At 44.5% G+C, this 72,089-nt stretch overlaps 1 protein-coding gene and 1 pseudogene across 2 annotated transcripts; one reads left to right on the top strand and one right to left on the bottom strand.

Moving 5' to 3' along the window:
* Positions 1-2,989: 2,989 nt before the first annotated feature.
* On the bottom strand, positions 2,990-19,276 carry LOC121433593 (zinc finger protein 58-like). 2 transcript variants are annotated; one of them, XM_041632078.1, is made up of 4 exons: positions 19,153-19,276; positions 12,519-12,645; positions 10,754-10,849; positions 2,990-5,532 (listed from the first exon to the last, which is right to left on the bottom strand). In XM_041632078.1, the coding sequence occupies exons 1-4, from the start codon at positions 19,156-19,158 to the stop codon at positions 4,187-4,189; spliced, it is 1,575 nt and encodes a 524-aa protein (XP_041488012.1). In that variant the 5' UTR covers positions 19,159-19,276; the 3' UTR covers positions 2,990-4,186. The 2 variants fall into 2 exon arrangements, with proteins under 2 accessions (XP_041488012.1, XP_041488013.1); XM_041632079.1 differs by having other exon boundaries at positions 19,223-19,259.
* A 5,725-nt stretch (positions 19,277-25,001) lies between these two features.
* On the top strand, positions 25,002-65,180 carry LOC121433629 (annotated as a pseudogene).
* The last annotated feature ends 6,909 nt before the right edge of the window (positions 65,181-72,089 follow it).

Here is a 72,089-nt window from a genome sequence, read left to right as displayed (position 1 = left end):
GGTTTTTTTTGTTTTTTGTTTTTGTTTTTGTTTTTTGTTAGTATGGCTTAAGGTAGGTCTGCCTTCACAGGAGTAGTCCCTTGACCAGATGATTGACTTAGATCCACTGGAGTGTTTGATCTCCATCCAGGACAGAGGCTCTAGTCTCTTGACCACAAGCAGGATTTCCTCAATGGATCTTGGTTGCAACTGTAACGACTGCTTCCCAACACAATGACTCAGTGCCTCGTTTGCTAGGCATTACAAGATTCTTTTAGAAATCGCCTCTAGCCAGGCGGTGGTGGCACACGTCTTTAATCCCAGCACTCGGGAGGCAGAGGCTGGCGGATCTCTGGGAGTTCAAGGCCAGCCTGGTCTACAAGAGCTAGTTCCGGGACAGGCACCAAAGCTACAGAGAAACCCTGTCTCGAAAAACCAAAAAAAACAAAACAAAACAAAACAAAAAAGAAATCGCTTCTGCTTCGTGTGGTCTGGGACAGACTGAGCCCATGCATTCTTCCTGTACCATCTTTCTTGCAGGACATTTTGAAGGGAGGGGGAGGGACTCATTAGCTTCCCAGCACAGTGGAAGCAGCATTGCTAGTGTCTGGAAGCCTAAAGTCTATGAAGCATTTCTTTGTTTGCTTGTTTTTCAAGACAGGGTTTCTCTGTGTAGCTCTGGCTAGTCCTGGAACTAGCTTTGTAGACCAGGCTTGCCTTGAACTCACAGAGATCTAGCTGCCTCTGCCTTCTAAGTGCTGGGATTAAAGGCCTATGCCATCACTACCAGGCAGAAGCGTTTCTTTTGTATAAGCATTAATTCAGTCGGGTGCCTCTTGGCTCGCTGGCATGTTTCAGAACCGTGCCCCACACCCCATCTCCTCCAAAACCATCACTGTCCTGCCCACAACACTGCGTCCTCTCCTTCCAGCTCCACCATGGGGAACCCCACCTGACCCACGCATCCTCTGTCTACTGGTGAAAGACAGAGTCTGAGATGTAATTCCTTTTAGGGATCCTTCTCCACCTTTCTTTCAAGGTCCTGCTAGGGCATCCTAAGTATCCCACACTTTCCTCTCCTCTCTGCTTGGGCTTCGTTCTCTGCTCCTGAGGCACATCCCCCCACAGCCTGCCACACCTTCCCTGGTTCCCACAGGCCTCTGGTCTTATGCCTGCCTTTGTTCTGCACACTCCACACATGACCAACTTCCCACTGGGGAAATAGGATCGACTACTTCAATAAGACTGAACTTTATTCCAACGAGCTCTGTGCTCAGGTCCTGAAGGGTGTGCAGAAGCCACTCCCACAATGGAAAACACTTATGCCTCGGATAGAAAATGTTCTGAGCTGTGCTGTGTCTGTTTCACAAGGAAAGATGAGCCTGTTTCCATGAGAAGCATCAGGAAGGCTGATTTAAACACAAAGAACTTGATGGAAGGCTAGTGGCCTCATCTTAACCAATTATGTCAGCAATGGTCCTATTTTCAAATAAGGAAATAGGCACATGCTGAAACACTGGGTTCATATTTATGAAAGATTCAATTAACCCATCACATTTGATGTCCCGCCATGCTGCCACATGGAGAAAGCTCTCCAGGTGTTTCTACAGACAGCATGATCACAGCTGCTAACAGACCTCAAGATGGCACTGTGGAGCAGCTGAAGACGGTCCTAAACCAGACACAATGAAGATCCTCTCTAGTATACATCAAATTGCATAAAAATTTAAATCATAATTCAACTTGAATTAGGTGGACTTACAATACCAAAGTTTCAAATTTTACTTGTTTGAGGCTTCTGGTTTATTGCAAGCTCCCAAAGTTAAGAGGACATGGTTCACATACCCACAGATATGCAGGGAAACTTACTTTCCATGCTTTTGCAAAGACCCTCCCTGATGCCCCAGCTTCACAATTACTGCAAGCGATTAATTCCTATTATTTCTCAGTGGTAAATAGGGGCCCCTCATTAGCGGAAAACAGCCATCTGCCAATGGTGGTGGCACATCTTCTAATACCAGCACTCCAGAGGCAAAGGCAGGGAAATGTCTGTTCAAGGTCAACCTAGAGTATAGAGCAAGTCCCAGGACAGCCAGGGATACACGGGGAAACCCTATGTGGAAAAACAAAAGAGAAAGAAAAAAGAGAAAGTAATAAACAAACAAAATAGCAGTGTGATCATAACTCTCCCCGACTCCAGATACCTTTAGCTCCCTGGCTGTCTCATACTATATGAGTGAACAACTATCTTAAACACTTATTCATGCTTCATATGCAGTTCAAGAGGGTCATTACGAGGGTCATTCCGTCGTGGTGTAAAGTCACAGCAGCAGGCGGGGAAGGCATGGTGGCAGGAGCAGGAGACTGGCTGGTCACCTCACACTCACACTCCATAAACAGAGTGTAAACAGAAAGGAACCAGACTATAAATGCACATTCACTGCGACCCTCAGTCACCCCCTTTCACCAGTAAGGCTCCCTTTCTTAAAGGTTTCGCGGCCTTCCCATTATAATTCAGCCAGCTGGGGACCAAGACTCAAAGAACCAAGCCTAGGGGGGACAATGCAGCCCTAAGGCACAATAAAGTATTGGAACTTGGGTAGTGTGAGTGAGGCCAGCCGAAAGCAATGGAAAAAAACAAAAGTGGCCTTTGATGCCTATGTCCCTGCCCCAGCTCGCTCGCTCCTCCAGCAGCCTCTCCTCTCCCCACTTGGTCCTTCTTCCTTTCTCTTCCCTCACTCTTCTCTCACATTCCATTTTGCTCTTTCAAACAGCAAAAGAAATTCCCTAAAGTTGAGTGGTAAGTAGCATGTTATAGGGAAATAATATGTGTGTAGATGATCAGTAAAAGCAGAACAGGCACAGATAGGTTGAAAGTATGCTTGATATGCAGAACAAGTTGCAATTAGTTCAATCCAGTTTTTTTTTAAAAAAAAAATGTAGGCGTCAAGCCCTTAGAAAATACAAAGTTTATTTATGCTATTTATTATCAAAACAAAATATTGCTGGTGTCTTGCTGACTGCAAGTTACTATGCTGAGAAAAAATAAATACAGCAGTGGCATATGGCTAATAGTCTCTACACTTTGACCAATTTGCCTCTGTGTATTATTCTCCATCTACTACACAATTAAGATTTTCTGGTGGGTGTAGAGAGGTGCCTTACCCTGTGGGTATAAAGATGAGAACTTGGGTTCATTTAGTTACTGTCCACTTATTATAATAACAGCATTAAATTCTTCCTATAACCTGGCCAGGCCAAAAAAATTACATCACCAAATTAACATCACACGAGTTACCATTTATGGAATGAGCTTTGTATCCAGTCAGAAAACAATTGGTTGCTCCACACCTTTCCTGCATCATTGCTCTGTGGGCACTGCTGCTTTTGTCTGAGGCACAGCAGCAGCTGCACCTGATACTAAAGCTGCCTCAGCTGACGACTGCACCTCTGCAGCCAACGCTGCTGCCTTGCAGCTGAGGTCCTGGACAGGAAGAGCCTTCATGCTCTCTTAGCTCTGTCTCTGTCCTTTATTTACCAGTAAGGATTCCAGAGCCAGGCGCTGGGTGGACACCTGCTAGCTCAGAGAGGCGGAGCTTCTTACACACCAAGGGGATGTTACAGGAGCTCAGATGACTCCACTGGGAAAAACAACAGTAACTATGCCACAGCCCAGATCTCAGATTCCGGGTGACCAATGGACAAAGCTAGGACACGGGAAAGGTTTCATGGAGCATTTATGGTTACAGAAGATGGAGACTTATTAATAAAGGCAAGCTTTAAACACATTGCTTGAACAAACTGTTGCGAGTTACAGCAAAAAGAACTCTGCTGTTCTCTGATGATATTCTTAGTACCTGAGCTGTTCTATGTTAGTGTTCATGCTGACATTGCAAAGTGATTAACTTGACATTCTCTACCATGGATTCATTAGGGTTGGATAAGATCTAAATTGTTAGCAAAGATTTTTACCATACTTCACACACACATGGACTTTGTAGTCAGAATGAATCATTTGATGTGATTTAAGGGCTGATGAAGTAAACATTTAAGGCATTTGTAGGATTTCTCTTCCGTATGAACTATATCATGTGTTGAGTAAGGCTATAAAGATTCGTGAAGTCTTTGCCACATTCCCCACACTTTTAGGGATTGTCTTCAGATTGAATTTGCTTTTTCCCCCCCTTTTTAAAAAAAGATTTATTTATTATTTATACAGTATTCTGTCTGTCTGTATGCTTGCAGGCCAGAAGATGGCACCAGATCTCACTAGAAATGGCTGTGAGCCACCATGTGGTTGCTGGGAATTCAACTCAGGACCTCTGGAAGAGCAGTCAGTGCCCTTAACCTCTGAGCCATCTCTCCAGCCCCCTTGAATTTTCTTTTTTCTTTTATGTTGTCTAAGGGATGAAGAACAGGAAAAACATCTGTCGCATGCTTCACACTTGTAGGGTTTCTCTCCAGTGTGAACTCTCTTGTGTTTTCTAAGGGATGACTGATAATGAAAGGCTTTGCCACAGTCCTTGCACTTGTAGGGTTTCTCTCCAGTATGAGTTGTTTGATGCTCCAGAAGACTCCTAGAATAGGAAAACTGTTTGCCACATTCTACACACTTATAGGGACTGTCTTCAGAATGGATTGTTTGATGCTCTCTAAGGGATAACGAGGAGTAAAAACATCTGCCACAGTCCCCACACCTGTAGGGATTGTCTTCACAGTGAATTGTTTGATGTCGCTGAAGAGATAAAGGTAAGTAAAAACATTTGCCACACTCTTCACACTTGTATGATTTCTCTCCAGTATGAATTGTCTGATGTTCTTTAAGTCTTTTAAAACTGGAAAGAGTTTTGCCACACTCGGCACACTTGTAGGGATAGTCTTCAGAATGGATTGGTTGATGTCGTCTAAGCGATGAAGATGAGCAAAAACATTTGCCACACTCCTTACACTTGTATGGTTTCTTTTCAGTGTGGACTCTCTGATGTTTCTGAAGGTGTGCAAAGGAGGAGAACCCTTTGCCACATTCTACACACTTGTAGGGATAGTCTTTGGAGTGAATTACTTGATGTTGTCTAAGGTAGGAAACTGAAGAAAAACATTTGCCACACTCTTCACACTTGTATGGTTTCTCACCAAAATGATATCTTTGATGTTTATTTAGGTTTGAAGGATCATAAAAAGCTCTGCCACATTCTTCACACTTGTAGGGTTTCTCTCCAGAATGAATTTTTTGATGTTGCTTTAGCATTGAAGAATAGTAAAATGATCTGCCACAATCTCCACACTTGTAGGTTTTTTCATCAGTATGATTTTTCTGGTGTATAAACAGTGATTGGCGAGTATTGAAGGCCTTGTGACATTCTTTACATGTGTAGGGTTTTTCTCCAGTGTGAAGTCTCTGGTGTATGGAAAGTGCTTTAGAAGAACCAAGGCCCTTACCACATTCTTCACACTTGAAGGGTTTCTCCTTTGTACGAATTCTTTGGTGTTGAATGTATAGTGAGTTACAATCAATGGCTTTGTTGTAAACATTATAATCACTGGATGTTTTTCCTGTTGAACAGAAGTTGATATATGAATAAAGGCCAGGAAATATTCTTACAATGCTCACTTACAATGCTTACTTTTTAAAAATAAAATATTTACTCATGCATACTGAAGCATCAGTAAGAAAACACAGTACGTTTCAAAACATATAGGCACTAAGAATAAATGATAAAATAATGTAGGGAGAAATAATTTCTACACCCCGCCCCCTAAAGGGGCTGTCTTAACCCTACAATTTCTACTTCAACTAGAATAAGGGCACAACCAAATAGAATACAGACATAATGGCATATAATTCAAAATTTAATAGCTAAGTAACATGTGAGGGCATTTTACTAACAGAAATAAACCCATTAAACAATAGAGATATTATAGGTCTAGACACCCATGAAAGTATAAAGTGACCAAGCCTGGAAAGAGAAGGTTAATTGTGATTGTGTGGATTTGAGCTATTGTCTAAATGTGAAATTTTTATCCTGCACATATAATTATATTATCAAAAATATGAAAGATAAGCTGCACAACAAGTAGATGTTCCCCAAAATATTAAATTTATAGGTCAAAAATTCAGGACAGTATTTTATGTTTTGTTTGGATAGCAAGAAAATATATATCTGAACCATATCACATCATGATAAGAAAAAAACCTTCAGGTTCGCCTATGCATTACACAAAGTATGCTGAGACAACATATTTGTCAGTGAATAAATGACAAGACTACTATTTCCTTTTTTGTTTTTGCTGTTCAAGACAAGGTAGAACTGTGTAGAACTTACTGTCCTGGAGCTCACTATTTAGAGCAGGCTGGTCACAAACTTAGAAATCCACCTACCTCTGCCTACCAAGGGCTGGGATTCGTGAAGTAGGCCCCTATACCCAGGCAATAAGATTATGTATTTCTAGGACTTATTAATTTATAAGACTAAGTATCTATTAAACACAAAATAGAGAGACAATGAACCAAGCATGAAAACAAGAAACCTATGTTTATCCATGAAGTAGAAATTCACAGAGTAGAGCTCATAGATATTTCTTTTTTATTTCTTTTTTATTTTTTTGTTGTTGTTGAAAAAAATTTCCGCCTCCTCCCTGCCTCCCATTTCCCTCCCCCTCCTCTCCCCTTCCCCCACTCCTTTCCCCCTCCCCCCACTCCTGTCCCCCTCTCCCCACTCCATTCCCCCTCCCTCTCAAGTCTGAAGAGCAGTCCGGATTCCCTGCCCTGTGAGCAGTCTCATAGATATTTCATGATCCTACACTGTCTGTATATACTTCATCAATGTGCTGTGCTGAGCCACCAAAATATATGGGGAATGTATAAGGAATGATTATAGGCTATATATACCTTTGAAATAATAATAGAGAATATAAAATTGCAAAGCAAACAAAAAATTTTGAAGCCACAAACCTTTGAAAGCTTAGTGGTGATCTACTAAACATATTCTTCTAGCTATGGATGGGTTTAATCTTTGAATACATATTCACAAAGGGCATGCATTTTACATCCTCATTACTGAGTGTGTGATGAAGAAAAACTCTGGAAGATGTCTTCATCGAGAACCAAGAGCTTTGATGGGGTCACTTTCCTCGATATGTAAGTGACACGAGAGAAAGTCATGTGTGAGCTTCCTTTCTTACTGCGGATTCAACCTAGGTGTTTAGAAATATGTGCAACATTTCCGATGCGTAGAACACAGGACAGAGGCTGTTGTTACTGAACTGCCCAAAACGACTCGAGTTTGTGTGAGTTTTACACAATCGCTCCTCTAACTACACAACCCTGCTGAGAAAATGTTCTCAGGCAGCCTCCCTGGCAGCTGTGGAAGACCCACTGTTTTACATCACAGAACAAATTGTTTGAATCAATGAAATTAAAAGTTTTGGATTTTAAGCCCCAGCCCGTGTCTGGTATGATGTAAATGTGCATTTGGCTTTATAAACCCAATTAAACTAGTGTTAAAGAGTGCTGGGATGACCAATGTATTGCCTTCCTGACACAAACCCAACCTTGTCCTTCTGGTCCTCCGATGGGGCAGGTGTGGGTATTTTTGGCTGGTCCAGATTCTGGTAAAAATCCCGACAGGGACTCCTTCTCTGGTCTCCTTCTAAGAGTAAAGATGTAGACGGAAAAGGTAATGGATGACATTTTCAGTCAAGTCCACATCTTACGTCATTTCTGTGGATGCTGAGGGTTAGCGTAGTCCCCTCCATCTATGCTGTCTCAGCTTCTGATCAGTGCCTCACTTTTGTTGCTTTCCCTGACCCTCCTAATGGAACAGAGAGTCAGCTGCTCTCTGAGCACACACTGGGTTCCGCTGTCCTCCTGCCTGTCCGCATGAGTGGTGGCAACAATCCATTCTGAGGTTGTATCTATGGGATTGGGAAACTCCACGTCTATATTCCCTTCAACCTTCATATCCCTGGCACTGAGCTCCCCATGATGATACTCTCTATGATGAAACAAGCTACTGAATGGAGAAGGTCTGCAGAACTGACCAAAATTTAAACATAAACACGATCCATGGAACTGAGGATGTCAGGCTCCTAATCCCTTTATAGCGTATGTTTAAATTTCATTTCAGTATGAAAGATTTTCAATTCATCAGTCATAATTTTAGAGTGTGAAATTATTAACAGACAAAAATCACTTTCATTTATTAAGTCCTAATCTGATGAGAGTCACTAATTTATTGTAAGCTGTTACAACGAAGGTAATTAAGACATAACAGTAGTGATGAGTCACCTATGAATGACGAAATAAACTTAGTGTGTCCAAAGTTGTGTTTATATTCATGCTAAATACAGATCTATACATTCGTGCTATATACAAATATAATTCATGGACAGACACAATACTAGAGGTAGAGAAAAATTTCTACCTTCCATTATCCAGTCCTCTGTACCTTAAAGCAGGAAACTGAATGAATTAAGTTCCACTTTCTTTTCTTTAGTATGGAATAATATTAAAATTAGAGATACTTAAAGTAAGTGGTTCTGGGGCCAGGAGTGGTGATACACACCTTTAATCCCAGCACTCTGCAGCAGAGGCAGAACAATCTTTTTGAGTTCACTGCCAACCTGGTCTACACAGTCAGCTCCAGGACTGCCAGGGCTACAGAGAAACTATCTTAAAAAACAAACAAACAAAAAAATAAGAACCACAAAAGAAACGAAAAACATAGAAAGCCGGTTATTGAAACTGAATGCTTGGGTTAAGGGTTAAATCTACACTACACTTGCATGGAAGGACACAACCAGGATCAAATGCATCACTTACCCTCAGATGGGACAGAGATCTATGAGACTAAATGGCATTCTAGTCTCAACGCAGGAGAAGGATGCATGGGGAATAGGACTCCTCAGTGCCTGCAGCTCCTGTCTCCCTGTGGCCTGTAAGCCAGACCAGAAAACCCTATTCCGTATCTGAGGGAAAGATGAATCACTCCTCACACCCACAGCACAGGAGGTAGATTCTCCCATGCTGAGGAGGGTCTCAGATTCTGCACCACATTCCAAATGTGTCAGGCAATGGAGACCTCATTGCAGTTTCTCTGTAGTCCATGTCTCGTGAACTGATGGCAAAAGATACCGAGGGGAACCTTACACCTATGCCTGCTACCCAGCTGTTACAGGAACTACATGCTAGCTCAACTGGCCTTGCCCTGTCCCCTGGTTTTGAATTTTCCTTCTCTTAACAAAGCTAATTTCAGAGCTGAGATGTAGTGCCTGATTGTGTAGGGAGTCCTCAGCAAAGCGGTAGACAATACACGACAAGGCTCTGCCACAGGACCAGTGAGCACAGCAGGCTGAACTCTGGGCACTCATGTGAACTAAGTTGCATGTGCCATGTGGCAGAGGGCATAAGAAGGACATGCATGGAGGGCCCCAGGAAGGGGAAATAGTTAAGATCTCCCATGTAAACTTGGAGGGGAGAAGGGAAGAAATGTGGGAATGGGAACATGAGAGATCAAGATGACTGAGTTGGGGGAGAGAAGGAGAGCAATGAAACAGGTGTCTTGATGGGGAGCCATTCTAGGATTACGGAGAAACCTGGTGCTAGGGAAATTCCTAAGGATCCACAAGGATGACCCCAGCTAAGATTCCGAGCAATAGTCGGGAGGGTGCCTGAACTAGCCTTCCCCTATAATCAGATTAGTGACTATCTTAATCATCGTAGAACCTACATCCAGTAACTGATGGAGGCAGATGCAGAGATCCACAGCCAAGCACTGAGCTGAGCTCCGGTAGTGCAGTTGGAGGGAGGAAGGATCATATGAACAAGGGAGGTCAAAATCATGATGGTGAATAACACAACAGAGACAGCTGACCCAAGCCAGTGGGAGTTCATAGACCCTAGAATGACAGCTGGGGAGCCTGCATGGGACCAAACTACACCCTTTGAATGCGGGTGACAGTTATGTAGCTAGGTCTGTTTGGGCAGCCCCAGCAGTGGGACCAGGACTTATTCCAGGTGCATGACCTGGTTTTTAAAAACCCATTCCCTGTGATGGGATACCTTGCTCAGCCTACGGGGTAGGGGGGATGGTCCTGCAAGGCCTTGTATCTCATTCTGTCCTACCCTTCTAGGTCTAATGGTCAGACCCTGCTGAACCAACTGGTGTTGAAAAAAATCCAACGGCCTCTGCTAAATTAATGTACCTAATGGCCCAATACAACCCCTTCTAAAATACACCAATGCTTTGACTCTTCCCTAAGATCAGCAGGGAAGGCACTGCCCAAAGTGACTCCGCTTTGTCTGAGTTTTATCCAACAGCTCCCACCCCCAAGTTGCTCTCATCAACAGAACTGACACTGTTCGGCCTCTGTCACTGCCTGTCCTTCTGGGGTGGAATTGTGGGTTTGGCTTTATAAACTCAATATTCTCACTTTGATGTACAGATCTTTCTGGCATGGTCTGTTCTTGATGTCTGTATATGACTCTCAATCTGACCAACACAGACTTCTCCTTCACTGAGTCTTACATGACAATAATTCACCAAAAAGAAAAACCTTGGAAGTCACCGTAAATAGAAGCACAGCTCGCTGTTGGAAAGATACACAGCTTAAGAGACTTAAAGCATCTAAGCCATGTGCTTTGACAACAAAGACCCGAAGGAGAGACCTGAAGAATGATTCCCAGAGTATCATGTTTCAAGGCACATGGGAAAGCCTGCCTTTCTATTGGATACTTGGATCTCAACTTTGCCCCCATCCCCTCATTCCTACACACCTGGGTGCACGGTGACTGCTGCTTGTCTCTTCCTATCTGCAGGATCTGGTCTTTGCTCCAGAAATGTCACCAGGTGTGGCTTAGAAACAGCAAGACCTGTTTGTAGAAAAAGAGAAGTTTTTTTATGTGTGCTTTTTTTTTTAACTTGGAATTGACATGTCACTTCCTGTACATGACTTGTAAGGACAGAGATGAGGTGACAAATGATTGCAGACAATCAGTTCCTTAAGTGTTTTCAGACAGATCACTACAACATGTGAAGGAGCCTACAGCACCCAGGGTCTGAGTTTCATTTAAAAAACATTAAATCTGAATCGTGAAACACTTTCATTACAAGTGTGCTCCATGTCTCAGGCCACTGAATTTCTGACAATCCCAATAGAGTGAAGGAAACACATATCCAACACAAAAGGTTAAACACAAAAAGAGAAAAAACAGTGAAGAGATTTTTTAAATAATTTATTTTTGTTTTTCATATGCATAGGTGTTTTGACTGCATGTATGTCTGTGTGAGGATGAAGATTAATATAATTGATCTTTATCAAGAAAAATCAGGTGTCAGGTATTAGGGTAAGAATCTGAATGATCAGAGAAGCAGCAGAGCAGCCAACTTCCTACCTCTCCCATTCCTCTGTCCAAATGGGATAAGTACCCATCTCAGCCCAACCTTACCACTTCCTCTAGTAACATTTCATTTGTATTTTAATAGATAAAGCTTGTCTGAAGACCAGAGTGCAAAACAGTCACATTAGTCAACCAAACAGGCTGGGCAGTGGTGACACACCTTTAATCCCAGCAGCCACTCAGTTAGCCATAGAGGCTAGGCAGTGGTGGTGCATGCCTTTAAACTCAACACTAAAGAGGAATGGTGTAGGAGGTCCTTCTGTCTATGTGTTGTTTTCATTGGTTAATAAAGAACTGCTTCGAGCCTGTTCAAGCCTATGGCAGGGAAGAAGAGAAGTAGGAGGCTGCATTCTGGGAGGAAGAAAGCAGAGACAGGGAGCCGCTAGAGACAGACATGCTGAATATTTCTTAGTAAGCCACTGCCATGTGGCAATACACAGATTAATATAAATGGGTTAAACTAAGATGTAAGAGTTAGCCAATAAGAAATTAGAGCTAATGGTCCAAGCAGTGTTTAAATTAATACAGTTTCTGTATGGTTATTTCAGGTGTAAGCTAGCCGGGCAGCCGGGATGAACAAGCGGGCCCTCCTCCTGTTACAGAGGAATACAAGGCAGAATGAGACAAAAACTTGATCACTTTCAGTCTGATGATTTCATACAGCCAAGAACTCTCTAGTGACCTGGCGGCTTTGCTTTTCAGATCTTCAGGTTGAAGCCTAATATCTGTCACTGGGTTTTTATTATGCATGCCAAAACTTTCTGTCCCTCTCTCTACAGTCCTCCAAACCTCTAGGGTCAGCAAGCTCCACCCTCTGACTCCAAACAAACTTTATTTGTCAGAACACAATCAAAATATTGCACAACATGAGGGTGTCAGATCTTGACATTACAGACAGTTGTGAGCAGCCATGTGGGTGCTGGGAATTGAACCCCAGTCCCCTAGAAGAGCAGTCAGTGCTCTTAACAACTGAGCCATCTCACCAGCCCCCAGATGATTTTTAATATAGCAATCTCCCTAATTTTTCTGAAAATGAAGGATATGAAAATCACTGTTGAAATGCTCCCATGAGATACCATACAGTGCGAGGAAGCTACATGTTGATGGTGAACTAAGAAGTCACTATAGAGGAGATGCTCACCCAGGAACTCAAGGTGGCTGTAATTCTCCAACATCACATCCCTGTACAGATTCCACTGAGCAGGCTCCAGGCATTTCCTCTCTTCTGGAGAAAACTCGATGGCCACATCTGAGAAGGACAGCATTTCCTGAAATAAAGATTAACAAATGATACCACACATTAATTTAATTAAAACCATCAATAATATAAACATCAAGATGCACTGGACTGGATAGTTCTGTCAACTAGACATTAGCTAGGGTCATCTGAGAAGAGAGAAACATAATAAAAGAAAATGCCTCCCAAAGACTGTCCTATAGGGAAGAATATGGCATTTGTTAATTCGTGACTCATATGACACATCACAGCCCTTTTATGGGTGGTCCCCAATAGGCAGGCAGTCCTGTCTGGTATAGGAAGGCTGGCTGGGCAAGTCAGTAAGCAGTGTTCTTAGTGACTTCTGTTCCAGTTCTTGCCTCAGGTTCCCGTCTTGACTTCCCTCAGTGATGGACTGTTACCTGGAGTTGGAGTCTAAAATAAACTCTTTCTTCTCCAAGCTGTCTCTCCACACGGGCTTTAGCACAATAGAAACCCTCAGACAGGCACCACGGATTTGTCCAGGATGAAAGAGAACTAGAAATGTTCTTACACAGGTAGTAATATCCTCAGACATGCCTGAAGTGGTCACATGATCCCACACTGACCCATCAAAAGGAAAGACAAGGTAAACAATTCTATAGGCCCAATTTGACACAATCCATTTAAGGCAGAAATGTAAAATGAATGCATCCACAGAACATGTATTTAGTGTCATGTGCTACTGCACACCACATACGTATGTATTCCTCACAGGAGAAAGTCACGGTGAGGGAGAAGGGATTTCTCAACAGTTCATGCGCACAATCATGACAGTGAAGTGGAATGAAAATACAGAGTCTGCTGCAGCAAGGCCCTGAAGTACAAGTAGCTATAAGAATCACTCCCCAAATTACCTACCACAGTTACCACACAGGGAAGTGTCTGCTGTACCAGCGCCAATCCTCTGTGAGACGCTGTGGGTGGGGAGCAGTACACCTGTGAATATCATTTAGGAGGGATTTTACCCAATAGTATTAATGGCAAAATTTTCAGGGGAATTTGATTCTGGCAAAATTCATTTCTATAGTGAAGAAATTAAAATAGTGTCTGTCCTAAGGGGGACACATTGCCACTCACTAGAGACTGTTATGCATTCTTGGTATAATTTGGAGTTGGATATCGTACTCCACATGAATGGCGCCTGGTTCCACAGACAACAAGGAACAACTAAATGGACAGAGTAGTTGTAATAAGAATTCTTGTGTCTCTTGTCAGTGTCCCACAGAGATATCTTTTCAGAGAGTTAAACAAACCAGAAGACTAGACATTTCAGCTGGTTGTCTTGACAGGGGCTAGATAGAATCTAGCAGAGGGTACTTGGTAGTGTACTATGTTTACACAGTCCTTCTCACTCTGTGGACACATCTGTATTTATTCTGTCAACATTTTTCTTGGTAAATATGAGGTGGTTTAAGAGTTGATTGCAGGGGGCTGGAGAGATGGCTCAGAGGTTAAGAACACTGCCTGCTCTTCCAGAGGTCCTGAGTTCAATTCCCAGCAACCACTTGGTGGCTCACAGCCATCTGTAATGAGATCTGGTGCCCCTTCTGGCCAGCAAACATACAGACAGACAGAACACTGTATATATAATAAATAAATAAATCTTAAAAAAAAAGAGTTGATTGCAGGAGGCCCGAAGGACTGAACCACCTGGGAGCAGCGATCAACCTCCCCTGCCCCAGTGGAAATTGACCCACTGGGGAGCGGAGCGACGAGCAATCGGGACCATGGCACCATGGCAAGCCTCCACCTCTAGGAGTAACCATGTGAGCCTTGGGCCTGCTTGCACCTGGAGGAGATAACCAGAGGCTCTACTCTGCCTGCACCTTAAGTGGTGTCCAACTGAGCCACAGCCACCAACTACACCAACTGGAGGAAGAGGAACTCCTCGAAGCACAGGCTCCACTTCTACCACCTGGAAGAACAGATGGGTAGACAACAAGGTAAGAATACACTCAACAACACAAAGAGCACAACGACACCACCAAAAACTAGTGGCTCAACAACAGCAGGAGCTGAACACCCCAACACAGATGAAGCAGAAGAAAACAACATTAAAATTAACTTTAAGGAAATGATTGAGGTATTTAAGGAGAAATGAAAAGTTCTCTTAAAGAAGGGGAGGAAAGGACAAACAAAAAGTTGGAAGAAATCCACAAATCCCTTAAAGAAAACCAAGAAAAAGCAATCAAGCAGGTGAAAGAAACGATTCAAGACTTGAAAACTGAAATAGAGACAATAAAGAAACCAAGGGAATTCTGGAAATGGAAAATTTGAGTAAATGATCAGAAATCACAAATGCAAGCATAAACAACAGACTATAAGAGATGAAAGAGAGAATTCCAGGTGTTGAAGATACTATAGAGGAAATAGATTCATCAGTCAAAGAAAATGTAAAAATCCAACAGAAGCTTAAGGCAAACTATCCAGGAAATATGGGATACCATGAAAAGACCAAATGTAAGAATAATAGGGATAGAAGAAAGAGAAGTCCAACTCAAAGGCACAGAAAATATATTCAATAAAATCACAGAAGAAAACTTTCCCAACCTAAGGAAAGACATGGCTATGAAAATACGAAAAGGTTACAGAACACCAAATAAACTGAACCAAAAAAAAAGTTTCCTCTCCACAAAATAATCAAAACACTAAAATACAGAATAAATAGAATGTTAAGAACTGCAAAGGGAAAAGGCCAAGTAACATATAAAGGCAGACCTATCAGAATTACACCTGACTTCTCAGTAGAAACAATGAAAGCCAGAAGGTTCTGGTCAGGTGTTAGGCAGACACTAAAAGTTCATGGATGCCAACCCAGACTACTGTACCCAGCAAAACTTTAAATTATCATAGGTGGAAAAAACAAGATATTCCATGACGAAACCAGATTTAAACAATACCTATCCACGAATCCAGCACTACAGAAAGTACTAGAAGGAAAACTCCAACCCAAGGAAGTCAGCTGTAGCCACAAAAACACAGACAATAGATGATCTCACAACAGCAAATCCCAAAGAAGGGAAACACACACACAATACCACCAACAATACAAAACAAAAATTGCAGGAACTAGCAATCACTGGTCATTAATATTGCTTAATATAAATAGATTCAATTTGCCAATAAAAAGACACAGGCTAACACATTATATACAAAAACAGAATCCATTCTTCTGCTGCATACAGGAAGCATACTTCAACCGCAATGACAGACATTGTCTCCAAGTAAAGGGTTAGGGGTAAGTTTCCAATCAAATGGACCTATGAAACAAGCTGTTGTAGCTAATATCTAATAAGATAGACTTCAAAATAAAATCAATCAAAAAAGACAAAGAAAGGATATTTCATATTCATCACAAAAAAAATTCTTCAAGAGGAAATCTCAATTCTGAACATCTCTGCCCCAAGGAACATCTCTGGAAGCATCATTATCCCTGACTTCAAGCTTTATTATAGAGCTACAGTAATGACAACAGTTTGGTATTGGCATAAAAACAGACAGGTTGACCAATGGAATTTAATCAAAGATCCTGATATTATCCCACACACCTTCAAACACCTGATTTTTGACAAAGAAACTAAAAATATAAACTGGAAAAAGAAAATCATCTTCAACAAATGGTGCTAGTATAACTGGAAGTAGACATGTAGAAGAATGCAAATATATCTATTTATTGCCATGCACAAAACTCAAGTCCAAATGGATCAAAGACTTCATGAACCCCATGAAGAGAAAGTGGGAGGTACACTTGAACACATTGACATAGGAGACCACTTCCTAAATATAACCCCAGTAGCACAGACACTGAGGGAAACAATTGATAAATAGAAACTGAGAAGCTTCTGTAAAGCAATGGACATGCTCAACAAGACAAAACAGCTGCCTACAGAATGGGAAAAGATCTTCACCAACCCCACATCTGACAGAGGGCTGATCTCCAAAATATATAAAGAATCCAAGAAATTAGACATCAAAATACCAAATAATTCAATTTAAAATGGGTACAGATCTAAACAGAGAATTCTCAACAGAAGAATCTCAAATGGCTGAAAGACACTTAAGGAAATGTTCAACATACTTAGTCATCAGGAAAATACAAATCAAAACAACCCTGAGATTCCATCTTACACCTGTCAGAATGGCCAAGATCAAAAACACCGATGACAGCTTATGTTGGAGAAGATGTGGAGTAAGGGGAACACTCCTCCAGTGCTGGTGAGAGTGCAAGCTGGTACAGCTGCTTTGGAAATCAGGACGGTGATTTCTCTGAAAATTAGGAACCAATCTACCCCAGGACCCGCAATACCACTTTTGAGCCTATACCCAAAAAGGTTAAATCACACCACAAAAACATTTGCTTAAACTATGTTCATAACAGCATTATTCATAATAACCAGAACCTGCAAACAACCTAAATGCCCCTCAACAAAGAATGGATAAAGAAAATGTGATACATTTACACAATGGAGTACTATTTGGCAGAAAAAGAAACCAATGACATCTTTAACTGCAGGCAAATGAATAGAACTAGAAAAAAAATCCTGAGTGAGGTAACCCAGACCCAGAAAGACAAACATAGTATGTAATCACTCATAATTGGATATCAGACATAAAGCAAGGATAACCAGCCTATAGTTCACAGAACTATTCAAACAAAGCAGAGAGAATTCTTCCTCACAGAGGAAAAGCAAATGACTGGCCAAATACCAAAAGCAAAGTCTTTAACAAGAACATGTTGGGGACAAAGTTTAAATTACATGTGGGATAAGTCAGCACAGTTTTAACATAGCTAAACTATGTTAAACACACATAGTTTGTAAATCAACAAAGTGTTGATTGCATCGATTTATCAAGGTGCTCACTGTAAGAAACGGGAAATGAACCATAGAAAGTATTTATCACATCATTAAAGTTGAAATGCTGTCAGACTCAGGTAGCCTAGGCTGGCCTGGAATTTGCTATGAAGCAGGGGAGGACCAGAGGGCCCTGCCTCCCCCTCACAAACGCAGAGATGACAGGGATGTGCCTCAGAGGAAACTGGCGTTTCTTTTCTATCACAGGTCTGGTTACTAAAATCCCAGGAATACACACAGGTCTGGGAGTTCTCCTCACCTGCTGACCTGACAGTGAAAGATCCCCAGAGCATGGAGACTCTGACTCAAGTCTTGGGATAACACGACCCCCCAGGAACTCACGAGAGACCGTCCTTGCTACAATCACACGAGGATTATAGACAGGGCAGGAACCAGTGCACTTATTTCCCACGTAGGGGTAAAGAGTTTGACCCCGAGTAGCTGGGAGAAGGAGTATTTAAGGGAAGAAACCATAACACAATAATCCAAAGGAGGTAGGGAGGGCGTCATTGGAAAATTCTGAAAATACCAGTGATAATCACAAGGGGGTACCTCCCTGTTTCTCAAGATTATAATCTAACTTTGTCTTCAGCTAGTTCCTGAAACAGAGTCACTGAACCGGCTAATCTAGATTTTTGATTCTTCCCTCCCTGCTTAGATTTTTGGCTCTATTTTTTTCTGCTAGAGGAGTATGGATTTATCCTGGTCTTTCAACACAAAAGTCTGGCGTGTAACACAAGGCCATGAGAGCTTTTCACCTGTTCCTAAGGACCCTGCTTCTGGACCAGCTCAACAAGCTCAAGGCCACATCAAGACGTTGACACAACCATTGTGGGCCAAGCAGCCATCCTGTCGTTTTCACAGTTAGTCCACCCTACATTAGGGATGAGGGACCTTTCAAGTCTTTAAGGAAACACAGTCCTCAAGGTGAGGCCTGGAGTCAGTTTCTCCAGTTCCTTCTTTCCTGTGTGTGGGCTGTATGTGTGTTCTCTCCACCCTCGTCACAGCTTTCTATAGCAGCTGATCCTGGCAGATCTGCTTGCTGTGTTCCAGAATTTCTCACATGCAACCCGTTGCACCTCAGACTTTCCCTCTCTTAATTCTTTGACTGGAGACAAAATGAACACAATCAAAACCTCAAGACCGTTACACTAGGCTGGCTACAGAGCACAGGAAGGACCAGAAACCCCAAGTTACTGAGAAATCTCACAGCATCCCTGTGACAATGGGTCAGAAGTGAAGGACAAAATCTCACAGCATCCCTGTGACAAAGGGTCGGAAGTGAAGGACACTTCCCCACCAAAGCTGCTCAGTGAAGTGAGCTCCCAGCTCCCCCTCAGGAGCAGGCAGTCAGCTGACCATCCTTAGCCTGCAACCCTGGACCCAGCACTGTCATCTACTCCGCTCTCCCAGGCTGCTCTCCTGTCCCAGAAGCCCAAGGCGGACTCGGGCTGCATGCGGCGTCCTAAGGAAACCATCACTCAGGACACAGTCCCTGTCGCCCTCACCCCAGCCCTGACCTGCAACCTCAGGCGTCTCAACCAGTTGAGCACAGCACCTCCAAGGCAGCTTCTCCCGCCCTCCCACCCAGCTCAGGTCCGCTCCCTCCAAGACGGACCCGCACCCCGCACAGTGCCTCAGGTTACGCTGCACCCTGAACCAACCTCCATGTCAGAGACGCAACAGGAAGGCACAGCAGGGGGACTCTCGCCCAACTTTGAGGAAGACACTCACGTGGAGACCAAAACCTTGAATGCGGATTTCCTGCTTGTCTCCCTGCGATGTCACATTCCCTGAGACTACATTTCCCAGAAGTCTGTGGGAAGGAAATCCCCGGACCCCATTGGGGATTTCTTCAGTTCCTGGATTTGTGCCTATTAGAGTCCTGGAGAAGTCCCTCAAAAGACCACCATCCACGTATGCAATCAGCAACAGGGTTGTTAATTTCCAACATACTGGTGAAAGACTCCCGGAGTAGGGAGACTCTCACTCAAGTCTCAGGATAACACGACCCCCCAAGAACTCACGAGTGACGGTCCTTGCTGCAATCACAGGAGGTTTACTGACAGGAACCAGTGCCCTGAGGCGGAGACTCATTTCCCACGCCGGGTAGAGAGGAGTTCCACCCCGAGTAGCTGGGAGAAGGGGTATTTAAGGGAAGAAACCATAACCCAAAGGGGGTAGGGAGGACGTCTTTGGAAAATTCCGAAAATACCAGTGATAATCACAAGAGGGTAACTCCCGGTTTCTCAAGATTGTTCTCAAGATTATAATCTAACTTTGTGGTCAGCCAGTTCTTGGAACAGAGTCACTGAACCGGCTAACCTAGATTCTTGGCTCTACTCTTCCTGCTAGAGATTTTTGATTCTACTCTTCCTGCTAGAGATTTTTGGCTCTACTCTTCCTACTAGGGATTTTTAGCTCTATCCTGGTCCTTCACTGGGACCATCCATTCCATGATGTCAACTCTGAGAGAAGCTGGCAGACCTCTTTTAAGCACAACTGAAGTTCCTAGGCAGCTAGGTCATTTTATCTACAGGTGTCTTTAAGCAAGTGGCAATCATATTAATACTTCCTAACTGGCCAGGACTAGTTAGGGACTGGTCAGAGCTACGGTTTTCCATTTGTGACCAGGCCTGGACAAGTCCCAGGCTTTGTCCTTATTTGGTTATCTCCTGACTGTGCCTCAGACCTGGCCTGACCTAGTACTGCATGTACCAGGTCCCCTTGTCCTTACTTTCACGGATGGTGGAGATTATTTGTCCTTTGTGACTTTCCTCAGAAACTGCTTGTTCAGTCTCAGGATACTGAAATTGAGGCCTGATCTCTGAGAGAAGACCGAGAACCCTGTTACAGCATCTGTTGGATCCTCTCATCCCCCACCCCTTTGAGTACTGGATCATCTCAAATCTGGAGATGCTTCTTTTTGGCTCATTGGCTCGTACTGTTGTTTAAACCCATTAGTTGGACTGTGAAGATCCACTCCTTAATAAATCTGATAAAAGCATTGATTATACATGGTTCATAGATGAGAGCCAACAGTAAGATGATTGAAGGTTCAGCTAAGGCTGACAAGAGAGTAGTGAACCAGGGTGACCACTTTTACAGAGATCCACGCCCTCCTTCATTTTGTTCTCTCTCCAGCTGTCTATCATATAGCTTCTTCCTAAGCAGTGACATTTAGTCCCTGATAACCCCAGAACGGTTCATACGAAAGCAGTATTGCTCTCCTAGGGCCTCCCTTCGGCCCCTCCTACTTTGGAGAACTATTTCCGTTAGAGAGGGGAGCGATTTCTCTAAATCGGCAACAGATTTTTCTGTAGGATTGCGACACTTGCATCTATGGCCTTTTCAAGGCCCTGTTGTTCTGATCTTGTTATACCAAGGCTGAAGCTCCGGTACCTATGGCCCCAGGGAAGCCGACCACTGGAGGGCAGACACAAGGACAGGTGTGATGACTTCTCATTTTTCAGGACTCCTGGTCATTTGGAGCAGGTTGCTGTCATCAGTTGATATTTGGATTTGTCTGTCAGCCAAGTGGAAACCTGTAGAGACACACTCAACTAGGAACAGAAGTAAAAACTTACGAACTTCCTTGGAATTTTTAGAGCCATAATTGAATCTAAATTGACTCATAGTTGGGTCAGTAATTGAAGAAGGGAAGGGGTTCCAAGACCAGGAGAGAGTGAGGTAACTTGGGAATAGGCGAGTAGGGAAACTTAGGCTGGATTTTTCTGGAATCCTTTGGATCTGTGAGAAGTGGATCCAAGTTTTATGACTATCTCCATTTTCTGAAGTTTCTATGAATTTCTATTTCGTTGAATGACATAGAAGTTTCAGATATATTAGCAATATCAATCTGGACTGAAATCCGTATTGAAGAAAAAGCAGGTAACAAGTGTCTGTAAACCAGCAGGAGTAGACTCACATCCCTGAGTCTTATCAAAAGCTATAGATGTGAGTTAAAAAGCATGTACACTGGACATTTTCTTCTATCCAGAGAACCGGGTATAAAGTGAACTGAAATGCCCAATGAAACGCATCTACAAGTCTATATTTAGAAGACAACCAAGTCAAGAAGAGTCTGTAATGAGGGGGAGAGAGTGGAAAGGATAATGGAAGGCGGATACTATGAAAGTAGAAGGGGAACTCTCATGGAGGAGGGATCCCACAGGGCACCCTGGCACTGGGGACAATGGAGAAGAGGGCAGATAATGGCAAAGCAGTATGAATGCGGCCAAATGAGGGACTGTGGCTGTGCTGGTCAAGGCATTGCATCACTGTGATCCGAGGGACCGGTACTAAATGTCAGATACGGTGATACACATTTGGAGTCCCAGAGCTCCTGCGGTGAGGTGTGAGGTGGAGATAAGAGAACTGTTGGAATCTCTCAGGCTCGCTAGCTGAGAGTGCACAGCTCACCTGCAGAGACAGAGAGACTCCGCTCCAGAGAGGTAGAGAGAGAAGCAACTTCCAAAACCCATCCTCTGATTTTCACACACACCATCACATAAGAACCCCCAGCACACAATTAAAAAAGAATATGCCATAATAAGGACCATTAATACCTGGAAATATTCAAAATTAATAAGAAAAATAAAGTGGCTATGCCCAGTTCACGAAGTCCCCCAAAAACCCACAACAAGACCAAGTCCTATGTGTAAAAGCAAAGAGACTTTATTCTTATTCAAGTTTGAACTTGGAACTCTCTGTGAGTCCAACACATTGTCATGATCAGAGCCCTGAGCTCAGTTGGAGTGTTTTTTTTTCTTTTGGTTGTTGTTGTTTTTGTTTTTGTTTTATTATAACAGAGGTTGAGGTGAGGGATTTCTAAGAGTTAGAACCCCTGATTAGCTGACATATGTCTAGGGATATCCTGGTGAAAGGGGATGGGTGTGTTGGGCTGAGGGATATCAGGTGATCCTATCTACAATGGTTGGAACATTAGGAATTTCCTTTGGATGGTCTGTTCCAGTTGGAGCCTGAGTGGTTTCAGTTCGTGGTCTTTCTTGGAACCAGGTATTGCCTTAGGGTAAACTGAGACTCAGGCCTACATTTTAGTTGGTCTCTATAGAGTTCTACTAAAGTGTACGCAAAAAATAGATTAAAAAATGGAAAATTGACCGATGAACTACTTCTAGTCAGCGACTGCAAAATTTGAAATGAGCATCAACCTCGTTTAGGGACATTTTTGTATGAGCACATCTTACATTTCTGTAAGAGTGATTCCTATAGCCTGAATCCACCAAGGCCTGATTTCCCAGGTGAGGGTGGTGCAGGGCCTTCATGGTAAGGAGAACCCGTGTGAGAAACATATACTGAAGAACACGTGTAGTGAAAATAGATAGTCCGTTTCTACTTGCAGAAATTGATGAAGTCGTCTGAAACTTGGCCTACTTAATAACATATACTTTTAAATGTATTTATTTATTCACTATTTTCACAGTTTTAGGAATGAAACCTGCCAAAGATAGCAGAGGTCCGCTTACAAAATGAGACCGAGTCTGCAACGTGAATTTCCAGCCAGGGACACTGAAGACCCCAAGAGCACACAGGAATCTTCACTGCTGAGCTTTTAATAGAGGCAATTGCATGGGAAGATACTATATAATCATTAAGCCATGTTTACAAGGCAAGAGAGTGTTTTAGTTAATAGATCACTGGGGAGAACAAAGACAAGAAAGCACGGGTAGAAAATACATGGGAACATGACAAGCCCATACTGTTGCCCATCTATTTTCATGCATGAACCTGGGAGAGTGGGGCCTAAAAGTGAGGCAGAATAAAGTCTAACGCAATAGCCAACTTTATTCAGCGCGTCAGGCAATTTTTTATATTCTGAGGGTTAAGCAAGGTCCTGAGAGCAAAGTTCACTGGAGTTTGCAGTGTGGACAGTCACAAGGGCAAGGTCACATGTGTTTAGGCCTGCAGTCTGGAGGACAAGGTCACCTTAGCCTGTGCTGTCCACAGTCACAGGACAACTCTCACTTGGAAACATCATTCTGAATATTGATGGGTGGGATGATGGACAACCTAAAGTAAAACCCACTCCTATTTACAGCTGGGAGGGGCACGAAAGCGCACTCCAAGAACAACCCATGTTACAGAGGAGCAGAAGTTACCAGACGCTTGTCTTGTTTCCCTGAAGTTTTCTCACAAGCTCTCAGAAATCTCCTCACACAGCTTTGTTCATGGACTGTCTTCTGACACCGTACATCATAAGAAACAGCTTTTTCTTGTACGGGTCATTTCCTTCTGCGCTTAGTTTGGAAAGGGTCAGGATCTCTTTGATACAAGCATGCTGCTTTCACAGACAAGACTGTTGGTAACAGAGGCCCAGGGCTTTCAGTGTGGTGGACTGAAGCTCTCTACTGCCTAGCTGCATATGTGTATTTTTATATTAAAGAAAATCTAATTTTTCTCCAGTGCTGTATATGCCTGAAACTTACAATTCTCTTTAGTTGTGTCCTTTTCAACAAAAAGATTTGTGTTTATTATTTTTAAATTATGTGTATGTCTGTGTTTGAGTGTGGACATGCGATGTGAGTGTGGGTGCCTATGGAGGCCAGAGGGACAGGACATGCCTGACGGTGAGAGTCGTAGTCTTCTGCTATGGCTGCTGAACCACTCTCCAGCCCCACGTTCTCCTTTGTGGATGTTGCTTGTTTTTATAAAATAAAGATGTAGTCACTGAGTTAGCCCCCTGGAACTCAAGTCCAGTCTTGCACTTCTCCCACTTACACTCTTTTTAAATAAAAGACGTATTTATTGATTTATTATTATGTATACAGTGTTCTTCCTGCCTGTGTGCTTGTGTACCAGATCTTATCACAGATGGCCGTGAGCCACCATGTGTGTGCTGGGAATTGAACTCAGGTCCTCTGGAAGAAGAGTCAGTGCTCTTACCATCTGAGCCATCTCTCCAGCCTGCTACTTACATTCTCACACAATGTGAGGTTGAGGAAGACAAAGAAGGCTTTGTTATGGAGTTTGAAACCACCTGGGAAAAGACCCACAGACTCAGTTCAGATTGTAATTAACCAAATTTCTTTCTTTCTTTCCTCCGTCCATCTGTCTGTCCGTCCGTCCATCTGTCTTGGTTTTCTGAGACAGGGTTTCTCTGTAGCTTTGGAGCCTGTCCTGGAACTCACTCTGTAGACCAGGCTGGTCTTAAACTCACAGAGATCCACCTGCCTCTGCCTCCTGAGTGCTGGGAAGGCTTGTGCTATCACCGCCCAACAAAAAGACTGTGAAAAACTTACCCTTAAAATGAGTATCAAGTACCCCCTTAATATATAAATGTCTAATAGTTTTCATGCAGTAATAAAAAGGAAATAATAATATTATTGCTCTCATAAATTGTGTGGCGATTTGAAAGAAAATGGCCCCCAATGGGAGGGGCACTAGTAGGAAGTGTGGCCTTGTTGGAGGAAGTGTGTCTGTGTAGGGGCAGGCTTTGGGGGTCTCTTGCTCAAGCTTCCCTCAGTGGGAGTCAGTTGACTTCCTACTGCTGATGCACTGGTGTCAGATATTCAAAGATTACTTCAAGATGTTGCCAGCACATCCGTGCCTCTCTGAGGAAAAGTGTAAAAGGGAAATGAAAGTAAGATCAGAGCAATAGCTGGTGTATTTTAAATATTCACAAAATATTGCTATTTCTATAACTGCTGGTTATTAAATTATCTAGGTATAAATTTTCTCTGTGAATCCTTTATTTGTGAACCCCTTTGCTTCTTCCATCTCATGTCCCTTGGTTCACTGCCATTTGCTTCTCTCCTGGACTCTGTAGAAATTCAGATGCCCAGACCCCAGCAGGGCTTCTCCATCAGAACCCCATTTTCATTGCATTTCACATTCACGCTTGTGCACATGGAGCATTGGTCAGTACCTTCTCCTTCCCATGACTTTTGTGGTGTATACTACAAGCGTGTGACACCAAATGCATGTTCTTCTGAGATGTACTCATTTTATGTTTCATTTTCCTTAAAAGGATAGACTCCACGTGGGCTCATAGCATCTTCTCTGCCTTCTCTTTCTTTGAAGATGGGTCCTGTACGGATCATGTGACCACTTCCCGAAGGTCAGAGGAACATGACTCACCTCTGTTAGAAGCGTTTCTAGCTCCCTTTCATCCTTAGGGAAAATTTAGATTTGTGTCCACAAGTAAATATTGCCTGTGTTAGGGTTTCTATTGCCTGATAAAGATCTTGGCCAAGAGCAACTGGGAGAAGAAAGGGTTTTGTTTCACAGTCTGTCACTAAGGGAAGTCTAAGCAGGAACCTGGAGGTAGGAACTGGAGCAGAGACTACTGGCTTCCTGATTTGTTCTCCTTGCTTTGCTCAGCCTACTTTCTTAACCTTCTCGGACCACCTGTCCAGTCTGGCCCTACCCACAATGGGCTGGGTTGTTTCATATCAATCACCAATTGAGAAAATTAAATCATAAGGAGCTGTTTTCTCAATTATGCTTCTCTCTTCTCAAATAGCCAGGGTCAAATTGAAAGGAGAACTATCCAGCCCAATGCATCTTAGTATTTATATTACTAATTTATAATACAATAATAATTATATTATTGTGGTTTTAATTTATTCAATGTGCGGTATCATTCATTGTTCTATATATTTCAGGAAATGCTGTCCTTCTGGGATGTGGCCATTGATTTCTCTCCAGAAGAGAGGGAATGTCTGAAGCCTGCTCAGTGGAATCTGTACAGGGATGTGATGCTGGAGAATTACAGCCACCTTGAGTTCCTGGGTGAGCATCTCCTCTATAGTGACTTCTTAGTTCACCATCAACATGTATCTCCCCTACTTTGTGTGGTATCTCTTGGAAATTTGTGCTTTCCAACAGAGAATTTCATATTCTTCATTTTAAAAAAGATGAGGGATGTTGCACTATAGCTAGGAAACATTTCATTATTTTTCTTTGTCCGTGTTTAACCTCTTGGTAATGGAAGCATGCATCCTTCACTCTAGTGAGACAGGGACAAACTCAGTGGCAGGAGGCGTGGAGTGTTCATGTTAATGAAGATGTTTCACAGTTCAGTTTTAATGTTATTCCCTTTAAACAAAGCTTAGAATCTGCAGATTGTAAATTCCTCATCAATATTCTAATATATCTATCAGAAAACATTTCAGGAACTGATTTCCTGCAATCATTTATTACACCATTTCTTTTCTCATAAGCAGTGTCCTGGAAGGGACCATTCAGCTCCCAGTAGAAGAACACCCAAGCCATCTTGTTCCTCTTTCCTACAAACAGGCCTTGCTGTCTCTAAGCCATACCTGGTAACATTTCTGAAGCAAAGACAAGGACCTTGGGATGTGGAGAAACAAGCACCAGCCCCTGTGCATTCAGGTGTGTAGGAAAGAGGGAGTCGGGGGTGGGGGCGAGTTGAAGTCCAAAGACCCAGCAGAAAGGCAGGCTTTCCCCATCCTTATCCTTTGATGAGGCTCTCATCCTATTTAGACTGGTAGGGAATGTGTCAGCTTGGAGGGTAAGTGTGCTGTTTGATTCTGGGTGTGTCCTGAATGCAAGTGTAATTTAGATTTAACCCATTTTACTCCAACATTCAATTTCAATAACTAGTGTTTTGGTTTTGGTTTTTTGATTTTGTGAGTCAGGATTTCACTGTAGCTTTGGAGCCTGTCCTGGAACTAGCTCTTGTAGACCAGCCTGGCCTCAAACTCACAGAGATCCACCTGTCTCTACCTAATGAGTGCTGGGATTAAATGACAATACCCACATTTTTTTTTTTGTTTGTTTTTCGAGACAGGGTTTCTCTGTGGCTTTGGAGCCTGTCCTGGAACTAGCTCTGTAGATCAGGCTGGTCTCGAACTCACAGAGATCCGCCTGCCTCTGCCTCCTGAGTGCTGGGATTAAAGGCGTGCGCCACCATCGCCCAGCTCAATAACCACATTTTTAAAAGTATACTTCATATTTAGATATTATTGTATATTAAACAAGCTAAGTTAATCTTTATTTGAGATAACTGCTTTAGGCTTAAGTCTGATAACCTGCACAGAGGACTGTAGAATAGAAGGTAGGAATTAGTGTCACCCTCTAATATTGTCTGGGAAAATGAATTACATGTGTATGTAGCAGGACTACAAACACAATTTAGGGCACAATAAGGATTTTAATCATGAATAGGGGGTGGCTCATAAATAACATATCTTAATTACCTTTTGTAACAGGTTTCAATAAATTAGTAACTGTCATAAGATTGGAATTTTATAAATGAAAATAAGTTACCTTATTAAAATTTTGAGCCTTAAAAAGTCACAATTTAAAAAATGAACAAATAAAAGCAAAAAACAGCTGGGCAGTGGTAGCACAGGCCTTTAATCCCAGTACTCAGGAGGCAGGTGGATATCTGTGAGTTTGAGGCCAGCGTGGTCTACAGAGCAAGTTCTGTGACAGGCAAAGCTACACAGAGAAACCCTGTCTCAAAAAAAAAAAATTATACGGAAGTTCTCATATGCAAAATAAACTTTAAACCATAAATACAGTCCATGGAGAGATTGGGAGCTTTAGTTTCTTAATTCCTTTATAGTGAACCTTTACAAAATCTAAGTCAGTCCTAGAGATACTCTACATTCGTATCTTGCATTATCATAAAAAATGTATTTGCCGGCAGTAGTGGTGCACGCCTTTGATCCCAGCATGTGGGAGGCAGAAGCAGATAGGTCTTAGAGTTCCAGGCCAGCTGCTGGTCTACAGAGTGAGTTCCACGTTAGCCAAGAACACAGAAACAAACAAACAAACAAATTAACAGATGAAAAACAAAACCAAGAAAGAATCCATCCGAAGGAAAGGACAGTAAAGTTAACCTTTATAAGACACCTGGAAGAATAGAAAGACATTCATTTTCACCACAGTTCTTGTTGTGACTCAGTTTCTCCAAATGGTTTACGTTTAACAAAGTAATCAAAAGTGACTAGAGGGCTGGAGAGATGGCTCAGCAGTTAAGAGCACTGACTGCTCTTCCAGAGGTCCTGAGTTCAATTCCCAGCAACCACATGGTGGCTCACAACCATCTGTAATGAGATCTGGTGCCCTCTTCTAACCTACAGGTAGGATACAAAATAAATAAGTATCTTTTTTTAAAAAAGTGACTAGATACCTTTATGCTAGGTTTTGTTAGCAATGATAGTCATTATAACCCTAGGACGTTAGCATCTTTTAAGCATTAGGTATGTTACTTTAGAGTCTTATCTTCCATTGTTCCCATTTAGCATATTCAGACCTGCTGTGACTTCTCTTGAAGCTTTTGTGGGTTTAGCCTCTTCTCATATAATTTATCTCATCTAAAACAATTTAACCCACTTTTAATGATGTAACTTCATATTTATGTCTTTTGTAACTTTTTCAAATGGCTTCACTGGTCCTGAGAGAGAAGGATTATATCCCAGTAAGAGCTTTAGTGATATGAATAACCTTGGTTGAGAGAGCATTTTTTGTAAACAAGAATCCTGAGAGGGAAAGAATATAACATGAGTTCAGTTGGTAACTGATTGCAAAGTATCAACTGAGATAATTTCCTGTCTTTGGAACAGTCATTTGAACCTTTATATATTGCCTCCTTGATTAAGCAATTGCAAATGAGACATAATAACCCTAACAAGTAAATTTGTTGGTGGTGATGTTTTTTTTCTTTCAAGACAAGGTTTCTCTGTAGCTTTGGAGCTTGTCCTGGAACTAGCTCTGTAGACCAGGCTGGCCTCGAACTCACAGAGATCCGCCTGCCTCTGCCTCCCAAGTACTGGGATTAAAGGCGTGCGCCACCACCACCTGGCCTAACAAGTAAACTTACCACCTGATATAAGACGTCCCAGCGGGGAGGGTGTTAGACAATATCTATGTTCAGGGGGTCGTTACCCAGTGCATATGACAGCTTTCCCACACAGAAGTGGACTCTCAATCCAGCTTTAGTTTTTCTTGCCTAGATTCCCTAGTGTCTCCAGAAAACCTTGGAACCTCAAGCGATTGAATCCCAGTTCCATGCAGCTAGCTGGGAGGCCAGGTGGATCCTCAGGTGAGAGGTCAATGACCTTGCCTATCTCCTCCGTTTTTGAAGGGATAACATTATTTAACAAGCCTGGCTGTGGTTGCCATTAGCAGACACAGCTAGAGTTATGAAGATGGTGTTCAGCTTAGAGGATACTGTGCAACATCCATTAAATAAAAGAAGGTTGAATCCAAACTGCACAGTGTGGGTCATGTGACGCATTAATATTACCTGTGCGCATACTGTTAAAGCGTTATGCCATGGAAGCTTCCAGGTCAGCCTTATAGTAAACATAACACAGTCTTTATTACTTAGATAATAAATAGACTTTCATAATCATCTTTAAATTGATGTTGACATCATCTAACAAAATTTATCTGACTATGATTTTGGAGTTATTATTGATTGATTTTTAGGCAGAGCGTCCCTTTTACTCTTTTTAAAGGCAAGGATCCATTAGTTGCTTTTATTCTACACATCTTTTTCCTATAAGGTAAATAGTAGTAGCCTTTCTCGGAAGGAGTTCACCCCTTAGCTCTTCTCAAGTGCACACGGTCTTTTCTTGAGCTGTCCTATTATCCTCCTTTTGCCTGTCACAGGGTCAGGGAGCCAACCTGACCCAGGACAGGGCACTGGAAGAAACTCTGAGACATTTATCCTTGGCTTTGAAGTGGGTGGTGCACATTTTATCTCTGGACCAGGTTTTCAGTGAGCAAAAACAGCATATGAAGATTTCAAAATATATTATCTATATTTAAAGGCATTTGTTTCTCTATAAAACTGAAGCCAGTGATTTATATGCCCATAAATGTACTGTGTGTCTGGAGATCTGAGCAGCCAACCTGAATAGTACTTTATATATTCTCTTTTACATTTTTAAGCTAATACAATGATCTTATGAGATAGGGACACATTGGCTTGTGGGGGGGTGTAGTGAGCCAGACAGGATCGCCATTACAAGATGGCGCCGACATCCTGTCTTGTTGGTTATAAACAACTCCATATTTGGCTATGGCTTTGAGAGCTGTGCGTCCCCGCTTCCCGCATGCGCGGTGGATGAGGATCCTTGAGCCTATCCCGATGCGGTCTGGTGTCAGCTGTTGGTGGCAGCCAATCACAGGGCGACCCATGTGCCAATTCCCTATTTAAGCGGCTGCCTGAGTCCCTGCCCCTCCACTCCCTGTTCCTCGTTTTCCCGCCCTCTCGTTCCCTGCTCCCCATCAATCAAGGGCACTCCAGTAAAGCGTGTTCTGAGTGGAATCCTGGTGTGGTGGTCATTCTTCGTCGCCGGTCGAGAAGTCCGCCACAGCTGGTGCCGGAAACCTGGGAACTTCGGTCGCCAGGCGAAGGGCCGAAGAGGATTCTGAACTCAACATGCAGAGTGGCGACCTTGGTAAGTTTCTCCCAGTATGCTAATTTCAGTCTCCCCAAGTATGCTGTTTGCGGGAGTGGGTTCTTGGGTGTTTGGTCTCGTGTTCGTGGCGTTTGTGGTGTTGGTACTGGCCTGCTGTCTCTGGTTGCACTGCCGTAAGTCCGGCCGCAACCTCAGGGCAGGGAACAATGTGGACGTTCCGAGAGAGGGGCGAAAGGCCCGCATTAAACACAAAAACAGTTTTTCAGATTCAAATTCAAAGGGAGGAAACTTGAAAAGGCCTAAAAGAAAAAAAGTAAAAGAAAAGGATCCTGATACAAATCTCTCTAAAAGAGAGGCTAATGAGAAGAGGGGAGGTCCCCTCTATCCAGCGCTGGAGGAATTTGCGGGCCTGGATCGGTCTGAGGAGGAGTTAGACCCTCAGGAGGAGGAAGATCTGGAGGAAACCTCCGCTGGCTATGAGGAGGAAGGATATGGGTGGAGGCGGCCCCCTGCACATAATGAGTCAGCGGGGGTGGGTGTGGGCCCATTGGCACCACGGGAACCACGCCCGCCCCCTGTGCTTCCACCCTATTCACAAGGGAGAGGGGGGTGCCATTTTATTAAAAGAGATACATGGGCACGTCTAGTGTCCGTATTTCCAGTTTTTGAGGACCTGCAGACTAATGAGAGATATTATGAGCCTGTATCTTATAAACAGTTAAAGGATTTAGTGGAAGCAGTTCGAACCTATGGAGTTACAGCTAATTATACCATAGCCTTGCTGCGTAGAATCGCCACCACGGCCATGACTCCTACAGATTGGTTTGAGACTGCTAAGGCTTGCCTATGTATGGGACAATTTTTGGATTTTAAATCCATTGTTACATATAAAGCTCATGTCCAAGCTAGAGAGAATGCCCAGAATAATCGTCCCCAATGGACAGCGGATATGCTTTTGGGGCAAGGGCAATGGGCTGCCAACCAGCTAGGATATCCTCAGGAGGTGTACCAACAGATTAATGATATCTGCTATAGGGCATGGAAGTCTTTAAATAATAAAGGAGAAGTCAAAGGCCACCTAACAAAGATTATTCAGGGGCCAAATGAACCCTTCTCTGATTTTGTGGCTAGGATGCTTGATATGGCTGGAAAGATTGTTGGGGATGTGGATCAGATGATGCCGTTGGTACAGCAGATTGTTTTTGAACAGAGTACTAAGGAATGTCAGGGGGCCATTACTCCTGTTAAAGAGAAGGGAATTGAGGCCTGGCTAAAAGCCTGCCGAGAGGTTGGAGGGCCCCTTACCAATGCAGGCCTAGCGGCTGCTGTTTTATCTGCTACTCAGGCCGCAAAGACAAGAAAAGGAGGAGGATGTTTCAAATGTGGACCAACAAGGGCATTACTGAAAGGGCTGTCTTCTCCGGCTCAGACTCCTAATGTGAGACAACCTGGCCTTTGCCCAAGATGTAAGAATGGAAAGCATTGGGCCAGTGAATGCCGGTCCTTTAAGGACATCAATGGGCAGCCCATTATACAGCTCGGTGGCCAGGAGTCAAAAAACGGGTTGAGGGGCCCCCGTCCCCAGGGCCCAAAAATTTATGGGGCACTGCAGCAGACCATCATTCCCAACCTGACTGTATCCGCCGAGCAACCTCAGGCTCAGCAGGGTTGGACCTCCGTGCCTCCACCGGACTGGTGTTAACCCAGGAGATGGGAATTCAGGTGGTTGAATCTGACATGTATGGCCCGTTAGAAAAAGGAATAGTAGGGATTGTCTTAGGACGATCCTCATCCACTATGAAAGGCTTGATTGTCTTTCCAGGAGTCATTGATTCCGATTATACTGGAGTGATTAAGATCCTGTGTCATTCTTCCTGTGGTGTGATTTCTATTGCGCCAGGAGACAGGATTGCCCAACTGCTTATACTACCATCTAAGCATGAGACCTTTCCTGCACATCTTAAGGAAAGGAATGACAGGGGGTTGGGCTCCACTGGAGTGGACCTTGCCTGTCTATCTATGGAACTAGATCAGAGGCCCATGCTGGATTTAATGATAGAGGGAAAGATATTCTCCGGATTGGTGGATACTGGGGCAGACCGGAGTATCATCCAGCTGCAAGCCTGGCCTAAGCGCTGGCCATTACAACAGTCATCTTAATCCTTACAAGGGCTGGGCTACGCACGCACCCCATACATGAGTGCCAAAGAGCTGGTCTGGAAAATGGAGGACCAACAAGGCACGGTTCAACTCTTCGTGGTTGAAGTCCCCATTAATTTGTGGGGCCGTGACATTCAACATCAATTGAAACTTAAGCTAACTAATGATTATTCAGAGGCTAGTAAAAGTATGATGAAAAGACAAGGTTTTGTTCTGTCTAAGGGCCTAGGAAAAAATCTTCAGGGTTGTCACAGGCCTATAGAGTCTATGAAAAAACAGGATAGAAGGGGCCTGGGTTTTTCCTAGGGGCCACTGAAGAATCGGCTTCCAATAACAATCTTGTGCCCATACCCTGGGAGTCCAATAAGCCGGTGTGGGTTCCCCAGTGGCCCCTTTCTCAAGAAAAATTGGAAGCTGCAAATAACCTGGTTTTAGAACAATTAAGGCTCGGGCATGTGGAGCCTTCTGTTTCACCATGGAACACCCCTATCTTTGTTATTAAAAAGAGCTCAGGAAAATAGAGATTATTACATGACTTGCGTGCAGTTAATGCTCAGATGCAGGTTATGGTTGCAGTCCAGAGGGGACTACCCTTACTCTCTGCCTTGCCACGTAGCTGGCCAGTCATGGCCTTGGACATCAAGGATTGCTTTTTTTCCATTCCTTTGCATCCAGATGATAGGGAGCGATTCGCATTCACTTTGCCATCGGTTAACCATGAGCAACCCGATACTCGTTATCAATGGAAAATGCTCCCACAGGGGATGGCCAATAGCGTGACAATATGCCAGCTATATGTAGCTCAGGCCCTCCTACCCGTTAGACAACAATTCCCAAAAATAAGAATAATTCATTACATGGATGACGTCCTGTTGACTGCCTCTTCGCAGGAAATGCTCCTGGTCGCATTCCAGGAAATGGCCTCGGCCCTACGCTGTTGGGGCCTGGTCTTGGCACCTGATAAGATCCAACAGACTACTGTATTTTCCTAAGGTTACCTTTAAAAAGCCCATTAATATGGCCTTGACTGTTTTTACTGATGGCTCCAAAACTGGCAAAGGTGCCATAGTAATTCAAGGTAGGGAACCCATTTTGCTTGATTTTCGACCTGATTCCCCACAAGTCACGGAATGTATGACCGTGCTGGAAGTTTTTAAAAGATTTTCAGAACCCTTCAATTTATTTTCAGATTCTAAATATGTAGTAAATGCTGTTGCCTCATTGGAGGTGGCTGCCTTTGTTAGAAATTCAAGTACAGTTTCCAATATTTTATGTCAAATTCAAGCATGCATTTTACAAAGGGATAATCCCTTTTTCATTGGACATATTCGGGCTCATACTTTGCTTCCAGGACCCATGTCTGAGGCCAATGATTTGGCTGACTGCCTTACCCGGTCCATGGCTTTGGTTGTCTCGGACCCTGTAGAATTAGCTCGAGATTTTCATAAGCTTTGGCATGTGCCTGCCAATACCCTTAGAAAAAAATTTCATATTTCCAGACAGATAGCCAGAGATATAGTTAAAGCCTGTTCTTCATGTGTGACCTTTTTATACCCCCCTAATGTTGGGGTCAACCCTAGAGGGCTGCAACCTAACGCGTTGTGGCAAATGGATGTTACCCATCTGCCTGATTTTGGCAAATTAAAATATTTACATGTATCAGTGGATACCTTTTCTGGCATTATTCATGCCACGCCCCTAGCGGGAGAAAAGGTGACTCATGTAAAAACACATTGCCATGAGGCATGGGCTGCCTGGGGAAAACCCCTACACCTGAAGACAGACAATGGCCCGGCATATACCTCCCATGGATTTTGTGCCTTTTGTGCACAGCTCCAAGTGACCCACATTACGGGTCTTCCATACAATCCACAAGGACAAGGTATTGTGGAGAGAGCCAACAGAAATATTAAAGAAATTCTACAAAAACAAAAAGGGGGAATAGCTGAATCCGCTTCCCCCAGGGAAAGAATCTCCCTTGCTCTCTTCACACTTAACTTTTTAAACCTGAATGAGTCGGGTACTGCAGCAGCTGAAAAGCATGCAGCAGGCCCTATGGAACAAAAGGAATATGTGATGTGGAAAGATGTATTGGATAACAAATGGTATGGACCGGATCTTGCGGTGGCAAGATCCAAGGGAGCTGTATGTGTTTTTCCACAGGGCCAAGAGGCTCCACTTTGGGTTCCGAGCCGGCTGACACGCATGATCAAGGAAGTTCCTAAGGATGAGGCTGAGTCTCTGGAGAAAGTTCCTGCTAACATCCCTGATGACGTGGATCCAGGGGAAGGTGGAGCACAGAAGGAGAATCCTGTCAGCCTTCCCAAAGGCGATGCCCGTTCGCCATTATTTCCCCAGATTTTTACCACCAATAGAAACCTTGAGTTACCATTTTTAATGTGTAAGTCTAAAGTGGCCCTTTTAGGAGAAGCACGTAACATTACAGAGAAAGGGTCCCTATGCTTTCAGTCGCGTGGGCATGTTTTTTGGCAAGCTGCCTGGGTGGCTGTGTGTTGTGCCTGTGGTTGGGTTGCTGCCTTCGAGCCCAGACCAATAGGGATAAGGCTATATTGGGATAAGGTTGTAATCTCTCAGGCATTAGCTACCCTGGAGTGTGGCTCCTTCCCCCAGATATGGTTGTCAGCACTAAGAGACGTTTAGGGCTTCCATCCTGCACAGCCTTTGCACCCCATGGGATCTGTTGATCCATTGCACTTGGGTAGGTGTGCGGATGTAGGTTCCTCCTGCACAGCCTTTGCACCCCATGGGATCTGTCGATCCATTGCACTTGGGAAGGTGTGTGGTTGTAGGTTCCTGCGACACAGCCTTTGCACCCCTGGGGTTCCTCGAGTACCCATTGCACAGGGGAAGGTGTGTCCATGGAAAATATCTTCCATCCTCGATCGACCAACACATCATGAGGTGGGTTAGTCCTGCGCTCATTGCTTACAAACAATAAGGGGGAACTGTAGTGAGCCGGACAGGATCGCCATTACAAGATGGCGCCAACATCCTGTCTTGTTGGTTATAAACAACTCCATATTTGGCTATGGCTTTGAGAGCTGCATGTCCCCGCTTCCCGCATGCGTGGTGGATGAGGATCCTTGAGCCTATCCCGATGCGGTCTGGTGTCAGCTGTTGGTGGCAGCCAATCACAGGGCGACCCATGTGCCAATTCCCTATTTAAGCGGCTGCCTGAGTCCCTGCCCCTCCACTCCCTGTTCCTCGTTTTCCCGCCCTCTCGTTCCCTGCTCCCCATCAATCAAGGGCACTCCAGTAAAGCGTGTTCTGAGTGGAATCCTGGTGTGGTGGTCATTCTTCGTCGCCGGTCGAGAAGTCCGCCACAGCTGGTGCCGGAAACCTGGGAACTTCGGTCGCCAGGCGAAGGGCCGAAGAGGATTCTGAACTCAACATGCAGAGTGGCGACCTTGGTAAGTTTCTCCCAGTATGCTAATTTCAGTCTCCCCAAGTATGCTGTTTGCGGGAGTGGGTTCTTGGGTGTTTGGTCTCGTGTTCGTGGCGTTTGTGGTGTTGGTACTGGCCTGCTGTCTCTGGTTGCACTGCCGTAAGTCCGGCCGCAACCTCAGGGCAGGGAACAATGTGGACGTTCCGAGAGAGGGGCGAAAGGCCCGCATTAAACACAAAAACAGTTTTTCAGATTCAAATTCAAAGGGAGGAAACTTGAAAAGGCCTAAAAGAAAAAAAGTAAAAGAAAAGGATCCTGATACAAATCTCTCTAAAAGAGAGGCTAATGAGAAGAGGGGAGGTCCCCTCTATCCAGCGCTGGAGGAATTTGCGGGCCTGGATCGGTCTGAGGAGGAGTTAGACCCTCAGGAGGAGGAAGATCTGGAGGAAACCTCCGCTGGCTATGAGGAGGAAGGATATGGGTGGAGGCGGCCCCCTGCACATAATGAGTCAGCGGGGGTGGGTGTGGGCCCATTGGCACCACGGGAACCACGCCCGCCCCCTGTGCTTCCACCCTATTCACAAGGGAGAGGGGGGTGCCATTTTATTAAAAGAGATACATGGGCACGTCTAGTGTCCGTATTTCCAGTTTTTGAGGACCTGCAGACTAATGAGAGATATTATGAGCCTGTATCTTATAAACAGTTAAAGGATTTAGTGGAAGCAGTTCGAACCTATGGAGTTACAGCTAATTATACCATAGCCTTGCTGCGTAGAATCGCCACCACGGCCATGACTCCTACAGATTGGTTTGAGACTGCTAAGGCTTGCCTATGTATGGGACAATTTTTGGATTTTAAATCCATTGTTACATATAAAGCTCATGTCCAAGCTAGAGAGAATGCCCAGAATAATCGTCCCCAATGGACAGCGGATATGCTTTTGGGGCAAGGGCAATGGGCTGCCAACCAGCTAGGATATCCTCAGGAGGTGTACCAACAGATTAATGATATCTGCTATAGGGCATGGAAGTCTTTAAATAATAAAGGAGAAGTCAAAGGCCACCTAACAAAGATTATTCAGGGGCCAAATGAACCCTTCTCTGATTTTGTGGCTAGGATGCTTGATATGGCTGGAAAGATTGTTGGGGATGTGGATCAGATGATGCCGTTGGTACAGCAGATTGTTTTTGAACAGAGTACTAAGGAATGTCAGGGGGCCATTACTCCTGTTAAAGAGAAGGGAATTGAGGCCTGGCTAAAAGCCTGCCGAGAGGTTGGAGGGCCCCTTACCAATGCAGGCCTAGCGGCTGCTGTTTTATCTGCTACTCAGGCCGCAAAGACAAGAAAAGGAGGAGGATGTTTCAAATGTGGACCAACAAGGGCATTACTGAAAGGGCTGTCTTCTCCGGCTCAGACTCCTAATGTGAGACAACCTGGCCTTTGCCCAAGATGTAAGAATGGAAAGCATTGGGCCAGTGAATGCCGGTCCTTTAAGGACATCAATGGGCAGCCCATTATACAGCTCGGTGGCCAGGAGTCAAAAAACGGGTTGAGGGGCCCCCGTCCCCAGGGCTCAAAAATTTATGGGGCACTGCAGCAGACCATCATTCCCAACCTGACTGTATCCGCCGAGCAACCTCAGGCTCAGCAGGGTTGGACCTCCGTGCCTCCACCGGACTGGTGTTAACCCAGGAGATGGGAATTCAGGTGGTTGAATCTGACATGTATGGCCCGTTAGAAAAAGGAATAGTAGGGATTGTCTTAGGACGATCCTCATCCACTATGAAAGGCTTGATTGTCTTTCCAGGAGTCATTGATTCCGATTATACTGGAGTGATTAAGATCCTGTGTCATTCTTCCTGTGGTGTGATTTCTATTGCGCCAGGAGACAGGATTGCCCAACTGCTTATACTACCATCTAAGCATGAGACCTTTCCTGCACATCTTAAGGAAAGGAATGACAGGGGGTTGGGCTCCACTGGAGTGGACCTTGCCTGTCTATCTATGGAACTAGATCAGAGGCCCATGCTGGATTTAATGATAGAGGGAAAGATATTCTCCGGATTGGTGGATACTGGGGCAGACCGGAGTATCATCCAGCTGCAAGCCTGGCCTAAGCGCTGGCCATTACAACAGTCATCTTAATCCTTACAAGGGCTGGGCTACGCACGCACCCCATACATGAGTGCCAAAGAGCTGGTCTGGAAAATGGAGGACCAACAAGGCACGGTTCAACTCTTCGTGGTTGAAGTCCCCATTAATTTGTGGGGCCGTGACATTCAACATCAATTGAAACTTAAGCTAACTAATGATTATTCAGAGGCTAGTAAAAGTATGATGAAAAGACAAGGTTTTGTTCTGTCTAAGGGCCTAGGAAAAAATCTTCAGGGTTGTCACAGGCCTATAGAGTCTATGAAAAAACAGGATAGAAGGGGCCTGGGTTTTTCCTAGGGGCCACTGAAGAATCGGCTTCCAATAACAATCTTGTGCCCATACCCTGGGAGTCCAATAAGCCGGTGTGGGTTCCCCAGTGGCCCCTTTCTCAAGAAAAATTGGAAGCTGCAAATAACCTGGTTTTAGAACAATTAAGGCTCGGGCATGTGGAGCCTTCTGTTTCACCATGGAACACCCCTATCTTTGTTATTAAAAAGAGCTCAGGAAAATAGAGATTATTACATGACTTGCGTGCAGTTAATGCTCAGATGCAGGTTATGGTTGCAGTCCAGAGGGGACTACCCTTACTCTCTGCCTTGCCACGTAGCTGGCCAGTCATGGCCTTGGACATCAAGGATTGCTTTTTTTCCATTCCTTTGCATCCAGATGATAGGGAGCGATTCGCATTCACTTTGCCATCGGTTAACCATGAGCAACCCGATACTCGTTATCAATGGAAAATGCTCCCACAGGGGATGGCCAATAGCGTGACAATATGCCAGCTATATGTAGCTCAGGCCCTCCTACCCGTTAGACAACAATTCCCAAAAATAAGAATAATTCATTACATGGATGACGTCCTGTTGACTGCCTCTTCGCAGGAAATGCTCCTGGTCGCATTCCAGGAAATGGCCTCGGCCCTACGCTGTTGGGGCCTGGTCTTGGCACCTGATAAGATCCAACAGACTACTGTATTTTCCTAAGGTTACCTTTAAAAAGCCCATTAATATGGCCTTGACTGTTTTTACTGATGGCTCCAAAACTGGCAAAGGTGCCATAGTAATTCAAGGTAGGGAACCCATTTTGCTTGATTTTCGACCTGATTCCCCACAAGTCACGGAATGTATGACCGTGCTGGAAGTTTTTAAAAGATTTTCAGAACCCTTCAATTTATTTTCAGATTCTAAATATGTAGTAAATGCTGTTGCCTCATTGGAGGTGGCTGCCTTTGTTAGAAATTCAAGTACAGTTTCCAATATTTTATGTCAAATTCAAGCATGCATTTTACAAAGGGATAATCCCTTTTTCATTGGACATATTCGGGCTCATACTTTGCTTCCAGGACCCATGTCTGAGGCCAATGATTTGGCTGACTGCCTTACCCGGTCCATGGCTTTGGTTGTCTCGGACCCTGTAGAATTAGCTCGAGATTTTCATAAGCTTTGGCATGTGCCTGCCAATACCCTTAGAAAAAAATTTCATATTTCCAGACAGATAGCCAGAGATATAGTTAAAGCCTGTTCTTCATGTGTGACCTTTTTATACCCCCCTAATGTTGGGGTCAACCCTAGAGGGCTGCAACCTAACGCGTTGTGGCAAATGGATGTTACCCATCTGCCTGATTTTGGCAAATTAAAATATTTACATGTATCAGTGGATACCTTTTCTGGCATTATTCATGCCACGCCCCTAGCGGGAGAAAAGGTGACTCATGTAAAAACACATTGCCATGAGGCATGGGCTGCCTGGGGAAAACCCCTACACCTGAAGACAGACAATGGCCCGGCATATACCTCCCATGGATTTTGTGCCTTTTGTGCACAGCTCCAAGTGACCCACATTACGGGTCTTCCATACAATCCACAAGGACAAGGTATTGTGGAGAGAGCCAACAGAAATATTAAAGAAATTCTACAAAAACAAAAAGGGGGAATAGCTGAATCCGCTTCCCCCAGGGAAAGAATCTCCCTTGCTCTCTTCACACTTAACTTTTTAAACCTGAATGAGTCGGGTACTGCAGCAGCTGAAAAGCATGCAGCAGGCCCTATGGAACAAAAGGAATATGTGATGTGGAAAGATGTATTGGATAACAAATGGTATGGACCGGATCTTGCGGTGGCAAGATCCAAGGGAGCTGTATGTGTTTTTCCACAGGGCCAAGAGGCTCCACTTTGGGTTCCGAGCCGGCTGACACGCATGATCAAGGAAGTTCCTAAGGATGAGGCTGAGTCTCTGGAGAAAGTTCCTGCTAACATCCCTGATGACGTGGATCCAGGGGAAGGTGGAGCACAGAAGGAGAATCCTGTCAGCCTTCCCAAAGGCGATGCCCGTTCGCCATTATTTCCCCAGATTTTTACCACCAATAGAAACCTTGAGTTACCATTTTTAATGTGTAAGTCTAAAGTGGCCCTTTTAGGAGAAGCACGTAACATTACAGAGAAAGGGTCCCTATGCTTTCAGTCGCGTGGGCATGTTTTTTGGCAAGCTGCCTGGGTGGCTGTGTGTTGTGCCTGTGGTTGGGTTGCTGCCTTCGAGCCCAGACCAATAGGGATAAGGCTATATTGGGATAAGGTTGTAATCTCTCAGGCATTAGCTACCCTGGAGTGTGGCTCCTTCCCCCAGATATGGTTGTCAGCACTAAGAGACGTTTAGGGCTTCCATCCTGCACAGCCTTTGCACCCCATGGGATCTGTTGATCCATTGCACTTGGGTAGGTGTGCGGATGTAGGTTCCTCCTGCACAGCCTTTGCACCCCATGGGATCTGTCGATCCATTGCACTTGGGAAGGTGTGTGGTTGTAGGTTCCTGCGACACAGCCTTTGCACCCCTGGGGTTCCTCGAGTACCCATTGCACAGGGGAAGGTGTGTCCATGGAAAATATCTTCCATCCTCGATCGACCAACACATCATGAGGTGGGTTAGTCCTGCGCTCATTGCTTACAAACAATAAGGGGGAACTGTAGTGAGCCGGACAGGATCGCCATTACAAGATGGCGCCAACATCCTGTCTTGTTGGTTATAAACAACTCCATATTTGGCTATGGCTTTGAGAGCTGCATGTCCCCGCTTCCCGCATGCGTGGTGGATGAGGATCCTTGAGCCTATCCCGATGCGGTCTGGTGTCAGCTGTTGGTGGCAGCCAATCACAGGGCGACCCATGTGCCAATTCCCTATTTAAGCGGCTGCCTGAGTCCCTGCCCCTCCACTCCCTGTTCCTCGTTTTCCCGCCCTCTCGTTCCCTGCTCCCCATCAATCAAGGGCACTCCAGTAAAGCGTGTTCTGAGTGGAATCCTGGTGTGGTGGTCATTCTTCGTCGCCGGTCGAGAAGTCCGCCACAGCTGGTGCCGGAAACCTGGGAACTTCGGTCGCCAGGCGAAGGGCCGAAGAGGATTCTGAACTCAACATGCAGAGTGGCGACCTTGGTAAGTTTCTCCCAGTATGCTAATTTCAGTCTCCCCAAGTATGCTGTTTGCGGGAGTGGGTTCTTGGGTGTTTGGTCTCGTGTTCGTGGCGTTTGTGGTGTTGGTACTGGCCTGCTGTCTCTGGTTGCACTGCCGTAAGTCCGGCCGCAACCTCAGGGCAGGGAACAATGTGGACGTTCCGAGAGAGGGGCGAAAGGCCCGCATTAAACACAAAAACAGTTTTTCAGATTCAAATTCAAAGGGAGGAAACTTGAAAAGGCCTAAAAGAAAAAAAGTAAAAGAAAAGGATCCTGATACAAATCTCTCTAAAAGAGAGGCTAATGAGAAGAGGGGAGGTCCCCTCTATCCAGCGCTGGAGGAATTTGCGGGCCTGGATCGGTCTGAGGAGGAGTTAGACCCTCAGGAGGAGGAAGATCTGGAGGAAACCTCCGCTGGCTATGAGGAGGAAGGATATGGGTGGAGGCGGCCCCCTGCACATAATGAGTCAGCGGGGGTGGGTGTGGGCCCATTGGCACCACGGGAACCACGCCCGCCCCCTGTGCTTCCACCCTATTCACAAGGGAGAGGGGGGTGCCATTTTATTAAAAGAGATACATGGGCACGTCTAGTGTCCGTATTTCCAGTTTTTGAGGACCTGCAGACTAATGAGAGATATTATGAGCCTGTATCTTATAAACAGTTAAAGGATTTAGTGGAAGCAGTTCGAACCTATGGAGTTACAGCTAATTATACCATAGCCTTGCTGCGTAGAATCGCCACCACGGCCATGACTCCTACAGATTGGTTTGAGACTGCTAAGGCTTGCCTATGTATGGGACAATTTTTGGATTTTAAATCCATTGTTACATATAAAGCTCATGTCCAAGCTAGAGAGAATGCCCAGAATAATCGTCCCCAATGGACAGCGGATATGCTTTTGGGGCAAGGGCAATGGGCTGCCAACCAGCTAGGATATCCTCAGGAGGTGTACCAACAGATTAATGATATCTGCTATAGGGCATGGAAGTCTTTAAATAATAAAGGAGAAGTCAAAGGCCACCTAACAAAGATTATTCAGGGGCCAAATGAACCCTTCTCTGATTTTGTGGCTAGGATGCTTGATATGGCTGGAAAGATTGTTGGGGATGTGGATCAGATGATGCCGTTGGTACAGCAGATTGTTTTTGAACAGAGTACTAAGGAATGTCAGGGGGCCATTACTCCTGTTAAAGAGAAGGGAATTGAGGCCTGGCTAAAAGCCTGCCGAGAGGTTGGAGGGCCCCTTACCAATGCAGGCCTAGCGGCTGCTGTTTTATCTGCTACTCAGGCCGCAAAGACAAGAAAAGGAGGAGGATGTTTCAAATGTGGACCAACAAGGGCATTACTGAAAGGGCTGTCTTCTCCGGCTCAGACTCCTAATGTGAGACAACCTGGCCTTTGCCCAAGATGTAAGAATGGAAAGCATTGGGCCAGTGAATGCCGGTCCTTTAAGGACATCAATGGGCAGCCCATTATACAGCTCGGTGGCCAGGAGTCAAAAAACGGGTTGAGGGGCCCCCGTCCCCAGGGCTCAAAAATTTATGGGGCACTGCAGCAGACCATCATTCCCAACCTGACTGTATCCGCCGAGCAACCTCAGGCTCAGCAGGGTTGGACCTCCGTGCCTCCACCGGACTGGTGTTAACCCAGGAGATGGGAATTCAGGTGGTTGAATCTGACATGTATGGCCCGTTAGAAAAAGGAATAGTAGGGATTGTCTTAGGACGATCCTCATCCACTATGAAAGGCTTGATTGTCTTTCCAGGAGTCATTGATTCCGATTATACTGGAGTGATTAAGATCCTGTGTCATTCTTCCTGTGGTGTGATTTCTATTGCGCCAGGAGACAGGATTGCCCAACTGCTTATACTACCATCTAAGCATGAGACCTTTCCTGCACATCTTAAGGAAAGGAATGACAGGGGGTTGGGCTCCACTGGAGTGGACCTTGCCTGTCTATCTATGGAACTAGATCAGAGGCCCATGCTGGATTTAATGATAGAGGGAAAGATATTCTCCGGATTGGTGGATACTGGGGCAGACCGGAGTATCATCCAGCTGCAAGCCTGGCCTAAGCGCTGGCCATTACAACAGTCATCTTAATCCTTACAAGGGCTGGGCTACGCACGCACCCCATACATGAGTGCCAAAGAGCTGGTCTGGAAAATGGAGGACCAACAAGGCACGGTTCAACTCTTCGTGGTTGAAGTCCCCATTAATTTGTGGGGCCGTGACATTCAACATCAATTGAAACTTAAGCTAACTAATGATTATTCAGAGGCTAGTAAAAGTATGATGAAAAGACAAGGTTTTGTTCTGTCTAAGGGCCTAGGAAAAAATCTTCAGGGTTGTCACAGGCCTATAGAGTCTATGAAAAAACAGGATAGAAGGGGCCTGGGTTTTTCCTAGGGGCCACTGAAGAATCGGCTTCCAATAACAATCTTGTGCCCATACCCTGGGAGTCCAATAAGCCGGTGTGGGTTCCCCAGTGGCCCCTTTCTCAAGAAAAATTGGAAGCTGCAAATAACCTGGTTTTAGAACAATTAAGGCTCGGGCATGTGGAGCCTTCTGTTTCACCATGGAACACCCCTATCTTTGTTATTAAAAAGAGCTCAGGAAAATAGAGATTATTACATGACTTGCGTGCAGTTAATGCTCAGATGCAGGTTATGGTTGCAGTCCAGAGGGGACTACCCTTACTCTCTGCCTTGCCACGTAGCTGGCCAGTCATGGCCTTGGACATCAAGGATTGCTTTTTTTCCATTCCTTTGCATCCAGATGATAGGGAGCGATTCGCATTCACTTTGCCATCGGTTAACCATGAGCAACCCGATACTCGTTATCAATGGAAAATGCTCCCACAGGGGATGGCCAATAGCGTGACAATATGCCAGCTATATGTAGCTCAGGCCCTCCTACCCGTTAGACAACAATTCCCAAAAATAAGAATAATTCATTACATGGATGACGTCCTGTTGACTGCCTCTTCGCAGGAAATGCTCCTGGTCGCATTCCAGGAAATGGCCTCGGCCCTACGCTGTTGGGGCCTGGTCTTGGCACCTGATAAGATCCAACAGACTACTGTATTTTCCTAAGGTTACCTTTAAAAAGCCCATTAATATGGCCTTGACTGTTTTTACTGATGGCTCCAAAACTGGCAAAGGTGCCATAGTAATTCAAGGTAGGGAACCCATTTTGCTTGATTTTCGACCTGATTCCCCACAAGTCACGGAATGTATGACCGTGCTGGAAGTTTTTAAAAGATTTTCAGAACCCTTCAATTTATTTTCAGATTCTAAATATGTAGTAAATGCTGTTGCCTCATTGGAGGTGGCTGCCTTTGTTAGAAATTCAAGTACAGTTTCCAATATTTTATGTCAAATTCAAGCATGCATTTTACAAAGGGATAATCCCTTTTTCATTGGACATATTCGGGCTCATACTTTGCTTCCAGGACCCATGTCTGAGGCCAATGATTTGGCTGACTGCCTTACCCGGTCCATGGCTTTGGTTGTCTCGGACCCTGTAGAATTAGCTCGAGATTTTCATAAGCTTTGGCATGTGCCTGCCAATACCCTTAGAAAAAAATTTCATATTTCCAGACAGATAGCCAGAGATATAGTTAAAGCCTGTTCTTCATGTGTGACCTTTTTATACCCCCCTAATGTTGGGGTCAACCCTAGAGGGCTGCAACCTAACGCGTTGTGGCAAATGGATGTTACCCATCTGCCTGATTTTGGCAAATTAAAATATTTACATGTATCAGTGGATACCTTTTCTGGCATTATTCATGCCACGCCCCTAGCGGGAGAAAAGGTGACTCATGTAAAAACACATTGCCATGAGGCATGGGCTGCCTGGGGAAAACCCCTACACCTGAAGACAGACAATGGCCCGGCATATACCTCCCATGGATTTTGTGCCTTTTGTGCACAGCTCCAAGTGACCCACATTACGGGTCTTCCATACAATCCACAAGGACAAGGTATTGTGGAGAGAGCCAACAGAAATATTAAAGAAATTCTACAAAAACAAAAAGGGGGAATAGCTGAATCCGCTTCCCCCAGGGAAAGAATCTCCCTTGCTCTCTTCACACTTAACTTTTTAAACCTGAATGAGTCGGGTACTGCAGCAGCTGAAAAGCATGCAGCAGGCCCTATGGAACAAAAGGAATATGTGATGTGGAAAGATGTATTGGATAACAAATGGTATGGACCGGATCTTGCGGTGGCAAGATCCAAGGGAGCTGTATGTGTTTTTCCACAGGGCCAAGAGGCTCCACTTTGGGTTCCGAGCCGGCTGACACGCATGATCAAGGAAGTTCCTAAGGATGAGGCTGAGTCTCTGGAGAAAGTTCCTGCTAACATCCCTGATGACGTGGATCCAGGGGAAGGTGGAGCACAGAAGGAGAATCCTGTCAGCCTTCCCAAAGGCGATGCCCGTTCGCCATTATTTCCCCAGATTTTTACCACCAATAGAAACCTTGAGTTACCATTTTTAATGTGTAAGTCTAAAGTGGCCCTTTTAGGAGAAGCACGTAACATTACAGAGAAAGGGTCCCTATGCTTTCAGTCGCGTGGGCATGTTTTTTGGCAAGCTGCCTGGGTGGCTGTGTGTTGTGCCTGTGGTTGGGTTGCTGCCTTCGAGCCCAGACCAATAGGGATAAGGCTATATTGGGATAAGGTTGTAATCTCTCAGGCATTAGCTACCCTGGAGTGTGGCTCCTTCCCCCAGATATGGTTGTCAGCACTAAGAGACGTTTAGGGCTTCCATCCTGCACAGCCTTTGCACCCCATGGGATCTGTTGATCCATTGCACTTGGGTAGGTGTGCGGATGTAGGTTCCTCCTGCACAGCCTTTGCACCCCATGGGATCTGTCGATCCATTGCACTTGGGAAGGTGTGTGGTTGTAGGTTCCTGCGACACAGCCTTTGCACCCCTGGGGTTCCTCGAGTACCCATTGCACAGGGGAAGGTGTGTCCATGGAAAATATCTTCCATCCTCGATCGACCAACACATCATGAGGTGGGTTAGTCCTGCGCTCATTGCTTACAAACAATAAGGGGGAACTGTAGTGAGCCGGACAGGATCGCCATTACAAGATGGCGCCAACATCCTGTCTTGTTGGTTATAAACAACTCCATATTTGGCTATGGCTTTGAGAGCTGCATGTCCCCGCTTCCCGCATGCGTGGTGGATGAGGATCCTTGAGCCTATCCCGATGCGGTCTGGTGTCAGCTGTTGGTGGCAGCCAATCACAGGGCGACCTGTGTGCCAATTCCCTATTTAAGCAGCTGCCTAAGTGCCCGCCCCCCCATCCCTTCGCTTCCTGCTGCCTCTCCCCTCACTCCCTGTGCCAATTCCCTATTTAAGCGGCTGCCTAAGTGCCCCCCCCCATGTCCCTTCGCTTCCTGCTGCCTCTCCCCTCGCTCCCTGCCCCTCCGCTCCCTGTTCCTCGTTTTCCCGCCCTCTCGTTCCCTGCTCCCCATCAATCAAGGGCACTCCAGTAAAGCGTGATCTGAGTGGAATCCTGGTGTGGTGGTCATTCTTCGTCGCCAGTCGAGAAGTCCACCACAGGGGGGGGGGTCAAACCCTGAGTATGCATGGGTAAATCTCTCTATTTTAAAAGTAATCATCATAAATATAGAGAATATCACTTAACTTTTGATCACTTTTCAACTTTTGCTCTATAGGAACAACACACAGTGGCTGTAACAATTATAGCAAAGCTACTGATTATAACTCACTCCTTATTCAACACCAGAGAATTCATACAGGCAAGAAACCCTACAAGTGTGAAGAATGTGGTAAGGCTCTTAGTTCTCACTCAACACTTTCTATACACCAGAGACTTCATACTGGAGACAAATCCTACACCTGTGAAGAATGTCACAAGGCTATAAACACTTGCTCATCACTTTATACGCCAGAAAAATCATATTGATGAAAAAACCTACAGCCGGGCGGTGGTGGCGCACGCCTTTAATCCCAGCACTTGGGAGGCAGAGGCGGTGGATCTCTGTGAGTTCAAGGCCAGCCTGGTCTACAAGAGCTAGTTCCAGGACAGGAACCAAAAACTACAGAGAAACCGTCTCGAAAAATCAAAAAAAAAAAAAAAAGAAAAGAAAAGAAGAAAAAAAAGAAAAAACCTACAAGTGTGGAGATTGTGGCAAAGCTTTTTACTATCCTTCAGTGCTGAAGCAACATCAAAGGATTCATTCTGGAGAGAAACCCTACAAGTGTGAAGAATGTGGCAAAGCTTTTTACTATCCTTCAGTGCTGAAGCAACATCAAAGGATTCATTCTACAGAGAAACCTACAAGTGTGAGGAGTGTTGCAAAGGTTTTTCCTCTTCAGCTCTTTGAAGACATCAAAGAATTCACTCTGAAGACAGTCCCTGCAAGTGTGGGGAATGTGGCAGAGCCTCTGTTAATCATTATACCCCTTCTCGACACAAGACGGTTCATACTAGAGAGAAATCTACAAATGTAATAAAACGTTTACACTTCTTTAGCCCTTCAAAGACATCAAGTAACTCATTCTGAATAGGCATTCCACAGGCATGTGAAGTGTGGTAAAACCCTTGCTGAAGATCCAGACCTTATGCAGCAACAATGAATGCATAGAGTCGGGAAGCCATGCACATGTGAGGGATAGCAAGGGCTTTACCACCCAGACAACACTACCTACCATCAGCAGCATCCATTCTGCAGTGAGACAAAGCATTGAAGGCTGTGGTGAAGGTGTCTGTGGTCATTCAGTCCTGGTTCAACCTCAGTAATTCTCACCGGAGAGAAACCATACCCATGAGCAGAAAAGGACCAGTGTTTACCTGCTCCTCGTGTCTATATAAACTTTGGAGAATTCATTGTGATAAGGCAGCCAACAAAACAATCACTGTGGCAAGTTCTTCACACTGTAAGTATCTGCAGATAATTCCTACTGCAGAGACACTCTACACACTCAAGCTTTGCCTAAGCCTTGAATAATAATTGAAGTCTTCCTCAGCAACAAAGGTTCGTCAAAGATGAGAAACTCTGCAGGTGCAGACGTCTCTGTTATCCAGCTACAGATACCCACATCACACAAGCTAGCGTTATCTGAAGGGCTCTCAGCTAGCTATTTGCTTCTATCTGATTAGCTTGGAAGCTTGTGTTCTGTTTTCTTGATTTCTACCTGATGTACTAGAAGCTAGCCAGGATAACCAGCACCATCCTGTACAGGAATTCCTTGGCTGCAGAAAAGTTGCCGTGAACACAAACTAGAATGAGCAAGTCCCAAAGCAGTATTTCCCCCATGTTTCCCGCATGGCTTCCTGTCCTGAAGTCCCTGAATGAGGAACAGTTACTCATAACTTGAAATAAACTGGTTATTCCAACTTGTTGGTTTTAGCCCAGCCATTTATTATCTGATGGACAGAAATCAATCTAGGACAGCAACAAATATGGGAGGCTTTTCAACCTTCTTCGTAACTCTGCAGTTCCCATCCAGTGGCATACTAGACACAATGTCACAAAACCTGTAGATGCGTCCACTCTCTCTCCCACACCTGAGCGTTCACACTGCAGAGAAGTCCTAGTGATAAAGAATATTACAAAGAATTTTACAATATTTCCCTAACTCAACACCAATTAATTCATGAGAAAAGCATTCTGTTGTTTAGGCAGTGAACCCACCCTAGACTAAGAATCCTGAAGGTAGTTACTCCCTAGGTCAAACCAATTAATTCAAAAGAACGAACAGGGTGGTGGTGGCGGTGGCTAAGCACGCCTTTAATCCCACTTGGGAGAGAGGCAGAGGCGGGTGAATCTCTGTGAGTTCGAGGCCAGCCTGGTCTACAAGAGCTCGTTCCAGGGGGCTAGAGAGATGACTCAGAGGTTAAGAGCACTGACTGCTCTTCCAGAGGTCCTGAATTCAATTCCCAGCAACCACATGGTGGCTCACAACCATCTGTAATGAGATCTGGTGCCCTCTTCTGGCATACAAGCTAAAAAAAAATCTAAAAATCTAAAATCTAAATCTAAAAAAAAAAGAGCAGGGCAATGGTGACACACACCTTTAATCCCAGCACTCGGGAGGCGGAGGCAGGCGGATCTCTGTGAGTTAGAGACCAGCCTTGTCTACAGAGCTAGTTCCAGGACAGGCTCCAAAGCCACAGAGAAACCCTGTCTCGAAAAACAAAAAACAAAAAAAAACAAAAAAAAAACAAAAAAAGAAGGAAAAAAAAAGAGCTCGTTCCAGGCTCCAAGCTACAGAGAAACCCTGTCTTGAAAAAAAAAAAAAAAAGAAGGAGTAGAAGTATACTTGATTCCTCTGACCTTTGGTCAGGGTGGAGAGGATCTACCTGTACACTGCCTACTGTCTAGGGCGTCTAAACACCAAGTAACCACGCCCTCTGTCAGGGCGTGTAGACACACTCGTCAACAACTTTGAACAAGCTAAAACCCTCTGGCCTTCGAGGTGGAAATAGGCTCACATTCTGGGGCCTCCACAGTCACCTGGGTACTTAGAGGGCAGCCCCACCTGCACTTACGTCTGAGGCCACTGAACTCAATTCCTCCAACAAATAGGCGGGCGGGCACTCTTTAATGTTTGTGCCCTGTATACCCTTGCTTCTACAGTAAACCCTAAGGCCTTGTGCATTTATGGGCCAGCTGCATATTCCAAGCTGGGAAGAATGATTGGATACTCAGGTTATTTTTCAATGATTTGTGCATCTTTCCTTTCTGAAGCATGAAAACATTGGAGATTTTTTCATGCTTCAGATGTGATTATTTTGAATGGGCACAGCTGGTGTTCTGAAGATGGCAGTTGTTTCACTATGAAGTTACTGTACAGTATTATTTTCATAAAAGAACCCGAATTACACAGGTAGGGTGATGTAATTGGTGTGCATTCCCTGTGTATACGCTGTTAACTTTCTTGCGCTGTCAGATTCCAATACAGTTTTTATGGTTTATACAGCACATAGAGTTATTTGTCAGAATCTTTATTAAATATAAATCTACAGTGAAAGACCCCCGGAGTGGGGAGACTCTCACTCAAGTCTCGGGATAACAGGACCCCCCAGGAACTCACGAGAGACCGTCCTTGCTGCAATCACACAAGGTTTATTGACAGGAACCAGTGCACTGGGGCCGAAACTCATTGTCATGCAGGGGTAGAGAGTTCGACCCCGAGTAGCTGGGAGAAGGGGTATTAAAGGGAAGAAACCATAACACAATAATCCAAAGGGGGTAGGGAGGGCGTCATTGGAAAATTCTGAAAATACCAGTGATAATCACAAGGGGGTTACTCCCTGTTTCTCAAGATTATAATCTAACTTTATCTTCAGCTAGTTCCTGAAGCAGAGTCACTGAACCGGCTAATCTAGATTTCTGATTCTTCTCTCCCTGCTTAGATTTTTGGCTCTATCTTTTTCTGCTAGAAGGGTCTGGATTTATCCAGGTCTTTCAACCCCTTCTAACAGAAGTTTGCTGAGGGAGACCTGGTAATCTAAATGCTGGAATTATTACTGAGAGATTTTAGACAGTCTCTCTTACTCTCATTATGTATTACCTGCTTTTATTACAAACACCTTTACTCCAGGAGATGAAAGCAAGTAGCCTGCACTCCACGTATGTACCTGCTGGGTGTTCTGAAACACACATGATCTTTGTCTTGGCTGCTGGTTGATCTTTTCTTCCCTGTCTCGGTTTCAGGGGACTGACTCGGAACAGGAGATTTAGACCTTACAGATGCACATGCCTGCGTCTGATGTAGGGATGCCAGGTCCTAGCTTCAGAATCAACTTTTTCAGTTTGATAAGACAGCATATGTTCATAGGTTTGTAATATTGCCCAGGCCCAAAAGACAATTGTTTTCTATATTAGAAAAGTTGGAACAAAACCAAGAGTAGCCAGGCTTGTTGGGACAGAAAGCAAGGCAGACCATAGTCATAAAGCAAGGGAATCTCAGGGGCAAAGGGAATAAATATCCTATCTCAGCTAGAAGAAGCCCACTTAGAGACCTAGTGGAAAAAGCTGGCATTAGGACCCAGAAGAGCTTTTCTACCATGAGAACCACACAGGTAACACACACTCTAGCACTGAAAAGGTGGCCCCACCCTCGCTGGCTGCAGTTCCTTGGCCCCTGGCCTCCCTGGCTGGTGAGGTTTTGTGATGTTTGAATGTAATTGGCCCCTGTGAGATCATTGTGAGTGGCACTATTAGGAGGTGTGGCTTTGTTGTAGGTGTGGACTTTTTGGAGAAAGTGTGCCACGGTGGTGGTGGGCTTTGAGGTCTCCTGTGCTCAAGATATGCCCAGTGTCTCAATTTACTTCTTTTTGTCTGCACAAGATATAAAACTCGCCGGGCGGTGGTGGCGCACGCCTTTAATCCCAGCACTCGGGAGGCAGAGGCAGGCGGATCTCTGAGTTCGAGACCAGCCTGGTCTACAAGAGCTAGTTCCAGGACAGGCTCCAAAACCACAGAGAAACCCTGTCTCGAAAAACCAAAAAAAAAAAAAAAAAAAACCAAGATATAAAACTCTCAGCTAACTCTCCAGCATCTTGTCTGCCTGCACACTGCCATGACACACCATGATAATAAGGGACCAAGCCTCTGAAATTGTAAACCATGCAATTAAATGTATTAGAGATGCCGTGGTCATGGTGTCTCTTGACAGCAATAGAAACCCTTAGTAAAACAGACTTTCTGATGCCCGTGGTCTCAGAAGGGAAAAAATATAGAGAGGATGGTCCAAGCTTGCCAACACTGCAGCTCCTGCTGCCACCGCAGGTGGTCCTTCCTGCCTCCACCAGGGGTGGTCGTGAGCAATAGAGAGCGACCCACTTCCTGTCTCCTCACCTTGCACTTTTCTGTCAGAGTTGCTGCCATCTCAGGCTGAGACTATACTAGGGGAGGAGGCAGTTTGAAACTGACTGGTAAGTTGATAAGACCTGAAATCATTTAAGAGCCAAGCTTCTGTTAACGGCTCTTAGGGAGCTGCTGTGGCCGATAACTGAAGCCAGGAGGCCCCGTGGAAACATGCCCTGGCTCTATACTTTGGATGTCAGCCCTTGACAGTCTAAGCAGTAGAGACAGAAGCATTCATCACTCCCCCCGTCAGGACTGACCAACAGCAATCTCCTCTGAAGAGACACAGTTCATTCTGGAGGGGAGCCTCATTACCCTTGGGGAAATGAACACGTGATAGGCATGGGGAATTCACAGTTATTTGCATGATTCACTAGACCCTTGCTGCTAATGGCTATATAAACAGTAAGGACTATAGGAGAGGAGACCCCTCATCAGCGGAGCTGCCTGCAAGTCATGCAACTTTCCTGAGTTTTCACTCTTGAGTACAGTCAGAGTTTTAGTACTGTTGATGTTGCTGCCTTGAGCCGTTTGTGTTCCTGTTCCTCATCTCTACTCCTGTCTGCACTCCCAGTGATTGTTATGCCCAGATCATGGCGTTCCCACACCCACACCCACTCCCCCCCCCCCAAAACCAGCTAGGAGACCGAGTCCTGTATGTAAGTGTGTAAAGTGGGGGCGAGGGATTTCTAAGGTTAAGGAACCCTGATTGTCTGACATTTGTCTAGGGGTGTCCTGGTGAAAAGCTGTGTGTACTGGAAGGTGATCCTATCTACAACGGTTGGAATGTTAGGAATTTCCTTTGGATGGTCTGTGCCTGGGTGGTGCCTGGGTAGTCTCAGTTTGTCTTAGGGTAGACTACTAAGATTTCGGCCTCTACTGAGCTTGTCCTGGCTGGGCCCTACAATTATAAACTAATTGCTTCATGAAGATAGGGAAGTAGGTGTAATTGTTGCTGTGCCTGTCTGATCTGAGGTGAGCTGACATTCTTCCTATTCTCCATTGAAAAACCACAGAAATTCCGGTGAGACAGCATATAAAGAAGTTGCTTTTTTTTTTTTTTTTGAGACAGGCTTTCTCTGTAGCTTTGGAGCTTGTCCTGGAACTCACTCTGTTGACCAGGCTGACCTCAAACTCACGAGATCTGCCCGCCTCTGCCTCCCGAGTCAGGGATTAAAGGCGTGCACCCATCAGGCACTGCTGTAATTGTTAGATAGATTAACTCCGAAATGGGCAGTCCTGTTCCTTTGCACTGAGCCTACAACTTCTATGAATGTCTTTACCTTGTGGAAGTGCAACTTCATTTGAAAGGCGAGATACTGTTGCACAGGGTGGGCAAAAATCCAACGGAAGAAATCGCCAAACCCGGGTTCCTAAAATTTCTTCGCGCAGATTTCTGGGAAATGTAATCCCTAAGACTGTGACGTCACAAGAAGCCGCTCAGAAAATCCCATTCCAGCTTTGATCTCCACACGTGTGTCTTCCTCAAAGTTGTGCGAGAGTCCCGCCTCCCGTACATTCCTGTTGCGTCTCTCTGACTTGGAGGTTGGTCGAGGGTGCAGCGCTGCCTGAGGCACTGTGCAGGGTGCCCAGCGGTCTTGGAGGGAGCGGACCTGGGCTGGCTGAAGAAGTTCAGGGAGAAGCTGCCTTGGAGGTACTGGGCTCAACTGGCTGGGACGCCTGAGGTTGCAGGTCAGGGCTGGGGTGAGGGCGACAGGGACTGTGTCCTGAGTGATGGTTTCCTTAGGACTCCGCGTGCAGCCCGAGTCAGCCTTGGCTTCTGGGACAGGAGAGCAGCCTGGGAGCGCGGAGTAGATGACAGTGCTGGGTCCAGGGTTGCAGGTTAAGGATGGTCAGCTGACTGCCTGCTCCTGAGGGGGAGCTGTGAGCTCACTGAGCAGCTTTGGTGGGGAAGCCTGCTTCACATCTGACCGATTCTATTATGGATGCTGTCGGATTTCTCAGTATCTGAAGAGTCCACGGGGAGTCTGACTGCTCCTGTTCTCGGTAACCGGCCTAGTGTAGCGGTCTTGAGGTCTTGATTGTGTCCATTTGTTTCTGTCAGTTAAAGAATTAAGAGAGGGAAAATGTGAGGCCCCAACAGGTCGCATGTGGAAAATTCTGGAACACAGCAGATCTTCCAGAATTAGCTGCTACAGAAAAGTTTTGGCTAGGGGTAAGAGAACACACATATAGGCCACACACAGAGGGACCCTCTTCAGGAAGAAGGAACTGGAGAAGCTGACTCCAGGCCTCATCTCGTTTTCTTAAAGCCTTGAAAGGTCCCCCATCCCTAATGTAAGGCGGACTAACTGTAAAAACGACAGGATGTCTGCTTGGCCCACAATGGTTCTGTCAACGTCTTGATGTGGCCTTGAGCTTGTTGAGCTGGTCCAGAAGCAGGGTCCCTAGGAACAGGTGAAAAGCCCTCATGGCCTTGTGTTACAGTGCCAGGCTTTTGTGCCAGGTCAGCGGGTGAGGAGAACTCCCAGACCTGTGTGTATTCCTGGGATTTTAGTAACCAGACCTGTGATAGAAAAGAAACGTCAGTGTCCTCTGAGGCACATCCCTGTCATCTCTGCGTTTGTGAGGGGGAGGCAGGGCCCTCTGGTCCTCCCCTGCTTCACAGCAAATTCCAGGCCAGCCTATTCTACCTGAGTCTGTGATAGGAAACCCTTGAACACACTTTATGGACATGGAATACTTTATGGTTCCTTTCATGTAGTTGCATTGAGCGCCGTGACAAACCCATGCAGCCAGCACTTTGCTGACTTAAGAACTCCTTGTGCTTAACTTCTCTTGACACATTTCACGTGTAACTTACACTAAGATATTTTAGTTAAAGACATTAGATTTTAGGGATTACATACTTATTTGCATTTACCCTGTGAGTGAGTATTCACTTTGTCTTGTTTGATTATTTCTTCATTTTGTGACATATTTATTCCTTTTTTTTGAGATTTATTTATATATTTGTATACTATGTTCTGTCTGGACATATGTGCGCAGGCCAGAAGAGAGCAGCAGACCTCATTACTTATGGTAGTGAGCCACCAGGTGCTTGCTGGGAATTGAACTCAGAACATCTGGAAGAGCAGCCAGTGCTCTTAAATGCTGAGCCATCTCTCCAGCCACAGAATGTTTATTCTTTCTGGATATTAATCTGTGTTAGCTGCTCTCATGACCTGATGCAGCTTTCTTCTGGTTTTCTCAGGTTTCTTCCAGTTTGCTCCTTCCATTATTTCTTCATTTCCCTTCTGCAGTTCTTGACTGATGTGGCTTCTGTGGTTACCTTCCTGGGTCTTTTTCTGCAGCTGCAGCTGCCCTGTCCTTACAGCAGAGGTTCCACTGTGAGCAGATGCTTCTTACAGTGAGCCAGAACAAAACCACTTCCTGCACTGTCCTTCACATGGGGCACTGCGTAGCCAACCAGTAAAGCAAACTGCTAACGGTGGGTCCTGCTCTTCCACAGGTCCAGTCCAGTTCCCCTTGCTGACAGTCCTGTGTCTTTCCTCCTCAGCGTCTAATGTCATTGTGAGGGAAGGAGTCACTTGTGTTTACAGCATGTATGACTTGTGCTGTGTTAGACATGTCGTCTCTGGAAAACTCTGGAGCGGAGGTGCTGGGTGCCGATCGATCTATATGATTATGTCAGAGGCCATGGAGAGAGACATTGCAAAAGATTTGAACAGGGGCAAACACATGCAAAGAACATAACTGAGCAGCACAGGTTTTTATTACATTGTCAGCCCTGGTTATAAAAGTGTCTGCGGAGCCAGGCGGTGGTGGCGCACGCCTTTAATCCCAGCACTCGGGACGCAGAGGCAGGCGGATCTCTGTGAGTTCGAGACCAGCCTGGTCTACCGAGCTAGCTCCAGGACAGGCTCCAAAGCCACAGAGAAACCCTGTCTCGAAAAACCAAAAAAAATAAAAAATAAAAAAAAAAATAAAAGTGTCTGCGGGTGGAGGCACACACCTTTAATCCCAGAACTTGAGAGGCAGAGGCAGGCAGGTCTCTGTGAGATTGACGCCAGCCTGGTCTACAAGAGCTAGTTCCAGAACAGGCTCCAAAGCTGCAGAGAAACCCTGTCTCAAACAAAACAAAACAAAACAAACAAGAGTATCTGCTATAGTGTCCTCCATAGACATTATGGAATAAAGCAACATTTCTGAGATGAAAGGTGTGTGTGGTTGCATGGCCACCTCTTTTCAGACCTGCGTTCCATTGGCTCCTTTGTGGTCTCTAGATGGAATTAAGTCAGATCTGTGAGAGTCCATGACCCAAATCTGTATTGGATAATCTCCATACACTATTGCTTTAAGAAGACTCAGAAACAATGTATGGACAGACTATTAAAATCCGCAAATACATCTAGACATCTAATGTGTATAGCAAAGCATATGATTTTTATTTTGAGACTAAAACTGTAACTGCATAATTCATGTTTCCATGGCAGGTCCTACATGGCAGACGCTTCCCTACGTAGAATGGTGGCAGCTGTGCTGGGCAATATGGTGAGTGATCCTTACAGTTACTTCTGCTTTGGGGAGCTTGTCATGTTCTCTCCGAGGTTAATGTTTCCATCTTCATCTTCTCTGGGCTCTTGCCTTTTTCTGCTCTTTCTCCCTCCCTCCCTTCCTACCTTCCTCCCTCTCTCCTCCTTTTCTTTCTTTCTTTCTTTCTTTCTTTCTTTCTTTTTGTGTTTTGTTTGTTTGTTTGGTTTTTTTTTTTTTTTGGTTTTTTGAGACAGGGTTTCTCTGTGGCTTTGGAGCCTGTCCTGGAACTAGCTCTGTGTAGACCAGGCTGGTCTCGAACTCACAGAGATCCGCCTGCCTCTGCCTCCCGAGTGCTGGGATTAAAGGCGTGTGCCACCATCGCCCGGCCTGTTGTTGTTTTTTGAGACAGGGTTTCTCTGTAGTTTTGGAGCCTGTCCTGGAGCTAGCTCTTGTAGACCAGGCTGGCCCCAAACTCACAGCAATCCTCCTGAGTGCTAAGATTAAAGGCATGTGCCACCACCTCCCGGCATTTTTTTCCTCTTTTCTGTAACACTGTAGTTCTGCAGTCTTACCTTTCCTAATGCTGTGACCCTTTAATACAGTTCCTATAGAAATGTCTTAGAGAGGCATTTTCTCCATTAGGTTTTGTTCCCCTCAAATGACCCCAGCTAGTGTCAAGTTGACAGGAGAACTATCAAGCTCAATGCATCACGGTATTTATTTATATTATCAATGGCTTTAATTAAAGCGTGGTATCATTCATTGATCTTTATTTCAGGAAATGTTGTCCTTCTGGGATGTGGCCATCGAGTTCTCTCCAGAAGAGAGGGAATGTCTGGAGCCTGCTCAGTGGAATCTGTACAGGGATGTGATGTTGGAGACTTACAGCCACCTTGAGTTCCTGGGTGAGCATCTCCTCTATAGTGACTTCTTAGTTCACCATCAACATGTAGCTTCCTCCATCTGTACAGTATCTATTGGGAGCATCTCAACAGCAGGAATCATATCCTTTGTTTTCTGAAGAATTTGGGAGATTGCTGTATTAAGAATAGTTTCGGGGCTGAAGAGATGAGCCAGTGGTTAAGAGCTCTGGCTGCTCTTCTAGAGGACTGGGATTCAATTTCCAGCATCCAACTGAGAGAGCTACAGTCTGTAATTTTAAGATCTGACGCACTCAAACGTATATATGCAGGCCAAAGACTAATGCACACAAAAAATACAAATAAATAATTAAAAAAAGAGTCATCTTACTGTTTTTCTCCTTTTTTAACGATTTATTTATTATATATACAATATTCTGTCTGTGTGTATGTCTGCAGGCCAGAAGAGGGCACAGACCTCATTACAGATGGTTGTGAGCCACCATGTGGTTGCCGGGAATTGAACTCAGGACCTTTGGGAGAGCAGGCAATGCTCTTAACCACTGAGCCATCTCTCCAGCCCTGTTTTTCTCCTTTTTCATTTAACCTTTCTGTGTTGGATATGTTTCCTTCACTTGAGTGAAACTGCTAGAAATTCAATGGCCTGAGACATTGAGTACTCTTGTTAATTAAAATGTTTCACAATTCAGAATTAATTTTTTTCCCATTAAATAAAACATAGAATCTGAATGTTGTGGGTTTTTTTTTACATATTGTAATGATAAACCTGTTAGAAAACATTTAAGGAACTGAAATTCTGCAAACATTTATTACATAATATCTTTCCTTATATGCCATGTACTCTAAGGGACATGTCAATTCCAACCAAAAGAACACTCAATCTTGTTCCCTTTTTACTACAAACAGGTCTTGCTGTCTCTAAGCCACACCTGGTGACATTTCTGGAGCAAAGACCAGAGCCTTCAGATGGGGAGAGACAAGCAGCAGCCACCGTGCACCCAGGTGTGTAGAAATGACAGATTCAGGGGCAGAGTTGAGAACCAAAGATCCAGCAGAAAGACAGGCTTTCCCATGTGCCTTGAAACATGATACTATGAGAATCATTCTTTAGGATCTTTCTGGCATGAGTCTTCTCTCAACCTCTGCAAATAAAGGACTCCCAGTCTGACCAACACATTGGCTTCTCCTTCCCTGAGTCTTCCATGGCAATGGAGACTCAACAAAAAGGAAAACCTTGGAAGTCACTGTTAATAGAAGCACAGCTCGCTGTTGGGAAAACACAGAGGTTAAGATAAGAGACTTAAATCCTCATAAACCTCTGAGACATGTGTTTTCCTCTTGTTGTCCTTGCTGTTTTCAAGACAGGGTTTCTCTGTGCGGCCCTGGCTACGGAGACCAGGCTGGCCTTGAACTCACAAAGATCTTTCTGCTCCCGAGTACTGGATTAAAGGTGCGCATCACCACTTCCAGCCCAATTACCAGTTTCTTCAACCACATCTGATTTTAATATTACTCTTTATTATGCAAAAAAAGTTGAGCCCTCTTTTGAGCCCTCTTTTGTTTTAGTTATCTGCTTTAGGCTTTGTTGTTGGATTTTCTTTTTTCCTGACACTATGTTGTCTGTTGCTTTTCACTCTTACTCTTTTGTTCCTTACTCTCTTGGAGGCCCTGCCACCCAGCTCCCAAATAAATCTCACACAGAGCCTTATTCGTTGGTGATGTGCGGCAGGAACTTGGCTTGTCAAACCAGCTTTTCTTAAATGAACACATCTACCTTTTGCCTTTGGGCTTTGATCTTTCTTGTTCTCACTCTTTCTCCCTGTCTGGCTGGGTAGCTGGGTGACTGGCCCGACATCCTTGTTCTCCCCAGATTTCTTCTCCTATTTATTCTCTCTGCCTGCCAGCCTCTCCTATCCTTTTTCCTGCCTTGCTATTGGCTGTTCAGAGCTTTATTAGACCATCAGGTGTTTTAGACAGGCAAAGAGTCACAGATTCACAGAGTTAAACAAATATGGGACAAACAAAAGCAACACATCTTTACTGTTAAGCAAATGATCCGGCACATAAACAAAAGAGCACGATTAATAAAAACTCAGAGACAGAAATTAGACTTCACCATGAAGGTCTGAAAAGCAAAACAGCTAGCCACTGGCACTTAGATCTATGCCAGTCTGCAATGGCGATCCTGAGCCCAAGTATCTCAGGATGAGACTGAGAGCTGTCTCATGTTTTACAGTCCTCTAGTTCTGGGATTAAGGGCATGCAGCACTACTCCCTGGTTTCTATGGCAACGTAGTGTGGCTACTGGGTTAAAGGTGTGTGTCATTGCTGCCTGATCTGTAAGGCTGTTTTACTTTTCTGATCTTCCAACAAGCTTTATTTATTGAAATACAAATGAAATACCACTACAAACAAATATAACATACCTTAAAATAATTTTCCACAGCAAGGCTTGACTTCCTTGGCATGTACAGAGGACAGTATAATGGAAGGTAGAAATTTTGTTCTCCCTCTAATATTGTGTCTGCTGATGAATTAGATTTGTATATGGCGTGAATATATACATCTGTATTTAGCATGAATAGAAAGACAACTTTAGGCACACCAAGTGTATTTCATCTCCTCACTTAACTGTTCTCTCTTAATTACCTTTGTTGTAACAGCTTGCAATAAATTAGTGATTTTCATCAGATTAGGACTTGATAAATGAAAGTAATTCATCTTTGTTAAAAAATTTCACACTTACTGGGCAGAGGTGATGCACTCAGGAGGCAGAGACTGGTGGATCGCTGTGAGTTTGAGGCCAGCATGGTCTAGAGGAAGAGTTTCAGTACTAATGAGTTCCCTTAGTACTGAAACTAATGCAGCCTCAGAGAGGATGCTGGCACCTCTCATGGAGCACAGGACGACGACAGCAGAACCCACAGCCTCCAGTAGCCTTGAGAGTGACCGACTCTCTGTTCCACAGAGATGACAAAAGACATGGATTTACTGAAGATTTTATCATTACTTCTTCAGTTAACATCTTTACTCTTAGAAGGAGACCTCAGGGAAGGAGTCGCTGTCAGGTGTTTTACCAGAATCTGGACCAGACAAAAAATACCCACGCCGCCAGTGCGGTGGTGGCATACATCATTAATCCCAGCACTCAGGAGGCTGAGACGATTAGATTGCTGTGAGTTTGAGACCAACCTAGTCTACAGAGAGAGTTTTAGGACAGGCATCAAATCTACAGAAAAACCCTGTCTCACAAAAAAAAAAACAAAAATAAAACAAAACAAAACAAAAAAAAAAAACCCTGAACCTACCCCATTGGAGGACAAGAAGGACAAGGTTGGGTTTGTGTCAGAAATACATTGGTTGTCCCAGCACTCTCTAACACTAGTTTAATTGGGTTTAGAAAGCCACAATTTCATCATACTAGACACAGGGATGGAGTGAGGGACCAATTTGAATGGAAAACCTTTAATTCCATTGAGTCAAACAATTTGCTTTGTGATGTAAAACAGTGGATCTTCCACAGTTGCCAGGGAGGCTGCCTGAGAACATTTTCTCAGCAGGATTTAGTTGGGGGAACAGGTGTGTAAAACTCAGGGGAAACTGAGTCACTTTGGGTAATTCACTAACAGATTCCATACTGTTTTCTGCACATTTGAAAAATTGCTCACATTTTTAAACATCTAGGGATGAAACTAACTTCACGTGGGAGTTTCTTTCATGTCGCCTACACTCACCTTGAGAAAAGTCACCCCACCAGAGTTCTTTGTCTTTGAAGAAATATTCTAACTTTTTTCATTATCATACACTAAGTAATAAGGATATAAAATTTATGCCCTTAGTGGATGCATATTCAAGGATTTAAACTGTTTGTAGCTGGGAGTATTTGTTTAATAATTCCCCAGTAAGCTTTCTAAACTTTGTGGGTTCAAATTTCTTTTCTTCACTTTGCAATTTGATCTTCTTTGGTATTATTTGGAGGTGTGTATAACCTATAATATAAGCATTTGTTATGCGTTCTCTATGTATACTGGTAGATGGAAAAAACATATTGATAAAGTATATAAGGATAATATAAGATTAAAAAATACATACGACCTCTGCTTTGAATTTCTACTTCATTGGAAAACACAAGTTTCTTGTTTCTGTGCCATGTTCATTCTCTCTCTCTATTTAGGACTCAGTAATTGTTTATAATCTCACATTCACACAATCACATGTAACTTTCTCTTTTCCAGGTTTGACTGCCTTATAGTTTAAATGGGTGTCTGGCCACAGAACATCTCTGTTCTTTAATGGGTTTCTTTCTGTTAGTAAAATGCCCTTACAATGCACTTAGTTATTTAACATTGAACACTATGCCATTATGTCTTCCATTTGGTTGTGCCCTGATTTTAGCGGAAGGATACATTATTTCTTCCTCCAATACTTTGTCATTTATGCTCAGTGCCTATATGTTTTGAAATATATACTTTCTCATTGATGCTTCAAAATGTATGAGTATTTCCTTTTAAAAATATAAGAGTGGGAAATATGAAGAACATTTCCTTACTTTTGTTCATATCTCAACTTTTGCTCAACAGGAAAAACACCCAGTGATTGTAACATTTACAACAAGGCTACTGTTTGTAACTTCGTATGTATTCACCGCCAGAGAATTCGCAGAAGGGAGAAACGGTACAAGTGTGAAGAATGTGGTAAGGCCCTTAGTTCTCATCGAAATCTTTCCATACACCAGAGGCTTCATACAGGAGGAAAACCCTTCACCTGTGAAGAATGTCACAGGGCCTTCAATACTCGCTCATCACTTTTTATACATCAGAAAAATCATACTGATGAAAAAACCTACAAGTGTGGAGACTGTGGCAGATCATTTTACTATCCTTCAATGCTGAAACAACATCAAAGAATTCATTCTGGGGAGAAACCCTACAAGTGTGAAGAATGCGGCAAATCCTTTTCCTCATTTACATATTTTAGAGAACATGGAGTAACTCACTCCAAAGACAACCCCAACAAGTGTGGCAAGTGTGGCAAATCCTTTTCCTCTAAGCGAGCACTGAAGAGACATCACATGGTCCATTCTAGAGAGATGCCCTACAAGTGTGATGAATTGGTGAGCATTTAACTATTCTGTAGGGCTGCAGAAACAGCAACAAGTTCCTTCTAGAAAGAGATCATACAAATGTGAAGTATGTCAGAAACCCTTTCCTTATCGCTCATCCCTTCTGAGACACAAGACAGTTCATACTGGAGAGAAACCCTACAAGTGTGAAGAGTGTGGCAGAGGTTTTTACTCCTCTTCATCCCTTCAGAGACTTAATAAAAGAATTGTCCTTAAAAGACAGTTCCTCCAGTTCCTACATAATCTCACTGCCTTGGCTCACATGCACACAATCTGTGTGAAATCTGTGGCAGCTGTTATCTTTATCCCTTGGACGACATCAAAAAAGTCCATTATGGGGGCTGGAGAGATGGCTCAGTGGTTAAGAGCATTGCCTGCTCTTCCAAAGGTCCTGAGTTCAATTCCCAGCAACCACATGGTGGCTCACAACCATCTGTAAAGAGGTCTGGTGCCCTCTTCTGGCCTGCAGACATGCACACAGACAGAATATTGTATACATAATAAATAAATAAATATTAAAAAAAAAGTCCATTATGAAGGCATTCCCTATAAGTGTGTAGAATGTGGCAAACAGCATTCCCATTATAAAGATCTTCTGTTGCATTAATGAACTCACACTAGAGAGAAACCATACAAATGTGAGGAATGTCGCAAAGCCTTTCTTTATCGTGCATCCCTTCGTAACCACAGGAAAGTTCATGCTGGAGAGAAACCCTAGCAGTGTGAAGAGTGACACATGTTTTTGCTGCTCTTCAGACCTTAGTGACATAAAAAGCAAAAATTCACTCTGAAGACAATTCATGGAAGTGTGTGGAATGTGGGAAATAGTGTGTTAATCTTTATGTTCATACGGGAGAGAATCCTACAAATGTCTTTAAAAGTTTACCTCTTCCAGTCCCAGTCCAGCTGGCCTTGGTGAGCTTCCATTAGATCAGTCACACCGTTTCAGTGTGACCCCTTGCAGTCCTGACTTCTTGCTCATCTTCTCCCTCCTGCTCTTCATCTGGACCTTGGGAGCTCAGTCCAGGGTTCCAGTGTGGGTCTCTGTCTCTATCTCCATCCATCTCTAGATGAAGGTTCTATGGTGATATTCAAAATATTCATGTGATCAAACCAGACCCTCTGTGGCTGACAAAGGGGGACAGACTGAGAAGCCAATGATAATGGCAGTGGGATTTGATTCTACTGCATGTACTGGCTCTTTGCGATCCTAGTCTGTTTGGATGCTCACCTTCCTAGGCCTGCATGGAGGAGGGAGGGCCTTGGACTTCCCACAAGTCAGGATACCCTGCCTTCTCTTAGGACTGGAGGGGGAGGGAGAAGGGTGAGTAGGAGGGAAATGGGAGGAGGGGAGGAGGTGGAAATTTTGAATGGTATTATTTATAAAGCAATAAAAAAAAAAGAAAATGCCAAGAGGAAATTGTCAGAGTTCTCACTGGAAATAAATACCTCTTCAACCCTTGAAACATGTCAGATGATTCATTTTGACTATAAACTCCACGAGTGTGAGAAGTGTCGTAAAATCTTTGTCAACAATTCATATCTTATCCAACCTAAATGAATCCATTAATTATTTGCAATGACAACACAAATGCCTAACTTACAAGAGCACGGATACTAAGAATGTCATCAGAGAACAGCAGAGTTCTCTTTGCTGCAACCCCCAACAGTTTGTTCAAGCAATGTGTTTAAAGCTTGCCTTTATTAATAAGTCTCCATCTTCTGTAACCATAAATGCTCCATGAAACCTTTCCCGTGTCCTAGCTTTGTCCATTGGTCACCCGGAATCTGAGATCTGGGCTGTGGCATAGTTACTGTTGTTTTTCCCAGTGGAGTCATCTGAGCTCCTGTAACATCCCCTTGGTGTGTAAGAAGCTCCGCCTCTCTGAGCTAGCAGGTGTCCACCCAGCGCCTGGCTCTGGAATCCTTACTGGTAAATAAAGGACAGAGACAGAGCTAAGAGAGCATGAAGGCTCTTCCTGTCTAGGACCTCAGCTGCAAGGCAGCAGCGGTGGCTGCAGAGGTGCAGTCGTCAGCTGAGGCAGCTTTAGTATCAGGTGCAGCTGCTGCTGTGCCTCAGACAAAAGCAGCAGTGCCCACAGAGCAATGATGCAGGAAAGGTGTGGAGCAACCAATTGTTTTCTGACTGGATACAAAGCCCATTCCATAAACGGTAACTGGTGTGATGTTAATTTGTGATAAACTTGTGCCTGGCTAGATGATAAGCCCTAGGGAGAATTTCATGCCATTATTCTAATGAGCGGACAGTAACTAAATGAACCCAAGTTCCCAACTTTATACCCACAGTCAGGCACCTCTTTACAACTATCTGGAAATACTGTGATAGATGCATACACAGATGCTAATTGGTCAACGTATGGAGAATATTAACTTTTGGAGGACCCTAATCTGAAAGTGACATCTGTGTCACACATTGTGAGGAAGGTCTTTTGAACACATCTAAAGCCAAAAGTCAGGGCAAAGAGGGAGAAAGAATGTCAGAGGCAGGTACAGTAGATGTCTGGAGTAACAGTAGAAACACTGAAACATTTCTAGAACTGTAAAACATTGCTAGTAATGTCAGTACCATTTTATGCACGAACATATTGTGGCCATGACTATCTGGAGAGCACTTACACAAGATAAACCTTGCCATCCAGCAAGCATAGCTGCCTAAGTGTCTCACTATCTGATTGGAGGAGCTATTGGTAATGGATGACTCCTAAGGGAGACAGTCAAGGTGGGAGGCTTCCAGGGTCCACTCGGCTGTCCTACACCACTACACATGGAGGGGGCACTCAGTGGAAAGAAGAAATAACAACCCCCAAGTTGTGAGAGGAAAATGATTTTAATAGAAGTGATAAGTGGAGTAATGTGGAGATTTGAAGAGGCATGCAATATCCATGTATTAAATTCTCCCAAAATACTTATCATTTTAAAGTTTGTTTGTTCTGCACATGTCCAAACTTGACCTGTTTTAGCAGTGATTAGAGCACATGAATTTGGCTGTCATAAAGTATATATAGGGTCAGCATCCTACTGGGAAGGCATCATGAGGGATCAAGTGAGAGGACTCCCAGAAGAGCCCAGATGCTGAGGACTAAGGAGCCCTGTGTCGGTGTAACCTCGTGGAAAAGATGGATGGCTTTGCAGAGCTGCGAAGTGGCCAGATTCACCTTGTATCTTCCCCTATCTTCCACATGTTCTCTCCACCTCGCTCCCCTCCCTCCTCCATCCACAGTGGTCACAGCTGCTTTAGTTCCTGCTCATGCGTACAACAGGGGAACTGTGAACAGTGTTCTCTCCACCTTGCTCCCCTCCCTCCTCCATCCACAGTGGTCACAGCTGCTTTAGTTCCTGCTCATCCATCACTGTTAAACTTAGGAAAGCAGCGCAGCAGTGAGCTGAATTTGGGGAGTGGAAAGTTACAACTCATCATATACTTTCTACCGTTGATTTTTGTTAAAAGTAGTTTATTGTTAATGTAAATGTATTGTAAATTTCCCAGGCACTTTAGAGAGAACACAGAGGAATGTGCCTCTGCCTTCAATTTCCATCACAGTTAATACCAAAGGCTGCTGTGTGGAAAGGTTCTGTTTTCAAAAAGAAATTGTCTAAAGATAGGATCAGCAGTAAACCTAGAACAAAGGCTGGGTTTGCTACGTGTATGCGAGTCAGGGTTTTCTTCCTGCTTGGACTCTCTGCAGACCTAGGTATCAATTTTCTCAGAACACAGAGGGAGATTTCCTTATGGATGGAAATAGCCTTAATGGATATACATTTGTTCTACAAGAGAATGGTATTTTCAGAGCTACCATCTGTGAGGAAAGTTTCTCAAGGGATGAGCTCATGTGTGAAGTAGAGCAGAGACACACTCTCAGGAGCAGATAGTGTAGCGGAGACTCACAAGCTCGGGAGTGAATACAGCAAAGGCTCACACTGTCCGGAGTAGATAGTATAGAGAATTCAGACACACTCAGGAGTAAATAGTATAGCAGAGACTCAGAATCTCAGTGGGAATTTCTTATTTGTCTATCTTTATTTTAAAACCCTATTATTTTGGAAGTAAAAGAATTCACATGTGAAAGTTAACAAGACCTGAAAACTGCAGTGTTGTAGAACATTTTAACTAGGCAAAGGTGTGTTACATTTGTTTCTGCTGCCTTTGTTTACAATTTTAAGATGTGTTGCATTTGTTCTACCTTGTCTGTCTAAGGCACCTGATTGGTCTAATTAAAAGTTGAATGGCCAATAGCTAGGCAGGAAAGGAATGGATGGGACTGACAAGCAGAGAGAATAAATAGGAGGAGTAATCTAGGCTAGAGAAGAGGGGGAAAAAACAAGGGAAAAAAAAGGGACAAACAAGGGTCAGAAGCCAGGGAGTGTGTAGATAGCCAGGGAGACAGCACGGAATTAATATATACAGAAAAATAGAGAGGTAAAGAGCCCCCGCGGCAAAATATGTATGAGCAGAAACAGGTTAAGTTATAACAGCTAACAAGAAACGAGCCTAAGGAAAGGCAGAGCATCCATCAATACTAAGTCCCCTGCCATGATTTGGGAGCTGGTTGGTGGCCCAAGAGAAAGTCTCTTGTACAACAGAAATCCTGAACTCTGTACAGTTAGAATGGACATTCAGAACAGAACCTGGTCGTTCACATTGGATTTGACACTGTCTGCACTGAATATATTTTATGCCTTTGTACCCCATGAAACGTAAAATCCACGGCAGAGGTGGAACCTGAAAATCAGTTGCCAGTGCCCACGGTCACAACCCACATTCACAACCCACGTTCATTTGCTTTCAATCCTTCCTCATCCCCTGTATAACCTGTATTCTTTACACACCATAATCAAATACGTATGTCTTCGTTCTCTCTCTCTCTCTCTCTCTCTCTCTCTCTCTCTCTCTCTCACACACACACACACACACACACACATTTACTGTTCAGATTAATCACATGAGGGAGAAAAGGCAGTGCATTCCTTTATATGACTGGGTGACTTCAACTGGTACACATTTGACACCCATCTATTTTTCTGTTAATTTTGTGATTACCTTTTTTAGAACTAAAGAGCTTTTCCTCTGTGTGTGTAGTAAACGCATTTATTATTCTTAAATTATTTTCCATTAATATGCCCATGGACATCTAGTTTAGTCAGGTTATTTATAATTGAGAATAAAGAAGCAATCAACATAGGATACAAAGATATTTATAATGAGGTGTGCAGTTCCCTGAGCATAAACCAGGATTGAAATAGCAGAGACAGTGCAGAGACGAGAACTCTGGTTCCAGCGACGTGAGGTCATTACGGGTGTGAGCTGCTGACTTGGGAGGTTCCAGGGGTCACCGCAGCACCATAGTCTATGCTGGTGTGGTCTCAGAGGCTCCTTTGGTCTGTGGCTCTAACCACAGCCTATAGTTAGTAGACTGCACTGCATCTGACATTTAGTGTTTTGCTCTGAGAGACCCTCAGAGAGAGGTGGCTATCAAGGAGTCCTCCACCCAAGAACCAGGCGCCTGTGGATGCTGCAGCAACTAAGTTACAATTAAGTTACTGAGCATCCCAGGCTGATGGCACATCATATATTTAGAGGGGTTTAAGAGTTACATAAGAGGCTGCCTAGCAACAGCATTTCTTTGGTTCTCAAATTGGAGGGCTTAGCTCACCCTGGGGACGGCCCCATGTCTATTCTCGAATTTCCCTGAAAAACCATAAAGCCACCCTGCAGCGAGTTGACAGTTTAGATAGGATATTTTGGGGGGTGGAGTTTTCCCTCTCCTTAGTCCCGAAAAACCACAAAGCTAGATATAGCACTCTGCAGCAAGATGAAAATTTAGATAGAATGCCTTGCGGGGTGGGGTATTCTCTTTTCTTAGCCTAGTCAGTGAGTCTGCAACCCATAGTATCCAGTTTTAGCATCGGCTGAGCCTGGGGGCCCAGCTAAATTTTCAGCAGAGTTTAACATAGTATGTGGGCACGGGGGTCTTTCAAGTATGGGGGTCTTTCAAGTATGGGGGTCTTTCAGCTCCTGCAGGCTCTCAGGGGCCAAGGGGTGGCCAAGGATTCGACTCCATATAGTCACTTAGTGAACATCCGGTCCTACCTGCACTCACATCTGAAGCCAGTGGACTCAATTCCTGGTTGGAGGATGTCCTCCTATGGTTGTGAGGGTGGGAACCTTTTAAATATTTCTACCCTGTACAACCTTGCTTCCACAGGAAAGGTGAGGTCTCATGCATTTATGCCGGAACTACATACTCCAGGCTGGAAAAAGGAATAGATATGTTACCTGTGTTTTAGCAGACAGCTTTTTACCAGGAGATAAACAATGGTAGTCTTGGTTGGAATTAGGCAGCCTGCTAGCTGTTGTTAATCACACAATGCCTTCGTAGGCTGTTTGTTGATCTCCTTTTCCCTGTTTCAGAGTCAGGGGCAGGAGATTAGGAGGACCCTTAGAGATACCCATGCTTGGGGCTGATGCAGTGACCCTAAACCCTAGGTTCAACAGCTTATGTTCAAATATGTGTAATATGAGTAATGTTCCAAAACAGTTATTTCTATATATTTGTAAAGTTGAAACATAAAGAAGAGGAGTCAGGCTTGTCACAGCAGAAACCCAGGCAGACCACAGTCACAGGACAAAGGAATCTTAAGGGCAGGGAATGCCCTATCACAGTTACAGGAAGCCGACTTCAAGACCCATTAGAAAGAGCGGGCATTAGAGAGGAGTGTGACTTCTCTAGCTGGACAGCCACACAGCTAAGGAGCCCCCCCAGCATAGAAAAAGTGGCCCACACCTCATAGCCACTGTGGGTTGGGCCTGGCATACCTAGAAGGGCAAAGAAGAGGAGGGTGGATGCTCAGCTACTGCCAACATGGCAGCTCCAGCTCGGGAGCCTCCTGCGGCCCCACAGGCTGTTATTCTGGGCTCCCTTGCCTTGGGCTGTGAGCACAGCAAAGCAGCCCAGTTTCCAGTCTGTGCATCTGGCACTGGGCTCCTTGAAGGTAACTGCACACCTCGTAAAGCATCATCCTTGTGACCTCATCGTTAGCAGTATCTGAGATAACGAATTGCCTACTGGCAAACTTTCAGCAATAGGAGCTGTTATCTGGTCGACAAGATGGATAGTGAGTTTCAAGAGAGTGTCAGATGTGTTAAAACTGAAACACCACTAGATATCAGGCTGGATAAATACCTTAAATGTATGTCATTCTGGGGCCCATTTCAGGGTGAGAGGTTAGTGCTGGAGAGGTGTTGTGGGATGGTCTTTTTCTACACTGTGAAGATGTGTCTTTGCTAAGCCACCTCCTGATTTGTTTAAGAAAAAGCTAAACAGTCAACAGCCTGGACTTCTAGATGAAAGGAACTCTGGGAAGAAAGTCAGAGTTGCCAGGGAGACTCCAAGGGAGAAAGACACGCAGTAGAGATAAAAGCCACAAGTCACTTAGCAACCTGTTGTATGCTGGTGGCAGAAAGAACAATCTTTCTAGGCAAATGAGTCAGCACATTCTGAGTGACCAGGACAACTGAGAGAGTCCTCGAGTGCCACTCTGAGAACCTGGTAGTTAGAACATGTTAACAAACACATGGACTTTCCCCAAAACTAATAAGTTATGTTACAAATTGAAGAGGAATGATTGTCATATGACCATTTTAGATATACTAGTCTCTTATATATGACTAAGGAAATAATTTGTCTTTAAACCTATATAAGAATATAGGTCATGTTACACCCTCATGCATAATAGTAATATGTAACACTCGATTTGGTGTTACACCCTCGGTACAGTTCGCGCGCCACTGTACCGAACGCGAGTCGGGCAAGGGCCTGGAGATTGAAAAGAAGACACAGAGAGACCAGGGTCATTCGAAAGGAGATCAGCCGAATGCCACTTTATTCAGCATTGGGGGAGTCCTTATCTACCTGACTGCAGCACAAGGATCTCCGCCCAGGCAGGTGGGAAATTACCATATTAACAATGGAGTAAATGCCCTGCAGCTAACCACCAGGTGGGGCAGGCATAGCACAGAAACACACAGGAAGCTTAGTTAGTTGATCATAAACTGTCCCCATGAATGCACCACAGGAATAAGGGAGACCAGGGCCCCACAGTAATATATATATATATATATGGGTGTGTGTGTGTGCTGTTAAGTCTTTTCTTTGACTGACTGACAAGCCTTGTTGATGATGCAATAAGCCAATCAGACCAAATCAAACCAAATTAAAAGAAACCCAGGTTTAATGGACGCTAGCACTCCCGGGTGGCCCCTGAGAAAACACAGAGAGGGGGAAAGAGAACCAAAATGACCACTGGGGAGGGAATGACCACGTGTTCATTCCCTGAGGGGCAGTTTAAATAGCCTGTGGGAGTGGTCTTGTCTCTCCCTGGGGAGAGATCACTGTTGTTGGTCTTTCTCAGAGGTGGAGTTTGGACTGAGGCAACTCCCAGGGGAGGGAGCTTTGAAAAGGAACTTTCCACCTAACATTTCAAAATGGATGCCAGGGGGCCCGGGCTGAAGTCCCCAGCCAAACAGGTACAACATGCCAAAATTAAATCAATACCAGATAAACAATTTAAATAGACCTGTAACTCATAAGGAAAGAGAAACTTTCATCAAAAGTTTTCCAATTATAAATAAAAAGCCCAGAGCCAGATAGTTTAACCACAGAATTCTACGAAAATTTTAAAGAAAAGCTAATACTTATATC

This window comes from Microtus oregoni, unplaced genomic scaffold, assembly GCF_018167655.1.
Source record: "Microtus oregoni isolate MIOR12 unplaced genomic scaffold, Mior012 000040F_ref0000088, whole genome shotgun sequence".
Taxonomy (NCBI): domain Eukaryota; kingdom Metazoa; phylum Chordata; class Mammalia; order Rodentia; family Cricetidae; genus Microtus; species Microtus oregoni.
This window is presented reverse-complemented; position numbering and strand designations above follow the sequence as displayed.

What these genes read in the sequence shown, in the direction of transcription:
- LOC121433593 (XM_041632078.1), bottom strand. An exon ending in CAGCCACCTTGAGTTCCTGG is followed by an intron (nt 10,850 to 12,518) that starts GTGAGCATCTCC and finishes TTCTACAAACAG; the next exon opens with GTCTTGCTGTTTCTAAGCCA. An exon ending in AGCAGTCACCGTGCACCCAG is followed by an intron (nt 5,533 to 10,753) that starts GTGTGTAGGAAT and finishes TCTGTTCAACAG; the next exon opens with GAAAAACATCCAGTGATTAT.